We start from the raw sequence: 70,270 nt of genomic DNA, 5'->3' as shown, positions 1-70,270 counted from the left end.
AATGTCTGTGCCTCCGTGTGCTGGCTGAGCGCTAGATAAGAATTCCCCGAGAACAGGGACGGCCTTCTCTCTGCGGCTCTGCCCTCCCAGGTGGAGGCGCTCCGTTAATAACGGCTAAATAAACAAGGACCTAAACTCGTGCTGGGCACTGTGCTAAAGGCTTGACATGTGTTACCTCGTGAGGGAGGCGGTAATCGTCTACACCAACCATTAACCTCCTTTCTTCCATAGTTATAGAATCCTGGAGGAAAATACACCTGCTAAATCATTATCTACCTCCCTCTCTTGCAGTTAAAGGTCATCTGTGACTGATTCTGGCCAATGAAATGGAAACGAATTGTTCCATGGGAAAGCTGGAAAATCTATTCAACCGGGAAGAGCAACCTTCAGTCTCCCTCTGGCCCCCACCTTCCTTCCTGCTGCCAGCCTGGAATGCTGACATGATGGCTGGAACTTTTCAACCAACTTGGACCATGAGGTGACCCTGAGGATGAAAGCTACATACCAGGGTGCAAAGAAGAAAGAGGGGAGCCCGCACCAGCATGACACCGTGGAACTGCATTTCTGCCGCTGGGCTGCCTGGATCCAGACTTTTGTAAGCTACTGAGATTTTAGATTTCTCTATTCTATTGCCATTGAACTTAATCCAAAACATTATAAATTATGTCAATAATCCTGAAAGGTGGACAAGGAAGCTTCAGAACTGATTGTTGAATTCTCTGCTCCTCTGACATGGTGGCATTTGGGGGCCTACAGTGAAGTCAGGTTGAGTCTCCAGGAGCTGTGGAGCATCCTGAAGTGTCCCAGAGATGTGTTCCTCCCCCGAAGGCGGGAAATGATGGCTGACCATCAAGAATTGGGGTCTGCGAGTGATGTCCCGAAAACGTGTTCTTTGTGCCCTCTCTCTGCTTCCTGTGGTTAAACTAAAAGCAAAAGGATGCCTAGGCTTAACCCTGAAGTGGAAAAGAAAAGATATTTAAACACCCCCTTCAGCAGACCGCTTTCAGCTACAGAAGAATTAACCACCATTAATTATGGTGGCATAATTATACAGTGCGGAAAATATACCGTGTAGGTAAAGTGTGCAATGAAATAATTACCATTTTTCACGAGCTCTTATGGGATCACTCCAGGATAATGAGCAGGGTTAATAACGATGTCAAATTAATTCTCCCTCATCTCTATGACCATTGCCCAGAGGTTTGTCTTCCTGGACCTCGGCGTCCTCATCTGTAAGATGACGGGCTTGAGCCAGATGCTCCCAGGAGCCTTTGGATCTTGTGGATCTGGCAGCTGAAGCATGACCCTGGGAGAAGAAGGCCATCTCCTTTGGGACGTGAGATTTGACTTGGAAAACTGAGAAAGATTTTTACCACAATGTGAAAGTGGTTTTATCTCCTTCTCAGAGATGCCCAGCACTTTTTGCTTCCAATGTTCAAAATACGCTCCCTCCAGCAAAGGGATTCAGGTGGGCCATCCCAACCTTTCTAGATTATGGCACGTGAACCACATGGGAATAGACAGAAGAGGCTGCCAGTGGTTGGAGTTGACCAGCCGCCCCTCTCTGTGTGCCTGCTGTTCCCAGGGCCAAGGGGAACAACATATTGGCACCTCCGTAACCCACTCATGGCACGCTGAGAGGTGCCGAATTCAACGACCACAAAATCAAGAAATGTAAACATTTTTGCCTTATTTGTCTGGTTATCAGATTGACTTGCTTGTTTTGGTTTTTCCTAAAATGCAAGCACGGGGGCTGAGACCTGGTGACAGACTATCCACAGGCATCTCAGGGCAACTTCCCTGCAACCCTGGGCCTTGTGTCCACAGGCTCTGGCCCCTTTTCCCAGACCCTGGCCCCAGGCGGCCCCTTGGGTTGGCCAAAGCTGCCGAGCCATAGTGTGGACAGCAGGGCCTGCCCTTCATTCTGGGGGTCCTCGAACTCAAGGCCAAGTTTGTTCAACCTGATGGACAAGCCCCTGTCCTTCCTCTTGAGACCTGCAAAGGCTGGCCTAGGCTGGAGACTCAGGGAACAGCCTTGAAAGAGAGAAAACCTAGCTATCTTCTTTGGGCATTGAAAGGTGAACTTGATTTTGTTCTCACCAGAGGCCAGATGACCATCACCCCATTCCTGTACTTCATCACTCATGAGAGGGGTAAGAGACAGTGGCCGGGGCTGGGATTCTGGAGTCAGGGACCTTCCTTCTAACTCTCGTTCCCCCTTTTTCTTCGCTTTCCTAAGACTTGGTTTTCTCTGTGTGAAATGCAAATATTCTATCTACATTAACAAATATCTGGTAAAAACCTACTATGTGCCAGGTACTATGCTCGGGTCAAGGGAGATCATGATGAACAAAACTGCAAAGGATGTTGCCATGTGCTGCCTAGAACCCCCTTCAAGGAAGGACTTGCTGCCCCAGCTGCTGGGGATGCTGTGGGCGGGGGCCTCTAGCTGTCGGCACCTTCATGGGTCACATCAGCCCAGAGCCACCTGGTCCATGGTCCCATTTTCCCAGGGCGAACCCCATCTACAGACCCATCAAAACTCAAGTATGTAAAACCTGCCATCTCAACCCAACTCGGAGGTCCAATGAAGGGCCACTCCAGCTCTGAAGCTTCCCAAGGTTGGGTGGAATCACAGCTTGACTTCTCCCTCCACTCACACCTGCTTCTGGACACTCCTTTCTACAGGGGTAGGTCCCAAGGGCCCCCCTTCATAGACCTCCTGCCCGCCAAGCCCCATCTCAGAATCTGCTGCCTGGGGACCCCGACCCGCAACAACACAGTCCTCTGTCTCTCAGACAACCACCTCAGGGGGAAAATGATAAAGCAATGTTATGAGGACCATCGAGAAGAGCCACCGAGACGTGTATGTAAGTACTTTGGTCGCACAGATCTACTGCCAAAGCTTTGGGTTACTTTTATTTCTGGTGGTTCAAAGGGAGTCAATGCAACGTGAAAATGTCTCTCATTGCTTGCAAAGAAAACCTGCCGATTCCACCCTTCCCCAATCTTCAAAAGCCCATTTTTAGTAGCCTGCAAGGGGCAGCCCACCCAGACACAGGTGTGGCATTGCCCAGGTCCCCTCCAGGGACAGGAGCTGAGGGTACTTGGGGTACTTCAGGGAAATCTCTGGGCTCACATCTGCCAGGTGCCTACGGTTAGAGCCAAGCCAATTCCAGAGGCCAGAGAAAGGAGAGAGCGACCCTCAGCCCAGCTGACAGCCTCCCCAGTTCCCCAGTGCTGCAACCCACGCTGCAGAAGCAGAATCCTCGCCTCCAAACCACTAATGAACTCCTTCTAGCTCCAGGTTTAATTAGTTTTCATTGCAATATTAATGATCCTAACAAACCATTTCAACTTTCCTGTTGCACAGCTGGAATTCTTTTATTTGGCATTTGGTCCCTTTATAAGAATATCCCACACGCGTCCTCCTCCCCACCCACCCCACCGAGAGGGAATAAGATCACATTGTTACTTTGCTTATCACTTTGGCCAGCCCAGGGACAGTAGCTTTAATAATTTCGAAACTGGGAGCATTAAACACATCACAAACTGCCATACAAATAACATATAATATAACTCCAGGATTTTAATTACAGTGACTAATATATGTACCAATCCTAAAATCTCGATAGTACCATTAGGCCGCATGCACGGACATTACTGGGAGGTTTAAAATTTGCACAAGGTGTGTCATTAGTTGATCCAAGACCTTCCAGATCTAGGGTTCTCGCCTGGGACTCAAAATTCATTTGTCGGGCACTTTGCACTGCCTGGCCAGACGGAGCGCTATTTTCATTAGAGGCTATGAAAAATGATTAAACATTGCTACCTGTTTGGGTATGGTGGGTTGAGAGCAGCTTTGGTTGCATGGCAGACCAATTAGGCACTTGCTAGTGGATTCCACCAGATCTGTATTTTCTCTGCTTCTCCAATGGAAAAGGGAAGCAACAGAAAACTGTCATGCGATGAAACTGTATCGTGCCTGCTTCTGGAAAGTCTCCAGCCAAGCTTCAATGGAAAGTGATCTGGATTTATATGAGAATCTGCTGTATCTTAGGTACATTGTTCTTCCAGGCCGAGACTTGGATTTGAGTGGAACTGCTGGGTAACGACTGACAGACGCTGATTTAAATTCCCCAGTGGGCCTCTCCCAAGCTCAGAGTCCAAGGACAGGTGATGACCTCAAGCTCGGCACCGCCAGCATCAGCGGCCACCAGCCATGCCATTTGGGGCAGCAGTGCCGAGCTGGTGGTGAAGGGCCAAGCTCAGAGATACAGCCGATGTGACTGGGTCCGATGTGACAAGGGAGGCAAACGTGCCACACAGAGGGGGCAAGGAAAGGAGAGAGTCATGGAGGTTCACACTGGGGATGGAGAGCAAACCATCCCAGTGGGGAATGGAGTTTTCTAGTGGGGAAGGAGCTCTGCCCGTTCTTCCAGCACTTAGAAAGGGTCCACAGCTCGGGGAGCAGCCATAGTCAGGATCGCTGAACTGACCTCCTTAGGGAGAGGCCCCTCCTCCCACTACAAGGTAATCTAGGCAGGGCCACTGCTCTGACAATGGTCTCCAGACTAATGTCCTTGCCTCTGGCATGGTCTCTTCCCCCACAGCCCTGAACACACACACTTTAGTCAGAAGACTCTTCCTTCAACTTAGATTGGGCCATGTCCCTTTCCTGCTTGCAGCATCTTGAAAGTCATAGTGCCAAGTCAAGTTGCCCTGATGAAGGGGAGCCCGGGTTGAGAGGTCCTCATGAGACACGTCTATTTCACTGCCCAGGACTTCAGAAGGGCCCAGAGCTCCCAGGGCCCTGGCAAGATCTCAATAATCAGTCAGAAAATGCAAAAAGGTCAAGAGCTCCACACAAAACCACAACTATAAGATATTTATCAATTAACAAAGTGAAATGTATGAGACCTATATTTTTTAAAAACTCTTAAATATTAGTGAAGGAAATAAAAGACAACCTGAGAAATAAAGGCATATGCCTTGTTACTGGAGGGAAAGTCTCAATCTTTGTAACATATCAATTCTCTCCAAATTGAGTCGTACATTTACTTTGAGCCCAAGTAAAATCTCAGGAGGTTTTATTTTTGTGGGAATTGACAAATGATTCTAAATTTACATAGAAATGCAAAGACCTAGAGTAGTTGGTTAATCTTGGAAAAAAAAAAGCACAGAGTTTAAGGGCTTACACTATCAGATTTCAAGACTTACTATGAAGCTATAGTAATCAATGCTGTGTGGTTTGGTCATAACAATAAACAAGGGTACCTTAAACTTTTCAGAAAGGAGAAGTAAAATTGAGTCGCCGACAAAGGAAGGAAAACCATCCATGCTTTTGACCACACATCAGCCACACTGGGTGCTAAAAGATTATGAAGCAATGCCTTAAAAATCCTGATAGAAAAATTTATTTTCAACCTGAAATTCCTTACTCATACGAACAGTGAAATATGAGAGAAGAATAAAGACATTTTTTATGGATGCCACGATTTAGAAATTGTGCTTGCCTCACACTCTATTTTATGTGTTGCCTGAGAATGCACTCCAGCCAAACAAAGGAATCAAGCAATGTATCTCAGGCACCTGCTGGACAATAACAAAAGATCCCACATTTGCATCATTGGAGTCTCAGAAGAAGAAGAGAAAGAGTGTGGGGCTGAAAAGTTTTCAAAGAAATAGTGGCTGAAAACTTCCCAGACTTAGTGAAAAACATAAACTGACAGACTCAAAAACTGAGCAAATCCCAAATAGGACAAACCAAAAGAAATCCACACCAAGATACACTATAAGTAAATTTCAGAAAATTAAAAATAGAAAAACTGTAACAAAACCAGAGAGGAATGATGCTTTTATTATAGGGAAACACCAACTTGAATGACAGCAGAGTTCTCGTGTGAAAATATGGAGCCCAGGAGGAAGTGGCACAGCATTTTTCAGGTGCAGAAAGAAAAGGACTGTCAATCTCAAATCCTATATCCAATGAAACTATTCCACAGAAAAACTTATAGCACTAAAGGATTACATCGGAAAGGAGGAAAAGTCTCAAATCAACAATCTAAGTCTTACCTCAAGAAGCTAGAAAAAGAAAAACAAAATAAACCCAAAGCTAGTAGAAGGAAGGAAATGATAAAACCAAGAGCAGAGGGGCCAGCCCAGTGGTGTAGTGGTTAAGTTCACATGCTCCACTTCAGCAGCCCAGGGTTTATGGGTTTGGATCCTGGGTGCAGACCTACACACTGCTCATCAAGCCATGATGTGGCAGTGTCCCACATACAAGATAGAGGAAGACTGGCACAGGTGTTAGCTCAGTGACAATCTTCCTCACCAAAAAAAAAAAGAAAGAAAGAAACAAGAGCAGAAATCAATGAAACTGAAACAGGACAACAATAAAGAAAGTCAATGAAACCAAAAATCTACCTCTTAAAAAAATCAATAAAATTGGTAAGCCTCTGGTAGAGCAATAAAGATAAAAAGAGACAAGACACAAATCACCAACGCAGGAAGGAAACAGGAGATTCCACTACAGATTCTGCAGCCACTAAAAAGATAATAAGGGAAGGCTACGAACAACTTCACACTCACGAACTCAACAACTTGGAAGAAATGGACCAAGTTCTCAAAAAACACAACTATAGAAGTCAACCAAGATAAGATAGATTACCTGAATAGTCCTACAACCATTAAACAAGTCAAATTTGCAATTAAAAATTCAAAAAAAAAAATCTCCAGGCCCAATGGCTTCAGCAGAGAATTTTGCCAAATATTTAAAGAATTACTTCAATTTTATACAATCTTGGCAAAAAAGTAAAAGAGAGAACAATCCCCAACTTATTTTGTGAGACCAGTATTACCTTGATACCAAAACCGGCAAAGATATCACAAGAAAAGAGAACTACAGACCAATACTTTTCATGAACATAGAGGCAAAAACCCTCAATAAAGCATTAGCAAATCTATTTCAATAATGTATAAAAAGAATTACACCATGACCAAGAAGGATTTGTTCTAGGTATGCAAGGCTTATTCAACATTTAAAAGTCAGTCAATGTAATCCACCATATCAACAGGCTAAAGAAGAAAAATCATACGATCATATCAATTCACACAGGAAAAACATTTCTCAAATGCCAACACCCTTCTATCATGATGGTAGTATTAATAACAACAATGAAAAAAGCTCCCAATAAGTTAGGAATAGAGGGGAACCACCTCAACATGACAAAGAGCATTTACAAAAGTTCAACAGTTATTACCATACTTAATAGCAAAAGTTGAATATTTCCCTACCCCTAAGGCTCAGAAAAAGGCGAGGATATCTATTCTCAGCACTCCTCTTCAATAGTACCAGAAGTTCCAGCCATTGCAACAAGGCAAGAAAAAGAAACAAAAAGCATACAGACCGGAAACAAAGAAATAAAACTGTCCCCATTTGCAGACAATATGGTTACTTACACACAAGAAACTTCTAGAACTAATAAGTGAGTTTGGCAAGGCTGCCAAATATAAGACCAACACACAAAAATAAGTTGCATTTTTACATTCACAAATAAAGATTTTGAAACCAAAATTTAAAACACAACACCATTGACAATTGCTCCAAAGAAAATGAAACACTGGCTCTAGACTTGACGACGCATGCGTGGGACGTGTATGCCGAGGCGAGAAATCAAAGACCTACAGAAGGGAGGTATACCATGCTCATGGATCGGAGGACTCAACATATTGAAGATGTCAGTCCTTCCCAAGTTAATTTACAGGTTTAATGGAATGCCTATCAAAATTCCAGCAACGTTTTTTTGTAGACATAGACAAGGTTGTTCTAAAATTTATGTTGAAAGACACAAACCCCCAAATAAACAATAAAGAAAAACAACAATAAAATGAAAGCAATCACTCTACTTGATATGAAGGCTTACTGCAGAGCTACAGTAATGCAGTCAGAGTGGCATTTGTGGAGGAACAGACACATAAAACAGTGGAACAGAATGGACAACCCAGAAGTGGCCCCACACAGGTATACCTGTATTAACTTGCTCAGGCTGCCATTCAAGATGCCGTAGAGTGAGTGGCTTAAACAGCATAAATTTATCATCTCACAGTTCTGGAGGCTGGAAGTCTGAGAGAAAGGTGTCTCCAGGTTTGGTTTCCCCTGCGGCCTCTCTCCTTGGCTTGTAGATGGCTGCCCTCTCCCTCTGTTTTCACATGGTCTTCCCTTTGTATTTGTCTGTGTCCACATTTCCTCAGAATTCCTCGCCTTCCTCATCCAACGTCAGTTTCCAGCCCTTGGGATCAGGAGGGCTGTCCCTCCCACAGCCCTGACCTCGTGAGGGGTCCACTGACCCTGCAGTGACAGTGACCCTGGTAACTCAGAACAGTCAGGCCACTTCGCAGCCTCATCTATGAGGCCAGCTGGTCACCTCCCAGAAGGCACTCCTTCTTTCAAAGCCAGGTCCTTCGGCAAGATGAAAATTTCACCTGCTTTCTTAAGATCTCACTTCTTACCTGGGTCATGAGAGCCCCTGGATGCCAGATGCTGGGATCTGTCTGATACCAGCCCTTACCTGTCACCCACGTGCTGGCTCTGGCCTTGGACTGGCCCCTTGGAGGTGGTCTCTCACACTTCACTGTGTCTAAACTGGATGTCTCCAGTCGTTGACCTGGATTCTGGTCTCAGCCAGATCCGCCGTGGCTGGACCCAGTGCCTAGTGTCTCTCTCCTTGCCTGAACTGCTCCCTCCTTACTTCTTCACTTTGGCACCAATGGCATGTTCAGACTTACTTACTAAGAGGCACTGGGGGAGGTGGCCACCTTCTCTGGCTGTGGTAGCCAGTCAGCCCTTTTTAAATCCTTGTTGGGAATCTTGTCTTGGGTGGTCCCAGCAGAGGGCAAGTCAAAGGGTTGATGTGGGTAGTGTATTTGGGGAGGACCCTAGGGATGTGGCGTGTAGGACCACGGGGTAGGCAGATAAAATATGAGACACAATTCAAGGAAGCGTTACGGGTCTCCCGCTGCTGAGGACGACTGCTACTCCACCTGACTGGAACCTCCCTAAGAGCTTTTTGAAATGCCTTCAGAATCGTCCTCCTGGGGTGTGGGTGGGGAACAGCTCATCTCTTGGCTGTCCTCTTGCCATAGGTCAATGGCGACCCAGGTACACACACCCCTGTGCTTTGGGACCGCACCTGTGTGAGAGCTCAGTGGGCTCCCACAGCTGTCCCCACACGCCCTGGCCTCAGGAAGGGCCTGAGATAGGAAGTGAGAGGCAGTGGTGTGGGGTCCAGGAGGGGACGGGTCATCCCCCCTGGGGCTTGTTTGTCACAGGTCGAGGCAGCCACGGCTACAGTCAAAGGTGTGGACGGACAGATGGGCGTGGTGCTCAAAACGCGACCAACAGCACAGAAGCAGGGGGCGCCAGGCCATGAAAGGTATCAATGACCGAGACATAGTCCTTTTCCTTGAGCAGCGTGTGGCCCCTCCAGGAAGGAAGTTGCCACACGCAGTGTCCCTGGCTAGTGAGGCGCCCCTCCTCATCCTCTCATTGTGCCCACGCTCCCCTTATCAAACAGCATCGTGATTGCTCGACTTGTCCGATGTCCCCCAAGCTGTAAACTCCACAATGGAAAGAGCTCACACTTACACGGGCTCACACACACAACTGTCCTCGGCGCTCTGTGTGGACCATCTCTCGGCAACCCCAAGATGCAGAAACTCACAGCTAAAGCAAGCCAGGCCCAGAGAAGTGAAGTGATTTGTCCAAGGTCACACAGCAGTTCAATCCCAGACACTCTGGACCAGGACCCTCGGCATCTCGTAGGAGAGCAGGCTGGCAGTGCTGTGTTCACAGCAAAGTCCCAGAACCTAGCACAGCACTCAGTCGGTCAAGAGGCTCAGCACAGTGTGGGTATAGGAAATGCAAGGTGCCCACGGCAATGGGGACAATGGGCAGGGGAGCAGAGGGGACGGGAGAAGGGGAAGGGGAGATAGGGGACTAAAGAAGAGAGGAGGGGAGGGAGAAAAAAAGAGAAGAGAGAGGAGAGAGAAAAGAGGGATGGGAGAGAGAGAGGCGGTGGGGAGGAGACAGCCTCTCTGGGATGTGTGGTGTGAAAGAGGAGCAGTGACACCCGAGGCTGCCACGTGGGCAGGGCTGATTCTGAGGGACTCAGATCCAGCAGGGGTGAGAAATCATCAACACCCTTAGGCAGGGAACGTGACCAAACCAGAGCTGTGACCAGCATTGACCGCTGCGTGAAGGGGACCCAGAGCGGGAGCCTGAGGCAGAGAGCGATCAGGAAGCTGCTGCAGGGCCCCAGGGGAATGGAGACACGGCCCAAACCAGGAGACCCAAGGGAGAGGTCAAGACAGGACTTGGAGAGAGGGAGAAGGGAGGGAGAAGGGAGTAGACAGGTCAGGCTTCTGTGGATGGTGGAGCCCCCACCCTGAAATCGAAACAACCATTCAGTGAGCGCCTACTACGTGCCAGGCACTGGATGAGGCCCTCCGGTTAGAATCCGGCCTCGTGACTACAATGCCTCAAAGTGGGTTTGCCCCTCCCCATTATACTCAGGAGAAAACCATGGAGGCTCGAGATGTTCCCACAGGCAGCGTGAAGCGAGGGACGGACCCAGGGGGTCTGTGTGACTGCAGCACCCCGTCCTTTCCATGCACCGTGAAATTACACTCAGGTCATTTGCCTCAGCAAAGAGCGTGACACGGCGACAGCTGACCGGGCTTCGCGAGTTGGCCGTGGCCGAGGGCCAAGCTACAAATCACGTCACCGCGAAAGCCAAAATAACAAGCGTCTGTGTGGTCTGCTTGCTCCAGCTGTCTCCACGCCACCGGATCTATTGACGATGCCCTAAGCCAGCCGATCGTGGGGCGGCTGACCCACAAACTCGTCGCCACCCAGCCCGAGACGACACCCAGCCTGCTCCGGAGCCCTCGGCTTAGCCGGTGTTAGTCCCGAGCCGCCTTCGGAATCAGCAGGATTTAGGCGGCCCCGCAGGCCCCCCTGCGTGTTAGCATCGCTCTGTTGCTAACCCCTTTTCTCAGGCTTCCTCCTTTGCCCCACCTGTCAATGGCCATCTCTGTAAATTTCCTCTGCCACAAGCTGGGCCGAATGATACGTCCACGTTCTAGCCCCTGGAACCTGTGAATTGACCTTATTTAGACAAAAAGGTCTCAACAGATAGAATTAAGGACTTGGGATGAGCAGATCATCCTGGAGAATCCTGGGGGGCCCTAAATCCCATGACAAGTGTCCTTTTCTAAGAGAAAGGTGGAGGGACATTTGAGACAGACAGAGAGGAGGCAATGTGACCACAGAGGCAGAGATTGGAGTGACGTGTCCACAAGTCAGGGGACAGATCGGGACACTAGAAGCTGGAAGAGGCAGGAAGGATTCTCCCCCAGGGCCTTCAGAAGGAGAGGGCCCTGCCAACACCTTGAGTTCGGACGGGGAGAAGGGGAACTTCTGTCATTTTAAGCGGCCCAGCGTGCGTCCTCTGTCAGGGCGGCCGCAGAAAGTAGCACACAAGCCGACGTGAGTTTCTGACTGTCCGCAGCGAGCAGCAGTTTACAGGAGAACGTGTGACCTCATCGCTCAGGCCCACGCGTCCAGCGCTCCTGCTCTGCCCTTGGCTGGACAGGGCATCCCGAGGTTGCGTCTGCCTCTGGGGTGTGGGGCCAGAGCAGGATGAGAAATGGGCCTATTTATAAATGAACAGAGCCGGAGGGCGGGGGCAGGGTCCGCCGAGGGCTTGGCCAAGGTCGAGACAGGGGGCGTCTAGGAGAAGAGCGCTGTGCTCCACCAGGAAGAAGGGGCACCCAGGGCCTCTCTGAGCAGGGGGCCGTGGTGCAGGCCTGAACAGCCTAAGGCAGGAATGTCCAGCTGGCTTCCAAGTCATATCTGGTGTCTGGGGTGAAGGGCAGGCCCGGCTGGGTGGGAGTGGATTGTCTCCCACTGCCTGCTTGCCGCTCCCAGAGAGGGAGTGTGAGGGCCCAGGGCGGGCACCCCGCATCCTGTCTGTGGCCACTGTGCCCACCACGCTGCAGCCACCTCGAAGGGGACACTGTCATGGTGAGTGGGCCTCTGTGCTCCCCTGTGTTTCTCACTGTAAAGGCCACTCTCTGGGCAGGGCCACATTGGAGGGATGCACTGGGGGGGTGTCTCGGTCCCGGGCTGTCCCACGGACAGCAGGAAGCTGTGCAGCAGTGCCAGGGCTGTGGGTGGACAGAGACTCTGCTGATGAGTGGCTGAGCTGGACAGGGTCCACTCTCAGCCCATCTGATGCTGGACACAGCTGTCCACAGGAAGTCACAGCACACAGGCTGCCTTACCCAGCCCCTCCCACAGGCCTGCGTCTGGGTGCGCCCTGCTCTCCCGCACCAGGGGTGCTAGGAGCTAGCAGCAGGGTTTCCTCCCCTGCAGGGGAAGCCTCTGACCCACCTAGGAGGTCTACCTCATTCACATGTGTGACCACATCACGTCTCTGAGTCTTGTACTTGTTTTTTGGGTTTTTTTTTTTTTTTTTGCTTTTTGGTGAGGAAGATTGGCCCTTAGCTGACATCTGTTGCCAACCTTCCTCTTTTTTTTCTTCTCCCCAAAGCCCTAGCACATAGTTGCATATCCTAATTGTAAGTCTTTCTAGTTCTTCTATCTGGGACGCCACCACAGCATGGCTTGATGAGCGGTGTGTAGTTCCGGACCAAGGATCCAAACCAGCGACCCCTGGGCTGCCAAAGCAGAGCATGTGAACTTAACCACTCAGCCATGAAGCCAGCCCCCAGCCTTGTGCTTCTTTACACACATATCCCTGTAGGAGTAAATTTCTGACTGAGCAGCTGTAGCAGGAAGAAGAATGGGGGCACCCTTTCACCTGCTTGGGTTCAGAAGGCATGAATTTCAATAAGCCTCAATTCCCAGCTCCATCCCCTTCTTGCTGTGTGACCCTGGGTGTGTCACTCGACCTCTCTGAGCCTCATTTCCTCCTCTGTAAAATGGAAATAATAAGTCCCACTTCACCAAGCAGCTGAGGAGGTTAGATGGGACAGCAGGTGTGACGGAAGCACCAATCCCCATCCACAGAACCTGGGCTCCCTTTCCAGCTCTTCAGATACCTTCTTTTCTGTTGAAACTTATCCTCGAGAAAGTCTGCTGGAGCTGCTGGGGCCCAGTCCACCCCAGCTGTGTGCCCGGTGACATGGGACGCTCAGCGCAGCGCTGGGCACTCAGGGCTGGCCTCTGTCTTCTGGGGACGCTCATGGGGACACTCATGCAGCCACGTGGGACTTCCAGGGCCCTGTCACCTGCAGCCCACAGACGCCCCTCCACCCTCTCCTCCTGACTCTGGGCTCTGGCCCAGCTGGTCGTGGCCGGGGGGCCTGGACTCCAAGCCTGAAACCAGACCTGTGTCTTTCTCCCTCCCTCGTCAGGCCCTCTTTTCTGCAGAGGTCCGGCTGTGACCTTCTCAGGGTCAAGCTCACGTAGACGTAGACGCAAGATAGCATCTATCAGGCGTTGTCTGTGGGAGAGGACCCAGCATGTCCATGACGAACCACACTGCTTATGTGCCCTTGGACAAGTCGTTTTCCCCTTTCGGTTTCTTCATCTTTAACATGGGTGTAATTATCTCTAAGACTCAGAGTGACAGGGCATCGATCATTAATCCTCTGGCCGGGCCCCCGTCATATAGTAGGTGCTGGGTTAGCAGGAGGCCCCCTTCTGCACTTGCCCTGAGCCCCCACCTTGCGTGAGTTCAGGGATGTGGCTCAGGGTGGACCCAAGACCCAGGAGACCTGAGGAAGCTGATGTTCCCAGAAGGGAGAGGAGAGAGGGCAGCGAATACCGACACGGTCTCTCCAGGGCCTGAGGAGATGCCATCACTCCTCCGCCCAGGGAGCACCATCCCACCAAGGCAGAAGTGAACTCGATCCTCCTCCTGACCCCCCACCACACACACCGTCCCCACCATGTCCCTGACTCTCCGGAGCACCCAGGTGGGAGGTCAGCCAGTCATCTCCCACCCCGACGTCCACTTGACTGTCAGGACCTGCTCCTGGACCTCTGTCTGCCTCCCTCTAAGCCCCCCGCCTCCCGCCGCCGCTGCTTTGGGTCAGGCCCTCGGTGCACCTGCCAGGCTGTTTCACTGCCTCCTAGAGGTCCCCCCGGCTCCTGCCCCTCCCAGGCTACCATGGGGCGGGCACTCAGTCTCCTTGCCAGGCAGCCTGGAGAGTTTCTGCTGGCGACCTCATGGCAGGGCAGTTGTGCGTGTGTGGACACTGCCCTCAGCCTGCGGGGGGCACAGGGGGCTCCAAAAATGGGTACTTTTGGAGCCTGGATTTTTCTTACAACCTCGAGACTGGAGAAACAGACGCCATGTCCTCATGTTCAAGCACCCCAGAGAAGAGCTCCATCGCCCCCTTGGGTGCCCATTCCCAGCACCCACTCTCTCGAAGCCCCAGGAGCCGGCCCCTCACCCGCCCTGCACCAGCACTGAGCCGACAGCAGGCCCCCCGACACACACACACACTCATGTACATCTCCAGAGCAGGTCGAGAGGAAGGCGGAGGGACGGGCTGTGCCCCTAGGTGTCCAGCCCGATCTGCAAACCTCCACCTTCACGAACGGCTGGATGCGGGCTCCCCACGCACGTGTGGGTGTCCGTCAGCTTCATCTGCATCCGCTCTCCCAGGGGGGTCTTTGGAAATGCTCTTCCCAGGCCCTTCGCAGGCATGGCCCTGCCAGGCTGCCGGGCAGAGCAGAGGTGGGATGACAGCTTGCGGGAGGCCTGGCCTGACTGTGAGGGCGCGGCCGGGGCTGCAGTGAGCCAGGCAAGGTGCATACTGCATGCTGCAGCTAGCTTCTGGCCCAGAGACCCTGGCCCATCCTTCAGCCAGCCCCCAGGCCCTGGATGCTGAAGGAGCTTGTCAACCTGGGCTGGGAATATGCACCAGGTCACCCCTGAGGTCCACGGAGGCTCCAGAACCCCACCAGCCCCAGGGACTTGAGACAGGAAGAGAATGCACTTCTGGAGCACCCACTCTGAGCAGCCCTGATGCCCTCCAGCAGTTCCCATGGCGTCAGACTGGCAGCACCTGGGACCTTGCTGGAGGGGCACTTTCTCAGGCCCCTCCCCAGATCCGATTGAAAGAAGCCCCATCCCCACGACTCTGATGCTGCTTAGGGTTGAGAGCTTCCCCTGCACCACTCTTCTGTGTGCTGGGCCACCTTCTGTGGGCGCTAGGCCCCCGCAGGCCACCGCCGGGGAGCAGAAACCCAGGCAGCGAGCTCCTGGGATCCAGCCGTCTTCCTTGTGACCTACCCCATGTTACTGACCACAGCACAGGCCCCGTCAGGAAGGGTAGAGGCGGGATTCGAACCCAGAGCTGGTCACAGGCGTGGACAGCCATAAAGCAACGTGAGCTGGGAACGCCCTGGAGGATTACGAAGCTGGACCCTCAGGCCCACAGGAGAAAGGGGACGAGCCAGCTGGCCATGCCCTCTCAGAGGCGCCTCCCCTGATTCCACATCCATCCCCAGGGAACCCCACAAACTTTTCTCATGTATTAGTCAGGTTTGCAAAGCAGTGGAAGGGCAACGCCACTCAGGAAACTCTGGCCACGTGGGGAGGTCAAAGTGCCTGGGGAGGGAGCTATCGGGGGCGGTGCCCCATAGAGCTGAGCAAGAAGGCAGGGTGGACCTCTCACGGGTCTCCTTGGGACAGGAGAGAAGCCCACAAGTAGTGAGGACAAGGCTGGGGAACATGGTCTGGATCCAGGTGGTGCTGCCGATACCTGAGGCATCTGATGGGGTGGATGGTGGGTGGGGACAGCAGGAATCCCACCCGGGGGGTGGGGAGGGGCGAGGAAGGCTCATGCCAGCCATACTACGAGTGTTGGCTCCCATTAGAACTGATGCGAAAACCCAGGCACCCACAGGAGGGTGGGGAGACAGCAGCTGGGTGTCCAGGTGTCCAGGCAGGCCCCGCCCGGGGATGGGGACAGATCTGAGGCTGAGGTCTGCAGCGCCTGCCTTCAAGGGTGACCAGGCCTGGGAAGGACAGACAGGAGAGACCAAGTGTCAGGCGACGAGAGTTCATTAAAGCGAAAATTGTAAAAGATGACTCTCGTGTACATAAGAAGATGTTCCGACAAAATAAAGGGGCTTAGGCCAAAGGCCTGGGTTAGAATGCCAGCTCCACTACCCAAGGCCTTGTGACCCTACACAATGGGCTGGACTTCTTTAAGCCCTTTGGTTTCCTGGCTGCCGTGGGCTGAATGGTGGCCCCCAAGAAGATACGTTTCCATCCTCACCCCCAGAACTTGTAAATGGGACCTTATTTGGAGAGTGTCTGCAGACATAAGTAAGTCAAGGATCTAGAGATGAGGAGCTCCTCCTAATTATCCAGGTGGGCCCTAAATCTGCTGACAAAGTGTCCCTACAAGGGGCACTCCGAGGAGAAGGCCTGCAGAGAGGAGAAGGCCGTGAAGATGGAAGCAGAGAGTAGAGTGATCTGGCCACAACTCAAGAAACACCTAGAGCCCCCAGAAGCTGGAAAAGGCAAAGAGCTTCCCCCAGTAGAGCCTTTGAAGGCAGCTCGCCTCTGTCGACACCTTGAACTTGGACTTCTGGCCTCCAGAACGTGAGAGAAAAAACTTCTGTCAGTTTAAACCCCTTACTTAGAAGCAATTTGTTCCAGGAGCCACAGGAAACACGTTCAGTGGCCTATGAAACAGGTTAATAATATCTACCTTTGGCAGTTATAAGTTACAGAAGACTAAAAAAAGAAGCATTCATAAAAAGAATGTAAAGATTCAGCAAGATGGGATCAGGGTAGGTCCTGAGCATTTATCCAAAGGAATAGTATGCAGCCAGGAAAAGGAGTTTGTGGGCAATCATTAATGATGAGGGAGATGTTCACATTATAATATAGAGCCGGAAATCCGAGTACCAGAATATTAAATTGTAAATGTATATGAATCTCATTTTGTTTTTAAAAGTATGCAAAAAAAGGAAAGAATAACATTGACCATCTCCAGGCCATAAGATAATAGGTTCTCTATTTTCTTCTTTGTTATTTTCTGTATTTTCCAAATTCTTCTCAGTGAGTATTACTTTTATGATCAGGGAGTAAAAGAGCTGTTCTAAACATTTCTGCCTGCAAATGTCACATAATTGTGCAAGAGTCATTGGAGGCCCACTTTCTTTCCTCCTGTGATCTCATGAGATCCTGACAACAGCCCCACGAGGAACTCTGTTGTTATTCCTTTTTTTTTTTTTGAGGAAGATTGGCCCTGAGCTAACATCTGTGCCCATCTTCCTCCACTTTGTATGTGAGACGCCTGCCATAGCATGGCTTGATGAGTGGTGTGTCGGTCTGCGCCCGGGATCCGATCCGGCGAACAACAGTCTGCCCAAGGAGAGAGTCAACTTAACCACTAGGCCACCGGGCCGGCCCCAACTGCCGTTATTCCACTTTGTAGATGAGAAAACCAGGCTCCAAGAGGCGGTTGCCCCACCACACAGCCAGCCTGTGGCCAAGCCTGGGAGGAACGCACCTGCCTGCCTCCTGAACCTCTCTCTGAAGCCCCGCTCCCCCAACCCACAGAGACAGTCACCCACCGCTCCATCCTACCTCCCTTTCCTGACCACACCCAGGGCTTGGCTGTGTCCTTCAAGCCAGAATGGCGGATTACGACTTCAAGTGCCCTCCAGGCAGAGATAAATAACAGAGAGCGAGATCCTGGGTTTCCGGTTCCCAATTTTGAATGGAACAAAGGATAAATCATTTCTGCTAACTGTTTTTACCTGGCTGCAGGAAATGATGCATTGCCATCTTTTAAAAGAAAATTAAGCCTTTAATTCCATGGCACAAGTAATAAAATGGCACTTCAGCTCTCTGCCCTGAATATACGGCCCGTCGTGTCCTAATTTACTATATCGACACTGCCTGAAATGTTCTGAAGTTATTAATGTGGCAATATATTCAAGCACAAAACCCAGCCTTCAAACGTTGTTGAAACACTCAATTAACACAATGGATAGCTGCATGGGAGGCAAGGGGTGACGGCAAGAGGCAAGCCAGGGGAGCGGAGTGCACGGCCAGCCCTGCTGTGGGTGCTGCTGGCAGCCGGAGCCTCAGTTTCTTCCTCTGGAAGGCAGAGATGATGGCACCTAACTCATAGGCGCACGGTGCCCCATTCCACCCTGAGAAAACACCCTTTTGCTCCCTGACCTGGATCTCAGCATCACCACCATCTGATTCTCTGCCAAGAATGCCCCAGATGCCAGCCTCTTTATTCCCACTCTCACCGTCCCCAGGGGAGCCGTGGGTGCTTCCACACATGCACCAATGCTTAGCGTGTGTGGGCACACACACATGTGCGCAGTTCATCCTGAGGCTCTGAGCGGGCACGTCCCTCTGTACTTTGAAGAGCAGGCCTTTATGACCGGGTACCTGGCCCAATGATCCATGCAAAGACATTCTGGGGCGAAGCTTCAATGTAAGATAAAGGAGGGGGCCTGGGGGCTTGGAGGCCAGCGTTCATCACCTGGTGCCCCTCTCTCCTCTGCTGCCTGCATGTGACACTCACCAGTGTGGCAGTGTGTGACTGTGAGCTGACCCCGTCAGCGAGCCCTCCCTGCTGGGTAGCAAAGAAATCGGAGCAGCCTCTGCACCTGTGCATCTGGACGGGGCCACTTGAAGGAGAACCCTCCTGTTCTGCAGAAACTTCCAGACTCAAAGAGACTGCTGGGGTCTCCAGGGTCAGGGAATCCAGATCGTTTAGTGGGCCCTTCAGCAGGGGAGCCCCGACCCCTGGGAGGTCCCAGGCAGCCCTGCCACCCTGAGCCCTCTGCGGGGTAAGTCTCCTCTCCTGCTTAAGAGACAGGCAGTTGGAGTGGTACCTTTAGCTTTCAGCAAGCTCATAAAGGAATTGCAAACCCATATTGGAGCAGAGGGCACATGTCACACTCTCCACTGTGGACCTGATCCCTTAGCTCTGGGCACGAGCAAAGCTCCCTCTGAGCTGGGGGCCGGAGGAAAGGGCCACAGCCACTGCGGAGACTCGTCTTCTGGAGGAGCCAGGATCCCTGGGCAACTAGTTGAGTGACTTGAGCAAATTATTTAGATAATGATAGCTCCTCTCTTGAGGATTGCCGTGATTATTAAACTGCGTCGATCCGTGGCCATCACTCCGTCACACGGAAAGGGTCACTCTGTGTAGCAGTGGATACGAGCCTATTGCCTAGGGGCTTCTCCAAACTGAAGCAGACTGTACATGCACACGGTGAGCGAGTGTTGGACTCTAGGAGTCCTGCTGGGACCTCCTCTTCCTCGTCCCTCACATCCAAACCTTCAGAGCCAAATTCTACCCCAGACGACCTCCTCCCTCCCCTCCCTGAGCCCCTGGGCCACCATCCCTCTCACCAGGACCCCTACAATGTCCTTCTGACTGGCCACCTGCCTGTCTCGTCCTACAACATTCTGTTTCTCATTCAGCAGCGAGAGGTCTTTTTAAGATGTTCATCAGATCCTCCTGGCCCCCTGATTAAACCATCACTGGCTTCCTATAACACCAAATAAAATGCAAATCCTATTCCCCCAGCCTTCAAGGTTCCGCCAGGCCTGGCCCTGCCTACTCTCTGCTCTCACCTTGAACCCCCCGCCGCACGCCCCAAATGTAAGTTCCGTGAAAGCGGAGAGCCCCTCTGGCTCATTCACTGCTGTGACCCCACTGCCTGGCCTACGGTGGTTACAAAACAAATGCTTCTAGGACTAATGAAGAATTCAAATGGACGCAAACTAACTACCATCACACATCACTTAAAGTCAGGGACGCATCCTGAGAAATGCATCATTAGCTGTTTCGTCATGGTGTGAACATCACAGAGTGCACTTACACAAACCTAGATGGTACAGCCTGCTGCACACCTAGGCCATATGGTACTCATCTTATGGGACCGACATCATACATGCGACCGGTCTGTCACTGACCGAAAAGTCGTTATGAGGCACGTGACTGCGTACTCCATCACAGCACCAGACGAGGAAACAGACACCGTTAAAAAGAAATCACTTCAGCTAAGCTAATACCAGTCCTTCCTCCCAACCTGGCAGCCTGTGGGGCTCAGACGGATGAGAAAAGGGTTTGTGCACGCCCAGCCTGTCTCTCCAAGGGGCCAAGGTGGCCTTTCAGGGAGATGGCCCTAGAGGGACCACTGCATTCAGCTGTGCAGGCTGTGGGCAGCGCAGTCCAGGGGTGCCACTGATATAGGACGGGGCTCCTAGAGTTTCAGACAGGGTGGGGCAGCGGTCCTAGACACCCCAACCTCCCCATCAGGAGTGAGGCCCCTCCCTTAGCTCTGCCCAGACCCAGCTGTGCCCCTCTGCCCTCCAATTTCCTCCTTCAGAATTCTCAGACCAACAAACCAGAGAACAGTAGAAATGATCATCACTTGGGAAGGAGGGAGCATGGCGGGTCAGGCGAGGGCCATGGCGATTTCAGCACCATCAGGCACAGCTGTCTGTCCTGTATCTGCTGCTTACTGTCTGCCTGCCCCTGCGCTCACCATTTTTCTGAGCCTCCAGCTCCCAGCACATAGAGACACTCAGAACATGTTGGCTGGGCTGGACGGGACACTGCAGGGCAGGGCTGATGGAGAGATGGTAGATTCCATACACACCGGTTCCACCAGCGGTTGGAGCTCTGCTTAAGAGAGTCGTGGGCACATCCTTGCTTTCCTTTATCCGTCGTAACAGTGAGAGTGAAGTTACCATTACTCCTTCTTGCGCATGAGGCCACAGTGGCTCAAAGAGGTTCAGTGGCTGCTCAAGTTCCCTGCCTGCTAGTGGTGAGATGGTGACTTACCCCGGCCCTACGGATGGGCCCTACAGCTCCTGTGAGGCCACAATGTTCCCAAGACCATAAGGCATAGGCGTCAGAGACTTTGATCTTGAGGGGCGGCTTGCTCAGGTCTGCAGGGCCAGGCTCTCTCCAGCCCCTACTCCCCACCTGCCTCCCGCTCAGCTCTGTGGGGTCTGTTCCTGCGCCTAAAACCGGAGTAGAAAGGAGAGTGGTACTCCTGAAAACAGAATCCTTACCCCATATCTGAGCCTGACTGCCAAGTCGCAGCCTGACACGAAGTCCGAAGACCTGGGACAGCACTGCTGACAGCCCTGATGACAGCCCAGCTAGGGGAGCAGCTATATTTAGCCACATACTTGACCTGAGATGTTATCGGGAACAGAACCACAAGGTTGGGGACAGGGAGGCAGGTGGCAGAGGGAACCCCACCCCGTGCCAGCTGTGCAGCCTTGACGAACAGCTCGGGAAAGTATCCGCTTTCTGAACGCATCTTCCCAGGGTTAGGGGGCGTTTGTCATTTGCCAAGTGCCGTCAGCCTGGAGGTCGAGGCTGAAACCCATCAGTTCCATTTGCAGGAGGAGGAATTTCTGCACAAGGGAGTGAAGAAGCGTGTTGGCCCTGGGTCACAAGGCCAGGTTTCACTTCCACATCCCTGGGTGCTCACACAGGAGAAGGGAGTCTATGTGCCGTGCATGGGCACTGGGAAGCGGACCTGGGCTGCGTGGCAGGCAGATCCAAATCCCAGATAATGATGCTCCCCGCCTCGTGGAGATTTGAAGAGATCGAATGAAAGATAATGAGAAAAGTTCAAGGCACAATAAACTCTGTGCCTCTCTCTCTCCCCTTCCGTCCATCTGTCCCCATTCCTCAGATGAAGAACTGAGCACAGCACTCAGAGAAGGTGATCAGCCTAGGCTCTCAACCGGGTCTCAGCCATATTTGTGTTGCTGACACGTCAGTCTTTCCCATCTCTGTTTCTGACCTGTGTTAAATGGTGCAAGACAATCGAGGTTGGGGGGTGCTAACTTCCCAGAAGCGATCTTACCTCTGCTCTTGGAAGGGTCGCAAAATGGGCTGGAGATGCGGGCTGTCAGCAGCACCTCTGGAGGCTGCGGAAAACGCTCTTAGCACCTGATTAAAAAGATACCGTATTTTCCTGAGCACTTACCAGCTGGCATCTCATGATCTCATCCCAAAGACAGAAAGAAGAGTGATGGAAGGCTGATCTCCAGATGCTCAGCCGAAAACACGCTGAGTGGTCTGGCCGTGCCCCCATGTGCCGGGCACGCCTTGGGCAGAGGCAGCCAGAGCCGCTAGGCAGCAAGCAGGGTGCACTGGGGGGCGGGGGGTCAGCTGTGCCCTTTCCAGCCCTGACAGGGGCCCTGCATCGGACTGGCATCAGCCACCAGTGAGCTAACTGTGGGCTGTGACCTGGCTCCCCGGGGGATTTGGGAATGAAGCAAAAGGAAAAAGGAATTCAAAGCCTGACTTTGAGTTCCTCCTCCCAAAGGCTGTCATCCCTTTCTTTCCCAGAACAGCTATGCCTGGGGGCATTCTAGCCTCACTGTGTGTTAAAGGAACAGAGACTCAGGACACGACCCCCTTGCCCAAAAGCACACAGCCCAGCCAGGAGCTTTGCAGAGAAGGGATCAAACCCGGGGCTCTGCCCTAAATCACGCCCTGCATCACATATGCTGCCACTCATCAGCCATGCTGTGGAGGCATCCCACATACAAAATAGAGGAAGATTGGCACAGATGCTAGCTCAGGGCCAATGTTCCTTACCAAAAAAATAAAAAGAGAGAGAGAGAGAGAGAGAAGCTTGGACCTGCATTCACCAGGGCATGTTCCCTCTGTCCCACTGTTGATAACAGGAGGGGTGCCCCGCCCTGAGTGTGGCTGAAAAAGACTCCTGCTGCCTCTGCTGGTCCTGTACTTGCAGCACCCCACGCGGCATGCCACATCTGCTCTCGGTCCTAACCAAGGACATCTCCTACAGCTCCTGTAACAAGGAACCTTAAAAAGGAAGCACCCGCTGGAGCCAAAGATGTGGTTGAACAGGCGGGCTGACTCAGTGCTGGGGGCCGTGGGAAGCTATTTGGCAAGAGGTACTCAAACTGAGCTTAAGAACGCGCGTCTCTTCCATCCAGTAATCACACATCCGCAAATATATCTTAAGGCGCTAAGTCCGAATAAGAAAAAGTCTTACCTATAAACGTCTTCACTGTGGCGTTTTCTAAGGAGCCAAATACGTCAAACCCCACAATAGGGAATAGTAAGCCATTCAAAATAATGTTTCAGAAGAATTCATGATAACACGCAAATGCTTTTGTTAGAACGTTTAATGACAAAAGAAGGTTATGAAATTGTCTGAACAGTGTGATCACAACTATGTGAAAAAAAAAATGAGTGAATGAAAGAATGGCACACGGGACGTATGGGTGGAGGTTTTTGTAGTTTTTTTGGTTAATAGCCTTTATCTTTTAGAGCAGTTTTAGGTTCACAGCAAAACTGAGTAGAAGGTACAGAGACAGCCCATATGTCCCCCGCCCCACGCAAACATAGTCTGCCTCTTTTCAGCATCCCTGGGTGGGGTGCCTTTTTTTTCCTACCTTCTTTTTTTCCCCAAAACATTACCAAATTGTCTATAATGAGAAAAATACACTTTATTAAGGAGGGAGAGAGGATAACCCCTCATCACAAAGGGAGGACGCAGACAGGTTCTTGGCCCTTTCTCTTCCCCACACACCTTTTTATTTCACCAGCTGTTGGAATTCCTCACTGTTTTAAGTTTGTGATCTCATTTCCCTGGTCCACATACTTTCTCCCAGGGAATTAATGCTTTCTCCACCCCGCAACCCTCCCCAGAACACAAAATTCCAGCAGGCCACCAAGGGGAGCCTCTGAGCTTACCTTCCCACTCCCTGCACCTTAGGCAAGTTTTCCTTTTGATGCTGAGCCCGTCTCTCTCTCTCTCTCTCTCTCTCTCTCACACACACACACACACACACACACACACACACAGGCACACACAGGTGTACTTGGCCTCCATGGTTGGGGGCGCGGGGAACAACATGACCTGCAATGTCAGCCTCCCGCCAGCAGGGGGCAGAGTGCTGAGCCTGCGTGGGGTCCAGGCCCACGTGGGCATCTCAGGGTCCCCAGGACTCAGCACCAGGGGTGCACAGGCACATTTAATAAATAGTGGATGAGTTCGTGAGTCTATGCTTGGCACTCTTGGCGGCTTTAAATTGGAAAATGAGTTTTTCAGGGCTGTGCTGGTGGCGTTTACATGCATTACATCTCCCCACAGGAGGACGGGTCAATATCTACCCTCCTTCGGTCTCTGAGAGAGCACTCTAAGCGCCAGTTCCACCCAACTGTGCTGCTGGGGAAAGAGGCCAGGACCAGGGTTTGCCGTGCACACACCAATAACCCTGACCAGGTTCATGATGCTGGTCTATGACCCTGTTAAGGATCACTTGAATATCTGATAAACTCTCAATATGGAAGCACTCTCAAAATATGGGACATTTTAGGAGATACATTTTATTTTTGTTGTTGTACATAGAGTCGTCTACAAAGAATTCAGGGTAAGATCCTTAGAAAATTAGCTCCCAAAACAGAAATCAGCTTATCTTTTTGGCAAGATAGATAACATCTGACCCCCAAGCCTTTCTCTGCGCCACACACACACACACACACACACACAGCCACACACACACACACACACACATAGCCACACACACACACACACACACATAGCCACACACATACACACACACAGCCACACACACACACACACACACACGCACGCACACACAGCCACACACACACACACAGCCCCACACACACACACACACAGCCACACACACACACACACACGCACGCACACACACACACACACAGCCACACACACACACACACACAGCCACACACACACACACACACACGCACACACACAGCCACACACACACACACACAGCCACACACACACACGCACACACACACGCACACACAGCCACACACAGCCACACACACACACACACACACGCACACACAGTTCCCATCATCACCACCAGCCCGCAAATGACTCTATTGTAAATGCACCTGGAAAATTTCTAGGAACAGGACCCCCCAAAAGAACTGAAAAAGGAAAAGGTGAAACTTGGGTGTGAAGTAGGATGAAATGACACCGGGAAATGGAGGCTACGAGCTCTCCTTTGGGACTGAAAATAGATCAAAGACTGGGCTATTCTCGTCTTTCTGGGGAGGGAAGCATCGAAGGGTGACACAGCTGACTTTTTGCCCAGGGCACTTACTAAAGGCAAAGAGGACTCCTGGAGCTGCTCTCTTTGCCTTAACTGGTGGCCGCGACCAAAAGTGGCACAATCTACACAAGGAGGCCCCTTTCAAGAACCACCAAGGACACATTACTCTCTTAATCGGAGCTGTTTCTCATTGAGTGCCAACCTTGGATTAAGTATGGAACTAAGGACTGAATATACATGGTTTCACCAAATCTAGACAAAAACTGCCAAGTGGAGTATTTATTATGCCCACTTTATAGATAAGACCAGTGAGGCAGGGGGGCATCAGTAGCACACCCACACCCACATAGCTAGGAAGAGGCCGAGTTGGACCTCAAAGCTCTTTTCTCTTCTCTGACCGCCTCTCGATCCAGAAGGGTTGGGAGGGCTGTGGAGGGGCAGCCAATGTTCCTCAGAGGAGGTGCAAATGTGCCCTGAGTGACAGCTCTGCCTTGAGACGCTCTGGAGGTCTCGTCTCCCCTCTGGGTTGACCTGGCATTTCAACAGCAAACTCTTAAAATAGTGCCTGAAGGGTGTGGCCTGGGTCTGGAGGCTTGATCTTGCTCCAAATTAAAACTACGGTCAGTGGCAGTCCCGCCTTCTGGGTTAGAGTTCTCACTCGTGCCCTGGGTGGGGATGTCATATTCATGTCTGACTGGCCTGGTTGTGTAATCCTTGGTTTTAAAGAGTTCTTCCTCTTTAGTGTAATTTAAACCCTAGGCTGTAATTGGTGGGGCTTTTGTTTGGGGAAGAGGGTTGTATTTAGATGGGGGACCGTTTATGTGTTTATTGGTCAAATATATTCTAATTTATGTGAAAGGCGTAGCTGTAAGGCATATATTTCATTCCTTCCATTCTCAGCTCTTCTCACCCCTCACAGTCAAAGTAGAATCAAGCATAAGAACCTACTGAACGCCCACGGCTCCAGGCTCTGTCTTTACAGACCCCTGTGCTCTCTGGGGAAGGGGATCTTGGGGTTCCTGGATCTGTGTCTGGAACCCCGGGCTTGAGTTCCAGCTCTGCCCCGCTTTCACTGTCTGACTTTGGACAAGTCATCTGTCCCTCTGGCCTGGGTTTCCCATCTGTGAAACGTGGAGCTGAACCAGGTGATGTGTGAACGGCTTTGTTAAGACAAGAGTTTCCGGGAGAATCTCCTGAAGGGCTTGTAAAAACAGAGCCTTCTGAGCCCATCCCCTAGTCTCTGATTCAGTGGAGCTTGAGAACCTGCATTTCTAACAAGATCCAAGATGCTGATGCTGCTGGTCCAAGGACCGCACAGGGAATGTCTAGTTAAGAGTGAGTGGCATTCAGGGAGTGGTGTTACTGTGAGGCAGGGCAGGAGTCTACAGCCAAGGGAAGCTGCTCCCCTCACCACCATCCACACCCTTCAGGACACAGTTTCCCAACTTCAGATAAGTATCATCTGGGGTGCTTGTTTCAAAGCAAAACAAAACAGATTCTTTGGCCCCAGCCTAGACTTACCAAATCAGAAGTTCCAAGGGGGAGGGCTAGTAACCCGCGTCGGAGCCTCCAGGCCAGTCTTAGCATCAGAGATGGTTGGAAAACACTGCAGCTCCGCTGCTAGTTCCAGATGGCAAAAACTTTACGTGAAAGCAAATGGTCCATGTCCCCTCCAAGTGGGGACACGGATAATAAGGGTCAGCATCTTTTCTACAAGGAAGAGGTGTTCCCCAGCCTAGTACTGAATACCTCATAAGGCCTGGAAGCCAGATATCGGGGTTTCTGATGGCATCGGGGCAAGAGTCAAAGAAGACGTGAAGTGCACTTCAGCGTGGCCCTCGTCACCAGCACCAGGAGAAAGCTGCCAAAGCAAGGCGCTCATCCGCTTCACACAGGCAACCAGGTCCCAACTCTGGCCCCAGCACAACTTGCAGCAGGGGTTCCAGTCCGGCTGCCCATCAGATTTATGTGGCAGCTTTGTAACCCTCCCCTATGTATGACTGAGCATCGCCCTAGACCGATTAAACCAGAGATTCGTAAGGGCTGGGACGCAGCATAGCAGTGTCTAATGCTCCACAGGGACCATAGCATGCAGCTGGCCCTGAACTAAATGGAAGAGGTGGCACAGGTGGCACCCCTGTGCCTTGCACACCTTCCCAGGATCTCGCCCTTGGTCACCTGCATGCCCATCCAAAGACTTAGTTACAAACCACACGGCATGTCAACTCGTTTAAAATGGTACCTCACTAAGTCATGTTTGGATGCTTCTTTCAAAACTGACATTTTTGAAAAGATGCTCAACATAACTAATTATTAGGGAAAGGTACATCAAAACCACAATGAGAGAACACCTCACACCCATTCGGATGGCTACTACTGAAAAAAGAAAGAAAGAAGGGGCAGGCCCAGTGGCATAGCAGTTAAGTTCACATGCTCCACTTCGGCAGCGCGGGGTTCACCGGTTCGGATCCCAGGCACGGACCTACATACCACTTGGCAAGCCATGCTGTGGCAGGCGTCCCACATATAAAGTGGAGGAAAATGGGCACAGACGTTAGCTCAGGGCCAGTCTTCCTCAGCAAAAAGAGGGAGGATTGGCAGCAGAAGTTAGCTCAGGGCTAATCTTCCTCAAAAATAAAATAAAATTAAAATAATAAATAAATAAAAAGAAAGAAAAGAACAAGTGTCAGTGAGGATGTAGGGAAATTGGAACCCTTAAGCACTGTTGGTGGAAATGTAAAATGGTGCAGCCACTATGGAAAACAGTATGCAGACTCCTCAAAAAATTAAAAAGAGAACTACCATATGATCCAGCAATTCCATTTCTGGGTACATACCCAAAAGAATTGAAAGCAGGATCTTGAACAGATATATATACACCCATGTTCACAGCAGCATTATTCACAGCAGCCAAAATGTGGGAGTAACCCAAGCGTCCATCAAAGGAAGACTGGATGAACAAAATGTGGTACATACATACAATGGAATATTATTCAGCCTTAAAAAGGGAAAGAAATTCTGACACCTGCTTCAACCTGGATGAACCTTGAGGACATTGTGCTGAGTGAAATAAGCCAGTCACAAAAAGACAAATACGGTAGGATTCCACTCGTATGCGGCATCCAGCGTAGTCAAATTCTTAGAGACAGAAAGTAGAGTGGTGGTTGCCAGGGTCTAGGGGGAAGTGGAGGGGGAGTTGATGTTTAATAGGTACAGTTTCAATTTGGGAAGATGGAAAATTCTGGAGGTGGACAGCAGTGATGGTTGCCCAACCGCATGAACGTACTTAACACCACAGAATTGTACACTTCTAAGCGGTTAAGGTGGTAAATTTTATGTCATATCTATTTCACCACAATTTATAAAAGTCACAACGTTAAAAAAAAAAACCTAACATTTCGTGGAAATGATGAGGGTCTCCTCCATGATAAAGTGGATTTTTTTCTGAACCAAATGTAGGCGTCAGGGCTGGTGCTCAGGGAAGCGTGACGTGCACGTGTCAGTTTTCAAAACATCTCCTACCCAGCACAGGAGAGCCCAGGGGACATTCCGGTCTCTTCCCAAACACAGAAATAATCTGCTAGGGAAAAACTGTAAGTGAAGAAACCTGGTCGCAGAAATCCATGTATCGATGCCAGGTACACGTTTACGATTGTGTTTCATCCATTGACCCCTGTGAGCTGTTACTCATTTGTTTACTCTTTCACTGTACAAACAGGTGCCAGGCCCTGGGGCAAGGAGAAGCAGAGGGAGCCAGTGTCAGGGCCCGACCCTGCAAGCTCACCACCCAGCATGTCCTTCCAGGGAGAGGTGGCCCAGGGTGGGGGAAGAAGGAAGAAGACAGAAAGGGGGACCAGAGTGAGGAGAAGTCACAGAGCCTTCAAGCTGCTTCGGAAGAGTTGGAGAGGGGGCAGATGGAGCGAGCTCCGCGTGGGGCCTTGCATTGGGAACTGGTTTCTGGGAGGCCTGAGGCTGTGTATAGCTCCCCACCGCAGCTCCAGCCCCTGCCACAGTAGGGATGCAGCAAACGTTGGTTGGTGATATGTCAGAGCAGGGCGAATTTTGCAAGAAATACAGAAGAGCAACCAAAACCAGGCCCGGGGTTGAGTTTAAAAAGCAGAGTGAGCTGCCCAGGCCTCTTCCCCTCCCCAGGGGCTTGGCAGAGCCAGAGGAGGCCAGGGCCCTGCCCACTGCTGGGTTCTGGGAGGCCCCCACTGGAGCATTTTGGAGGGACAACCCTTCTGCACGCCCATCCCTTTTCTAAACCAGCGATGGATTATTTTCATTTCACTCAGATTGAACAGCGAGACTAAACTGGGTCCAATTTCTGATCAGCATCATTTCTCAGACTTGCTCAGGGAAGACAAAACCCATTAAACTCCCCCCTGCTCCCCGATGAGAGCCACTTGCTCCCCCATGGCCACAAGATGGGAACTCTAGAGGGTAAAGGCTCATTTTATGTGAATCAGTGACTGGCTTATTGGAGGTGCTTAATAAATATTCGATCATAACAATCTTAATTACTGGATTACATCATGTCTGTCTTAGGCTAGGATATAAATAAATAATGCCATAATAATAATGAGACTCTAACAGAGGGCTGCGCAGTGTGAGTTCCCAACACTATGCAGGCGGTTTTAATAAATTTGGGTGGATTTCATATTTCATGAAGACATATCTGCTCACAGCAGGTAAGTGTTTCTGAAGATAAGCCTTATTTAGTATTAAAGCTGGCGGAACACTTCCTGCCTTCCTGTTTCATGTCCTCTTTAAGGCTTAATTCAACGCAACGTGGCACCCGCTTCTCCAAGTGTTCAAGGGTGTCCGGCGGCGAGGAAGGGGGCAGGGCTGGTGTTCGGGGTCTGGCCCCCCAACCAGCTTTAGGGGAGTCATTGAGACAGGTTAGCTTTGTTGCAATCAGCTATCCCTCTCCAACACAGCCTAAGCCATGCCCTGCTTAGAGTGGGCTCGCAGACACCGAAGTCTTCGGTCCTGGCAGGTTATGTAAATGAAATGAGTGAAGTTAGCGGGTGGCCAGCAGGAGGGTGCATGCCCTGCTCGAAGGGGCAGCCCCACTCGGCCCCAGCTCCCGTGCCCCATGCAGGAACGCCACCCAGTGGTGCCCAACCTTTCATTAAAAAGAGTCAGAATGCCACTTCTCCACAAAAACCTCCTGATTTTTTAAACACTGCTAGTCAATCCAGATGATCAGAGAGCAAAAACCTCATGCAGACTTTGGGCCACATCTGATCAGGGGCTGCGCTGGCAAATTCAGCATCTGGAGCTGAGAGCCAGAAATATAACAAGCAAAGGTGTGTGCTGGTCCCTCCACACAGGCCAGGAAAGAGCAGGAAGAGCCCACGGCCTGGGACTTCTGCACTCAGGGTCTGGCACAGCTGTTATCTGCTGGACTCGCCATGTGACTTCCATAAGTCCCCATGATCCTGCTCCCTCTGCCGGAAACTGGAGGGCGACAGGCTGCTGAGCTTTCCTCAAAGGGCAGCACTGAGAACCAGTGCCCCACAAAGTGACGAGAAGCCCTCTGCAGGCCAGACGGCACCGTTCATGCCAACAAAGCAGTGACTAGTGGATGCCCAGGAAGTCGTGTGCGTGTGAAAACCTCACAGCTCCCTGAATTCTAGCCTCTGGAATCCTCTGGAAGCTTCTGGAAGCAGGGCCAGTCTTGGGGAGTTGGGATCTGGATGTCAGACAGCAAACCTGGAGGGGAGACGGTGACCTGCAAAGCCACTCATCTGAGAGTGTGCCGTCTGGCTCTGTCCCAACCTTGCAAGACGTCCCAGCCAGTCCCATTCCCACTGTGGGTATCTGTTTCCTGCTCTGCACTCTAAAACTGGACAGGAAGATGCGAATGAGCCTCTTTTGGTGAGCTGAGCTGTGGGAAGGGGGTCTTGACATCTCCCATTTCCCAACAGGAAGCCCAGAACTTCGATGGGATTAAAGTAACTCGAGTGGGGTGGCCCATCCGTGGTTATGAGCACCACCCGACTCCTGTCTGGGTCCCAAGGTGACCCTCTGTAGCAAAGACAATGCCTTTAAAGGGACCTTGGGACGTGCAAGCGTCCAAGAAGCAGCTTTTGGCCCGGACACGGCCACCACGTCACAGCCCTGGCCATTGGGGAGTGAGCTCCCCAGCCCTTGGGAGAAAGTAGACAGCTCCGGGCTTTCTAGAGAAGCTCGCCCTGCACTGGGGTATTTTTAGCCCCATCGCCCCATACATCCATTCCAGGGGTGTTAACATCACCGGTGAAATTAGCCACTCACCTCTGCCTGGCTCCGGCAGGGTGTGTGGGGTGGGGAACGGAAAGTAACTCACTTAAACTCTGGACTCAAGTTTCCCTGTGAGCTGGTCCAACACTAATCTCTCGTCAAAAGTAGGAACAGGTTTTCTTCACCTTGCTTGCAAATAGTCTTGATGCAAAATGCGTTCTCATTAAAAATAATCATAATAAAGAAATCAACACACATATATCCTGCTTACAAAACAATATCTGGGAGTTTTAGGTATTTTGCCTAAATTTTAGGTATTTGCTGCTGTATTATTTAAGACTTTTTTTACGTAACTACATTTTTACAGGTTTCTTTCTTTCCATAAATACCTGCCTTTTTATATTGATATATTAAGTCCGTTTTCACTTGGTGGCTTAACAATCTACCATAAATGCTTTCTTCTATTTTAATTTTTTAATTTTTAAGCATAGACTTAGTCTACCAAATTCTGAAATCGGACGCCTTTTTCTGATGTTTTGTGTACCTGCCAATATTTGTAGAGATGTTGGCCTCCTTGAAGCCGCTTTGTATCAAATAACCCTAAGTGAGGTTACCAGACAGACTGGAGTCTACGGGACGGGCCAGGCAGGCCCAGGTGCCACGGCCTCTGCCATGTGGCCTGAGGGACAGTCTCAGATCTCACCCTGGCTCCTGCAGAGACTGCCCAACCACCCATGTTCTCTGATTCCCTGTGTCTCTCTTCTTCCCTTAAGCTCCCACCGTCCCTTCAGCTGGCTCTGACCCTCTCTTTCTCTCCTCTTTGACCCAGAGAATTTGCTTTTTTTTTAATTACGGAACTTTTCAAATGCGTACAAAAGATCAGAAGATAGTATAGCAAACGCCCAACTTCCAAAATCTTGTTTCATGTGCTCAACCCTTTTCTGCCTCCCCTGCAGCACTTACAAGGCCCAGATTTCATCTCATGTCATCCATAAATATTAGTGTAGGTCTTACTAAACGACAAAACTTTTTTTTTTTTTAATTGATCACATGTCCCTTTATTCATCGATGCATACATGCAGGGAGAGGGGAGTTAGAAGGAGGAAATCAGGAGGCTTGAACTTCCTTGGAAGGGCTTGTGGTGTTTTCATTGTCTTAAGGAGAGTTGAGGGACCAGCTCCGTGGCCAAGTGGTTGAGTTCGCGCCCTCTGTTTCGGTGGCCTGGGGTTTGCCGGTTCAGATCCTGGGTGCAGACGTGGCACCACTCATTGGGCCAGGCTGGGGTGGTGTCCCATATAGCACAACCAGAAGGACCTGCACCTGGAGTGTACAGCTGTGTCCTGGGGAGCGCTTTGGGGAGAAGAAGAAGAAAAGAAAAAAAGGAAAAGGAAGATTGGCAACAGATGTTAGCTCAGGTACCAATCTTAAAAAAAAAAAAAAAAGATTAAAAAAAGAAAAATTTGGGAGCTGGAAATATTTGAGTGGTCAAAGTTATAAAGAGATGGCTGGGAAGGTGACTGAAAAATAGAAAGTAGAAAAAAATAAGCCAAATCTCCACTTACTGACAGTGACTAAACCTGAATGATACTGGAGAAAAAAAATAAAATCATAACAAAGAAGCAGGAAAAAGAAAAAAGATACTGCCCATACTGGTCTCTTAGATCTACCACATGGGCAGCCGCTAATCTGTTTTTTGGCGCTGTGGTATTTCCTGCTCCAGGAATGCATATAAATGGAATTATATAGTATGTTGTCTTTTGTGTCTTTTTTTCTTTCATTCAACACAATGTTGAAATGCATCCATGTTGTGTATATCTTGTGTTCCTTCCTTTTTATGGCTGAAAAGCATTCTCGTGTGTGGGAATCATTACAAATCATTCCACCATGTGACTTTTTGTGTCTGGGTCCTCTCACTGACAAGATCTTGGTGGCGATGAAGAGCAGAAGGAATTAGCACTGGTGCTCGTGGAAAGAACTTGGGATTCCAGAGTGGGAGAGAGGCAGTATATGTTAGGGTCTCGGCAGCAGCCGAAATGAACTATTTTGTGGCCAACAAAGTGGTCTGTGTCAGCATTAAAATTGGGGCACAGGCGGAGCTGGAAGGCAGGCACTGGATGCTCTGTATAAACCAGGGATGCGGGGAGGGCCCCGCGAGGGGATCTGGGAGGTGTATCCGCACCTGTCTTGGAAGAGCTGGCCTTGCCTCCTGCCTCAGCTAATTGCTGCTGTTGAGCCTCTTGTTGTTTTTGCTGAATAGGCTTGTATTTGGCTGTCTTGAGTTTTGCTCTGTGGTTCTTGAACCAAACCTTCAAGACTGTTGGATGTATCTCCATTTTTGAGGCCATTTCTCTCTGAAGGCTAGAGGTCGGGTATGGGTTCTCATTGAACAGGAGCCGCAAATCTGCCAGTTGTTTCTGAGTGAACATGGTTCTTTTCCTTTGTGGATACTTCTGGGGCTTTCCTTTAGGAAGATCCCCTGGGTCAGGCATCGTGTAACCTGGATGTGTTCCTATGCTCTGGTCCAGTGACAAGCCAAAACTTCTTTTTTTTAACATACTATTATCACACTTAAAACACCAGCAATGATTCCCAAATAGCATCAAATGCCAGGCAGCGTTCAAATTCCCCAACTTGTCTTATAAATGTTTGCTGTGGATGGTTGGTTGGAATCAGGATCCAAAGAGGGTCCATACATGGCATTCGATCGATGTGTTCTTTAGTGTCTTCTAATCCATAGGTCCCATCTGTCTTGCATTCGATGGCTTATTTGTTGAAGAAATTGGCCGCTTGTCCTGTAGAGTTTTCCACACCCCAGATTTTTCTAAGTGCTTCCTCATGGTGTCATTTAACAGTTTCCTCTGGGCCTCTTGTTCCTGTAAGCTGGCAGCAAAATCCAGGGTGAGAGGCTCGTTCTGATTTCGGTTTGATTTTTTGGCGAGAATACTTCACAGGCAATGTGTGTTTGCACAGGAGGCCTGTTGGCAATTGTCATCCTGATCCATTGTTTTGTCCGGGTTTTGAAAAATGATAATATTCTAGTTCCACCCTTCCTTCCTTGTTGGAGAACGTCCCCCTCATCTGTCATGTGGTTCCCTATACTGTTCAGTACATGAAAAGCAGGCCGGGGACTGGACCCTCACTCACTTTTCCGAAGAATGAAGCTGCTCCCTACACCCTCCCAGGCGACCATGGTGGGTAGCTGGAGTTTTTATTTCTTTCAGCATCATTAGGAATTCACGGGTTTAAATGTATGCAGTGTTTTACAAACCCTCAAGGTTTTCATTCTTACTGATGTAAACACTGCTCCATCTTTTGCTGGTGGGGACCTCCTCAAGTGGGTTCCTTAGTTCCTTTGACAGCAGCCCAAGAGGTTTTCTTTCTTTTGTTTTTTTTTTTGAGGAAGATTAGCCCTGAGCTAACTGCTGCCAATCCTCCTCCTTTTGCTGAGGAAGACTGGCCCTGAGCTAACATCCATGCCCATCCTCCTCCACTTTATACGTGGGACGCCTACCACAGCATGGCTTGCCAAGCAGTGCCTTGTCCGCACCCGGCATCCGAACCAGCAAACCCCAGGCCACGGAAGCGGAACGTGTGCACTTAACAGCTGTGCCACCAGGCCGGCCCCAAGCCCAGGAGGTTTTCTTAGCCTGCCTGCCTTTTGATGCGACAAGGGGTTCTAGACTCTTCTCACACATTTTCTGCTCCAGATGAGGGAATGTCTGTTCTTTTTAATGAGAAACCGTATTTAGGGACAAAAATCTAGGTATAAAGCAGATTCATGGCTACTGTGTTGGTCATTGTTTCTTGGCCTTTTCAGTTGGAAATGCTTTTCTTTTTTAAAAAGAAAGTATATCTTGATATGCTTTACATTCATTTTATGTTCGATTTTTTAGTATTTGATTTTACATAATCTCTTGAAGTTGATATTCGAATATACAAGTACTGGGTTTTACTTACCATTTTGATTTTATATTTGCATCTCTTTTCTCTAACACTAAAAAAAAAAAAACACTCGCTTTCCAACAACATTAACATACGAATTTGCTTTATCCGTCTGACTATCGACAGGGCAGGTGGAAGCCTACTTAGGGTGAGCGCCAGGATCCCTGAACGCAAGCCCCACACGCACCTTCTCCTAGTTCTGTGACCCTGGGCCATCTATTTAGCTCCTTATGCCTTAGCTCTCACCTGTAAATCCCCCTCAGAGATGCAGGGAGGACGGAGGGAGGCCAATGAGAAGGCACCTGGTGTTGCCTGAGACCTGATGAGCACTGCGTACCTGTCTGTCGAATCCAGTTGCGCGGCCACCGCTCTGGAAAGGCAGCATGCGCATAATAATCTGTAGCGACAGGCGAAGGGCAGAGCTGGCCCAGCTTGTCCCGTAGCATCTCTTTCTTCTCCAAGTGTGGCCCTTGGACCAGCAGTGTAAGGAGTGCCCAAGCACTCGTCAGAAGTGTGCACCCTGAGGGAGGGCCCGGGAATCTGTGTTTTCACCAGCCCTCCAGGTGATCCGAGAACCACTGCTCTGAGAAAAGCAGGGCAGTAAGGAGCTCCCTACCTCCAGAGCCCCCCATTCATTCCCCAGCACATGTTAGTGCAGGGCAGGATGAGGAAGACAGAGTAAACTCTTCCTGGAGCTCGCATTCTGGGACTGATATAGACAGACCCATGACCAAAGAAGTGATGGCTCTATGAGTGATCAGTGCCATGAGGGCTATAAACAAGGTGGCATGAAAGAGGCCCCCTAGGGCCAGGGGTGAGGCTCTTTAGCTGGATGGTCAGGAAAGGTCTTTCTGAGGAAGTGACACTTGAGCTGACATTTGAATGGGGAGAAAAAAGCAGCCATGGAAAGATCAGGGACAGAATGTCAGCAGGTGCAAAGGCCCTGAGGCAGGATAGAGCTGATACATGAAGAGGAGCAAGGAGGCCAGGGTGGCTGGAGCCAGTGCGAGAGTCATGATTCTTACCTTGGTCCATCTCTGAGGTCAAAACAATCCTGCTATCCCTATGTCAGAAGTGGGCTTGGGGCAGTTCAACAATGGCCTTCCTCTGTGGCAGCTGCTCTGGGGAAGAGAGCAGGCAATGCCTGGGCATGCAGAGCAGCAAAGAGGGACCCTGGGCTCTGCACTCCAGCCCTTCCTCGAGGTCCCCGTGATCCCACCACCGCCTCTTGCACGGTTCTTGCAGCAGTTCTTCCAGGAAGCCTCTGCTTCCTGGCATTTTAGTGATTATGTGCGCCAGGAACAAAAACGCAGCCTGGAGAGACAGGGAGCCCTGACTTTGAGAGCAGCTCTGCTGCCCATTACATAATTGTGGGCAAGGGAATTCACCTCTTTGACCTTGTTCTGCATCTGGAAATAGAGACAGGAACAGCTCCCTCCCAGGATGGTTGTGAGGATCAAAATACACACTGTCTGTAAGACAGCTAACCCGGTGCCCAGTAAGGTGCCTAGAAAAGGGGAACTCGCCCCATTTTTATTTCATTAGCACAAAGTTTAACTTCTTAAGGTCCAATATTTTACAGATAACTGCATAAGCCAATAGAAACAATACTAGTGACCTAGGAACAGAGTTCCTGCTTAACATCTGAACTCAGAGCAATTAATGATGGGGAAGTTGGATCTGAGACCAGGAGCAGAGCTGGCCCAGTGCCATTCAACAGAAACACAGCGTGCGCCACGTGGGTCATTTAAATTTTCCAGTAGCCACATTAAAAAAGTAAAAAGAAACATGTGCAAACAATCTCAATAACATATTTTATTAAAGCCAAAATATCCAATTATCACTTCAACACAGATTCGATACAATATTCAATACAGAACATTACTAAGGAGATATTTTATTTTATGGGGCTTTTTTTTGTTCACACTAAGTCTTTGAAATCCAGGGTGCACTTGACGCTCCCAGCACATCTCGACTCAGACTAGCCAGGTTTTGAGCGCTCATTAGCCACATTTGGTTGGTGGTGATGAAGTGGATAGAGCAACTCAGGGTCGGCACGGTGCGGCCCATGAGTCAGTCCATCCTGTCCCATTTTTGTACAGTCTCGTGAGCCAAGAATGGTTTTGACATATTTCAATAGTTAGGGGGAACATCAAAGCAAGAATATCTTGTGACACGTCAAAATTATATGAAACACAAACATGTGCCCATAAATCAAGCTCTATTGGAAGGCGGCCATGCCCGTTTGTCAACAGATCATCTCTGCCCGTTTTCCACGGGTGAGCGGAGCAGCTGTGACAAAGACCATCTGCCCTGCACAGCTGGAAACATTGACTCTCCAGCCTTTTACAGAAAAATTTGTCCACCCCTGCTCTAGAGAGTAGAACACCTTCCCCGGCTTCTCCTGACTCTGGATTTCCAGCTCTCTCTGCGTGGAGAAATGAGTTATGCAACTCCAGACACGCTGGGGGCCCACCTCCCAGCTGGTTGCCATGATTTTGTGGGCATTTAGTAGCATTTTAATAAACTGGATTTACTCCATTTCACAGCACAGGTACCATTTCTTTCATTTAAATCTTGCCTTCTAAAGGTCTAAGCCAAGAATCTTGAGGGAAAGGCCTTAAGGAGAGTCCCCAGGCCCAGGTGACCCTCAATTGACTGTGACATCCGCCATCTTGGCACCAGGCTGGTCAGACTGGGAGAGCAGCAGTGGAGGGAAGGGGCCTCAGTGACCTGGGTCGGGGGACTGTTTTCACACAGCCCCCCTCCCCCCCAAATCCAGTCCCCCTGAGCTAGGCCCAGGATGCGCATTATCACGCGACATGCCTTCACAAGGGCACCAACCCAGAGTTCCTGGTAAGGAATCCACCTGAAGGAGGGTCCGACTGCTCAGGCCCCTCCGCAGGGGCGTGGCCCAGTGGGGCCTGAGCTCCAGAAACGCCTGCTCCTGTGGCGCCCCATCCTCCATCAGCCCTGAGGACACACTTTCACTGTGCCAACACTGAGGTACAGAATCCCCTCGTTCTGATAACAAATGAGCAGCTAAGGAGGTGCCCAGGCCAGACTCTGCTCCCTCACCAGGGAGTTCATGTCCCCTGGACTTGGGCTGGGAGACTGGCTCACTGGCGGTGGGAGGCGGGGGAGGGGGTGGCGTGAAACAGAGATGTTTAAGCTGGACAGGCAGGTGGACAAACCCTCATTTGCATCCTCAGTGCCACCGTTAGCTGCGTGACATTGAGGGCCTCCACAAGCCTCAGTTTCCCCACCTGTAAAGAGAGGGCATGAAAAGCCATCACACAGGCATTCGGTGCGAGAAAGCACAGACAGTGTGCGGCATGTAATGGTGCTCAGGCAAATCGGGTCCCCTAGCTTATCTTTTCCCAGCTCCCTGACGGGGAGCGATTGGTGGGGATAGAACAAAATGGTGCAGGCATGAAGATAAAGAGTGTACAGCACATAGTTTAACTTATGGAAGGACTCAGAACCGTGCAGGGCACAGAGTAAGCGTTTTATATGCGTCAGCATTGTTATATTGTTATTATTACTATTAAGCCTGGGAAATGCACCAGCCTCCTGAAGAAGTTTCTGCAAGCAACTCCCTAAGAAGGCTGAGCCCTAGAGAAGAACATCTCTGTGGCCTCCTGCCCAGCAGTCTGACACAGCCGTGTCCCAGGGTAGAAGAGTGGGGGGAGTTGCCTTATGTTCTTTGCAAGGATGTGAGCTTTGAACACCCAGCACCAGAAAACGGCCTGAAGGAGCCATTCCACATTGCCCACATGACCAGCTCTTGGACGTTTCTAATTAATACAGATGCAGAACAGAGTAAATTTGCTGCAAAATTAAGCTACAAGAGCAAAGCCATTTTCCCCTCACAATTAGGCAAATGGGCAGCTCCCACAACATGCCAGGGGTTCCGCTGGGAGCTGGGGCTGGTGAAGTCACTGCAAGGATGGGACACCATTGCACGCCGGCTGAGGACAGCTTTATTTATGCTCCTGCAGAATGCACAAGCGGGCCTTGTTTTTCTGGACGACTAGGGAGCCGGCTCACATAGCGTTCGTGATTCTACATTTAGAATTGTGTCTTCATTCACATTCTTTCCACGCAGCTCACAGTTCCTGGACTGGGAGAGAGTGGTCACTCTGCCTGGGCCCGTCCTCCGGAGGGTTGCCAGCTCTGACTCATGCGAACCCTGAGCTCCTGCTCTGAGCTTGGGCTGAGATCTCTGGCAGTGCTCTGTGCTGGGGTGGTCCATGCCGATGCACCCAGCACGACTGAACCAGACGGGGGTCCCTGGCACAGGGCAGGTGGAGCCACATTCTGGGAGACATCAGATTCTGCAGCGGTCAGCTGTGCTCAGGCTAGCTGTATGGGGTTCCGGGCTCCCGCTCCCAGGACGGGCTGTGGCCGGGTCAACTGCGTTTTATTGTTCTCTCCTGACCCCTCCTGCTGACGTCATTGACAAAACTGCCAGCCGCTGCCCCGCCCCCTGAATGTTCCCTGGGTCGTCCTCGTGGGTTCCGTTTCTCAGTCAGCCACTTCAAGCAAACACCATCAGCTCCTGCCACCCAGCAAACCACACTGCTTCTAGGATCCTAAACCAGACATGAGGTCATGTTCTCCACCTGTGAAGAATTAAAAGTAAGCTGGGAAGACCCGGACTGAGGAGCGGGAGGAAAGAGAGTTAGGGAGACGGGGCCTGCTAAATCATTTCAGCTCAAGTTACTTGTGCCCCGGAGCAAACGCCTCCGTAAGATGAGATTTAGCGATGCCACCTTTCCTAAAACCGGGAACAAAATTATGGGGTCAAACACAGATAACATACGAACTGGCTATAAATTTGTTTCAAGGGGTAACAGGAAAAAAACTCTAACTAGAATATCAAATCCACGATTTCACAGGTATTGTTGTGGACCATAGAGCTCTGTTTCTGAAAAAAGAAAAAGTCAATTTAAATTCTCTTTACAGAAAAATGGTAAGTAAATGATGGTACTGAGGGTTGAAGATGTGGCAAAAATGATGGGAAAAAAATAACAAATGACTAACATTTGAGAAGCTCTGAAATATGCAATTATATCCGTGTACACGAACTCATTCGATCTTCAACCCACAGAGCAGAGGCAATCTGTCCATCTTAGAGATGAGTAAACTGAGGCAGAGAGAGGTTAAGTGATTTGGCTAGGGTCAAATGGCCAGGAAATGCAAGGGGCCAGGGCTCCAAATCCTGTTTTGTTTTGTTTTTTTTAATGCTGGCTTACATCTCAAGTCGATTCTTTTCCTCTGCCTGGTGGGCGAGTGCTGGTTTCGACAAGTAGAGGAGGCTGGAGGGTAAAATCAGGAGGTCCCTTTGGGCCTCCCTCCAACCATCTCTGAGTGCCCATCAGGGAGCAGGTGTCCCCACAGCCGGGTCTGAAGTTCTCAGGGCAAAAGGCAAGCATTGAGGCTCTGGGAGGAGGGGCCGGACACTCCTGCTGGTTGGGGTCTGACCCTCCCCTCTGTGGGGCAAAGAGAAGCCGTTCTTTCTGACTTGGTTCAGACTGAAGTGCATAGACCCAGGTCCCTGTGACCCTGGCCACCAGCGAGTTCCAGGCTGCAGGTGGTGCCAGGCCCCTGGGACAGAGGTTGCTGGCCCTGAGGAGCCCAAAGGGGTGAGGGGGACAGTTTGCAAATGGACACAGAGATACGGTGCAATGCACACGCCCAGAGACTTTGAGCCCCACACAGAGCGGGGCATGAGGTAGGGACCCGGCACCTCTGCTTTTCCCGGCCACGGGGCAGAGGAGTGTGAGAAAGGGCTCTTGGAAAGAAAGAAGAAAACTCTCTTTAAATCCTGGCAGTGAACGGACTCTCCCAGGGCCAACCTTGGAGGGTAAGAAGGGCGCTCAGGAGCTGGCACAGCGTGAGCAAAGGCATGAGGGTTGGAAGATGTCTGGGGGTCTGCAGGCAGTTTGGGCAAAAGGTGACGCCAGACCAAGACAGAAAGCGGCCATTCGGCCAGCCCCTCCAGAGAGGGAGAGGGGAGCTCTCGCCTGGCAGAACAAGACCTGTCGACTGGCCCTCGGACCTTGCAGAGAGCTGGGCCTGCCATGGCCAGCTCAGCAAGGAGCACTTACCTGGTCTCTTTCCTGACCATTCCATATCCTTCTGCAACTCTCACCCTGAAACCCCAGCCTGGCCTTCCCCCAGCCCGAAGCTGGGAGTGTTATTCTGCTCCAAAAGCACAGCGGAGTACGACTCCTTACTCGAGGAATGCAGGCTGCGGTCCTCCGAGCCGATGATGAAACGGGCTATTTCTGCCCCCCGGGGACAAGAGCAGGCCTCCGGGCGCCACTCCGGAGCACACACGCTGGTGTTTTTAAGATTTCCCTAAACAAGTGTTTTCCTTCGCACCTTGGGCTATTTTTATGTGAATCTAGGTGCTGGGCTGGCTTTAGAAATCGTTCTGGATGGAAGTTGGAATCATGGTTAGGGTCAGCTAAGCGGCAAGCAATTTCTCACTGCCCAAGTTATCTATTACCCGGGGCCGATCTGGATGTAAAAATAGCTGCTGAGGCTGTTTGTTTAATCTGACTGTTACTTGACACCACGCGGGTGTTGCAGCGGACTGTTTGCCTCTTCCCCACCAAGAACACCATTTGGTTTCCCCCGGCTGGGTCTCTATTTAGGTGCGTTTCACGGACTTCCAGTGTCTAGCCAGCTTCTGGTCGCTGCTTTTCCTCAGGTGGGCTGGTTTGTGACAAATAAGACGCCCGGGTCTTGAATCCATTTCCCTCTCATCTTTGGGCAGCCCAGCTAACGAGGGAAGACGTTTTGACTGCCAGGCAGAGTCGGAGCTCCCTCCCGTTCCTGGGGAGGCCCGGAGAGCAAGCAGCCGGAACACGGAGAGCGGGAGGTAGGGTGCAGATCCTTGTCTGGTGTCTCAGCATGGGCAGGGACGGTGGCTCCGGGCCACGCTGCTGGGGATGCAGTTGTGTGCCAGGGCACTGTGCAGGGTGGCGTCGGGGGCTGAGGTCCTCAGTGTGCTGGGTGTGCTGTGGGTGCTGGATTGCTGCATAGACCGTGGGGATCCGCCATACCGAGTATACAGTATAGACATGCGTGACTTTGTCCTTCCGTGCGTCTGTCAGGCGCTCTGCTCCCACATGGTGGAGCAGGCAGAAGCCTGTGGATGTGCCCAGGGCTCTGCATTGCCAAATGGGGACGACCCCACTATCACAGGTTCTGTGGCAGGAGACTGACTATCTCGTGTCCCCCAGTGCTGGGCCAGGTAGGATCCTACCAACTGTAACAAAGAGGACAATTGGTCATTTGGACATTCTGGCCCCTGGACTCTGAGAGCATGGGTGTCCTCCACATGGAGACTCCCACAGCCTGCACGTTTTCCCACCCCCTGGGGGTCTCCAACCAGACTCCGCAGAGGGGACTTGGTCAAATCTTAAAATCGTATCTTTTTTTCTCCTGGAGAAGAACTGATCATCAAGAAGAGCAATATGAATATGTGTGGAAAGCTAGATAGCCTTAAAAAATAATTATTTAGGACTTTAAAACACCCCCATGGATGTTGGTGATGGAGGACGCCATGCACATGGTAGGGCAGGGACTATCTGGGAAATCTCTGTACCTTCCACTGGATTGTTCAATTTTGCTGTGAATCTAAAACTGCTCTAGGAAATAAAGGCTATTTTTTAAAAAATTAAATTACGGACCCTTTCTGTCAACACATCTAACCCAATTATAAAACACTCTATTTGAAGTAATGTTTTTAAAAACCCATAACTATAGGGATCCTGGAGAGTAGATTAAACAAATATTTGTGCTAAATGAGGTCCGATTTTCCAGCACTTGACTTCCCTTTACTAACAGTGGTTAGTAAGCTACGGCCGTGGGCTGGGCGCCTGGTTTTGTAAATAAAGTTTTATTGGCACACCGCCACGCTCATTCATTTACATATTGTCTAGGGCTAGGATGCCTAAGGCCATGTGGCTGGCAAAAACAAAAACATTTACTGTATGACCTTTGCAGAAAAACTTTGCCAACCTCTGCCACACGAGAACATTCCTTGAGATGGCTCAATTTGATACACACACACAAAAAAAAGTAGTGGAAGTTCTAGCTGTGAAAACAGGCTGTGAGTGGGACCCTTCAGGACCAGGGGCTGGCTCTGGAGCCCCCAGTGCCTCCCCCAGGCCGGTTTTTCCAGTCTGGCTGGTCCAGGAAATGTTCAGTTTGCCACTGGGAGGTTAGCTTTGCTGTGGAGTGTGGCCTGGGCTGAGTGGGGCCGATTGTGCTTATCAGGATGGTTTATAAATAGACATCTCCGGGTGACCAAGTCCAGCGTGCGTCTGCCCCTGGGTCTTTGGAAGGAGAACAATTGCGCCTGCTCTCTGGTGTCCAGAGGCTCGCTGGGATGGGAGCAACTGTGCCTGCCGGGAAGAAGGGGGGCTGGCGGCCTGCTGGGTCCTGGAAACAGAGCGGCTTGGATCCCCTAGAAACCCGGGAGACAGAGGTGGGCACAGGAGACGGGGACTGGCGGAGAGGGCCATGAGTCCTCAAACGAAGCATGCACTCTGATGTTTCTCACCAGGATGCGGGGAAGTGTCTGAACTTTTCTGATTTGCTCCCGACCCTACGGACGCCCTAGAGGCCCTTACAGAAAAGGGGAAGCCCCAGGTCCGGAACTAGCCCCACCCCTGGAAATAGCCCCACCCCTCCAGGCCACGCCAGAAATCTCAGGAACTGAAACCTGCCGGCCGCAGAGCCAGGGCTGGGCTGTCTTCCTCACTGGGTCTCAGGATTTCGCTCCATCGGCCCAGGGTCACTGGAGAGATGCAAAGAGCTCTAAGAGAAGGTGGTCCTCATGAAGATACTCAGTGCTGACACTTCCCAACAGGCTGCGGGGGGTCTTGGTTTTACTTTCATTTGAGGGTTTAAACTACATTTCACCAAATCCGGCCGATCCGTAGCCCTATAACTCAATCTTAGGTTTCATTTTGTTAGTTGGGAAAACCCAAAACGCCTCTCAGTTTCTGCTCCAACCCAGGAGTTGCAGGACACGAGCTGGCGGGGGCGGACAGACGTGGGAGGACAAAGGATAGGTCGAGGCACATGGATCAAGACCCAAAAATGAGCATATGGTGCACTGCTGAGATGATAAGTCATCATTCTGGAACATTTCCTGGAGGGGGCTGTGTGCGTGAGTAATACAGGGCCTCCTATGTCAGGATGGAGGCAGGGCAGGTACTCGGCTGAGCTCGGTTCTCAGGTGGACGACAGAAGACGGCTTGGTGCAAAGTGCATTTCCTTTGGGCGAGCTGGAGAGCAGCAGAGTCCAGGTATCTGGGAATCTGACAGCTGCAGGGGCCGAAGAGTCAACCAACCACAAACAGCTTCCTCCCCGGACCTGACAGACCCCCTTTCCTTAGTAGAAAGAGGAAAGGGACCCTTCTGGACCACACGTGACAGTGGGGAAGGGGCCTCCTCACGGCCTCCTTTCTCTGCTTGGCCCACCCTCAAGGCTCCAGCCCAGAGGGGACACGAGCACAGCGCAGGTGGCCGGGCACCATGGAAGGGCTTCTGAAACCCATGGAGATGCCCTCATGTGGCTTCAGCAGGACCCAGGGGCTCCTAGGTGCCTCTGCATGCTGGACGCTGTTCCCTGGCTTCTGTTGGTCCTTTCTGTCCCTGAGGGACCCCTTCCAGGGTGGACTTGAGCTACTAGGGGGCTGCAAGGCTGGACTAAGGGAGGGACTTGGTCTCAGCCACCTCCCTTCTTAAGGCCTTCCCCTGAAGCTTAAGGAGGGCCTGGGGGAGAGAACACTCTGAGATTCACCCGCGTGACCCAGGGCTTCCCCACTCCCTGCCGAGTCTGGAGGCTGTTTTCTGGCCTTGCGCCTCTCAACCTCGCCTGCGATGGAGCCACCCCCGGCTGTCCTTGCCATGGGGCAGCCTGGCCATATGCAGCACCACCAGCTCATCCCCTCCCCTGGCCCTGGCTCTCCCTCTCTGAGGCAGGTCAGGCCCAAAGGCCGCAGAGGTGAAGGGGTCGGAACTCAGACCCACCGGGCCAACCCCACCAGCTCAGAGCTATTTCTCGCCCACAGTTCACCCACCATTTTCATCACCGCAGTCACCAGCGGTGTCGTTCCCATGTGCAAAGCACTTACGTAGGTGGTCTGGTTTATTCTCCCAGTCATCCAGCACGGTAGGTCTTATGATTCCCTTCCTAGAGGCAGGCGCTATGGCTCAGAGAGGTTAAGTAACTGGTCCCAGCGTGCACAACCAATGAGGGGCTGAAATGTAAACGTAGGCCTGCATCCAAAGCCCGCATCTTTTCTTCACTCCCCCCATACCCAGAGCTCACGTCAGCATCCAAAAGAGTGTCCACCCAGGAGGTCGGTCCACTCACCAAAGAGTTGAAATGTTCCTTAGAAAAGCTGTGCGTGCCTAGGCAGGCCGGTCCAGAGTTTCAGGGTCTGGGCACTGCTCAGGCCTGCTGGAGGCGCTCGGCAGGGGAGGGGTCTGGATTCAAGGTCAGCTCTGCCCTTCTCGCCGGCCCCCGGCCTCAGTTGGTTGATGGAACCCGGCCTGGGTTGATGGGAACACCAGCGGATCCCCTCTCAGAGGGCCCTACAAGCAAGCACTAAGTGAGCAACAGGTGAAAGGCACTGGGCATGTGACGGAAACACGAGAATGGCTTCCTCCCCTCCACGCTCTCCTTTGTCGTTTGTTCTCTCCTGCTCAAACTCCGGCTTGAGTCTTGACTTCCAGAGGTTGTTAGAGAGAAATGCCAGGGCTTCACGGTTCAGCCGATCCGTGCTCTTTGCTCGCTGGAGAGAAGCTGGCGCCACGGAGGACCGACCCCATCCTCACAGTGACCGCTGGGCGCTCACACATCGTTACTACCGCCCCTCTTGCACCAAGGAGGGTCATGGATCTGTGCACCTTTAGCACTTGGGGTGGAGGACCCAGCCCGCGAGGGGAAGTGATGTCCCCACTACGGCCACCTGGGCAGCATCTGGGCGCCACAGAGCACCCGAGCACATCAGCCAGGACGCCCGCTCTGCCCCGCCAGCCCCTCCCTAGGAAGAGAGGGAGGCTAAAACTGAGGGGACACACTTACCTAACTTTAATCTTAGATCTCCAGGGCAAGGGCAGGAGGCTAAATTGTGACTGAGCGTGCGAGGCTCCCCCAGATTAGTTCGGTGACTGCCCAGGAGATGCAGGCACGTTGTCTGGGGGGAGCGCTGTACAAGCACGGATGCTGCAAGAGGACAGCCACTCTGTTCTACCAGCAAGGGAGCTGAGTGGTGGGCAAAGCAGAGAAACCAGACAGAGGGTAAAGGGGACAAGGGAGCACTCTGGGCAGTGGACCCCTCGCTTCTCTCTCCCTCCCATCTTCAGGAAAGGCAGAGTCATCCTAGATACCCTCAAGCCCCCAGGCCCTGGATTAAGCAGGTTGCATGGTGGGGATGATAGTGTCATTTATTGACAGCTACAAGGTGTCAGCCCCCTCACAGACACAAATTCATCAGGTCCTCACAACGACCCCATGAGGCAGGTCCTACTATTAGTCTCGCCTTACAGATGAGGAAAGCGAGGCACAAAGAGGTGTCGTAATTTGCCGAGGGCCACTCATGGCTAGCACAGCTGGGACTCATGCCCACAGGGGCCTGGCTTCAGGCCATGCACTTCCCGCCATGTTACGGTGGCACCGTCTGGGGACTAGAAATCATGCGATCCAGCATTTACCGAGCACCTACTGTGTGCTTGACGTACGTGAGTTCATTGAACACACCACAGTCCTGGCGGGTGTTATTACTGCAGTGGTGGATTGGTGGCCCTTCCCTGCATGGTCTGCTTCAAATACCCAAGGTCTCTAGCCGTGGAAGCTTCCATTTATCAAGTCCTTGCTCTGTGCAAGTCTCTTCTGGGCTTCTGACACTTTCTGCCTCTGCCCTTCCCAGCCACCCAGCGAGGTGGGTATTGCTGCTGATGAATGGATGGAGGCTCGGAAGGCGAGGTAACCTGTTGAGGTGGCACAGCGCGAGGAAACGGGAGCACTGATCCGACTAAACCTTGCGCTCTTCGCACCTCCCTCTGCTCTGTGCCCGGGCTGGACCCGGCCAGGCGCTGGTGTACAGACCAGCAGCCAGAGCGCATTGGCAGCTGCCTTCGAGAAAGCTCTGCCTGGGGAGCCCTCTCTGCTTCCACCGCCTGGACCCTGCAGCCGGCACTGTCCCCGCCATGTCCTCCCCTCATAGGTGACTGTCCCTTGGAGAGGGGGCATTTCTGATTCATCTCTGTGCCCCACCCAGGCATAGCCTGCCCTGCAGCAGGCCCAGAGCAAGGCAGACATGGCCCAAACCACAGTCGTTGACAACCAGGAGACCCAAATGGCCCAAGAACCTATGACTTGTCAATACAACCTTCTGGAAAGGGGTACAGCCTCCAATCGCTCAAGGCCCAGGGCAGAGGCGCTCTGTGTGTGGCCCCAGGCCGGGCAGCACCAGCATCCCCCGTGCTCTGCCCCACCCCACCTCCCGGGTGAGCATCTCTGGGGGGCCGGCACTCTGTCTAACAAGCCCTCCAGGGCCTTCTGAGAAGTGAGGACCACGCCCTGTGGAAGGAATGGGGGCAAGCTTCCCTGGTGTTCTCAAACAGGAGGAGATGCTCCAACGAGCTGATCTTTTCACATCGACTGAAGCCATAGTTTCAATAGCCCTGCCTGTTGCAGGAGCATCTTCCATTTCAAACTTTGAAAGGTAACCTGGGGGCCACGTCTGAATCCTTCTTCTTACCTCTGTAAGTGTCCTCTGAGGAAGTCCATGACCAAGGCGGGATGCTGTCAGCACCGTGATGGTGTCCCCCGCGCCGGGAAAGCTTCTCCCACTTTCTTCCCTGGCAGAGCCCGGCTCACCGCCACCATGCTGGTTGGACAAAGGACAGTTGTCATCTACCATCCAGCCATCTGCCATCTACTTCCCAGCCTCCAGAAGGACGGCCGGGGACAGCCAGGCTCCAACATGTGGGAGGTTTAGGAATTCCCAGTGGCTCCCTCACACCCCAGATACAAAGGCTTCCTGGCCATCCAGGGACAGGGATGATTGGCACCCTCTGGGATGCCCCTCCTAGGCAGCATGTCCAAGGGGCTCCTCCAGCTTGACTAAAGCAAATGCTCCCTGGTGGGAAGAGAAAGACCATGAGAGACAGAAGAGAAGGTGCTGAGAGAGGCTGCCACTCCTCCTTACCCAGCAGGGACACATGGCAGACAGAGACCCACACACCCACGCCCCACCTCCCCTCGTCCCATGCGATGCCTCTCTTTGCCTTGGCTGCCCAGGGAGGGCAGAGCCATGTAAAGCAGAGACCCATGCCTGAATCCTGGGTCATCTGCTCCCGGGCTGTGTGACCTTGAGTGAGTTCCTTAACCTCTCTGATCCTTAATTTCTCCACCTCAGATTCCTTTGGCATCAGCTTTACCTAACTTGCCCAGTGGCTATGACCACTGAGTGAGATCATGGATATAAAGCACATGGCAGGTAGGAGGAGCTGGATAAATAGGATGGCCACCTGGAACCTCCCAGCAGGGCGCCACGCTCAGTGTGGGCTCTCCCGCTTCTCTGCTCTTGCCACCCAGGCCTGCAGCACTGGTGTACAGGTGGGGAAATTGGGTCCACAGATGGTGAGGTGAACTCTGCAGCACCCCTGCCTCCCATGGTTCTGGGAGCCCTGCCTAGAACCTCCTCTCTCTGCCAAGCCTGGGACACCCCAAGGCTGCTTCCAAGGGGTGCCCCTCCCCATGTTGCCCTGCTCCCCGCCCAGGAGCTGGAGAGAGGATGGTTGCACAGGGACTCAAGGACCAGGCTGCCAGGTTTGCCTTCTCGTCAGCCCCAGGTTACAACAACAAGCCTGAGGCTCAGAGAAATTGAGTGACTTGTCCAAAGTCTGTCTGAGTCCTCGGTTCTTGCCTGGAGAGCCATGTGCCTGTCAGGAAGGGGCAGGGCAGGCGTTCGAGGCCTTTTTGCCCCTGATGCAGACCCCTGGGTGGGATGGGGTGCAGAGAGTAGAAGGACGTCCTGTGGCTGCGGGTCTTACGATGAGCTCCAAGGAGACCTGAGGGTGAGAACCAGGAGTGTGGCAGCTGGGGGCAGCCAGGGGAGGGGCCTCCGAGCAGAGGGTCCCGGCCTGAGGGACATATATATATGTCTCTGAGCATGTTCTGCACCACGATGTAAAGGCATTTCTTTTTTTTTTTTTTTTTTTTTTTAAGATTTTATTTTTTCCTTTTTCTCCCCAAAGCCCCCCGGTACATAGTTGTGTATTCTTCGTTGTGGGTTCTTCTAGTTGTGGCATGTGGGACGCTGCCTCAGCGTGGTCTGATGAGCAGTGCCATGTCCGCGCCCAGGATTCGAACTAACGAAACACTGGGCCGCCTGCAGCGGAGCGCGCGAACTTAACCACTCGGCCACGGGGCCAGCCCCAAGGCATTTCTTACTGTGTGTTGAGGGGAGAACAAACAAGTGTGGCACCTCTCCTGGGAGACGTGCAGAGAGAGGGTGTGCATGTAATTCCTGTGCTGCCCAGCAGCCTGCAGGGAAAGCATGGGGCTGCGGTGGCCAGGGCTCACTGGGCCTCGTCCTGTGGAGGTGTCCCCCTGGCTGGGGCGGCCCCAGGACCTGGTGAGTGAACATCTGGAGACCTGAGGACCGATTTCATGACAATGCCTCTCCTCGGCCCTCTCCAGCGCGGGGAGCAGCCCCAGGGGAGGGGGAGGGGTGCAGAGCCAGGTTGAGTCTCATTGTCCCAGTTTTGCAGACGTAGGTAGAGGTCAAGTGACTTGACCAGGATGACCCTGCTGGGAACCAGGACTCCGCCCGGGTCTCCAGCTCTTCCCACTGCCCAGAGCTGCCTGTTTAACTCCTGTCTCACGTCAGCTCCTGCAGAATCCAGAACCCAGGGCGAGAGGTTCCTGGGAAATGTGGAATGAAGGAATGAAGGAATGAATGAATGAATGAATGGACAAACAACGTTCCAGAGTCTGGGCTATGCTCTTTCCTCGATTCTATAACAGCATCCTCAACCAGGGGCGATTCTGCCCCCAGGGCCTTTGGCGAAGTCCACAGGGTCAAGGGTGAGAGATGCTGTCATTGATACACAGGTGTGTGTCATTAGCTCCATTATACAGATGCGAAGCCTGAGGCTCAGAGATGCTGTAACTCAGCCAGGGGTGTGCCTAGCGAATACAGAGTATCAATGGGGCAAGGCCCAGGTCCCAGTGGGACCCACCGTTTTGGTGGCCCCGTGTTTCTGAAAGAGCTGCATGTCCCCCTTCCGGTGGCTACCGGCCCTGGCCTGGCCTGGTAGTGGGTATGGCCCCGGGAGTTTGGGTTGGGACTATCAGGGAGGTCAAAGGCTCAAAGGGCTGAGCAGTGGAACCATTTCTGCCAGTCTGTCCCCCGCTGGTTTCCAGCATCTCGCCTCTCAGGCAGTTCCCCTGCGACCCTTCCTGGGCGGCACGAGGGAGGCCAGGGCGGGGTTGTTTGGGCTCAGCTCTTTTCTCTCCTACTTTCACCTTTGATGCCAGCGTCATTGCTCCTATGAAGGTAATCGGGGCCCCTCTGAGCCCACAAGGAGGACTGAGGGCCCCCACCTGGCCACTGAGTCTGAGACCCTCACATCTGCACAGAGGTCCCAGTGGAGCAGCATTGAGAAGCTGGGCATCGCCAGGCCAGGGTTCCTCCTGGTCGGGGGGAGCGTCCAGGGACAGCCCTGGCCCAGTCCAGCCCATCTGGCCACGAGGAGCTCCACAGAGTGATTCCAGCCACCAGAAATGGCGAGAAACAGTGCTGCTGATGGCCTTTGTGGAGTGAGACCCCTGCCCAGGTCTCCTGATGGAAGCAGCTGCGAGGGCGGTGGGAGCCTGCGGGATTCAGAGGCCCCGCACCGCATGAGGGCCCACCCCGTGCACCTCGTCCCAGCTCTGCCATGATGCCAGGTCAGCAGTGGGAATTCCATCATGGAAATCGGCCGGCGCTGCAAAGCAGGAATTCTGCCCCAGAGAGCCCTCTGTTCACCACGGCTCAGCCCCCCTGGCCACACAACCAAGGAACAGGGGCCAGGAAGGCCAGGTTGCCGGGAGACTCCTGGAGCCCAGCCCGTCTCTCTGTCTCTCTCCTCCCTCTCCGTGCCTTCCTGCCTTGCTTCTCCTCTTTTCCCCTGCGACTGGGTCCCCCCAGATGTATGATGCCAGGTGCCCGCACCCTCTCGTCCTGGGGAGCTCTGGATGGACCTGGCCTGGCCTTCCTCGTGCCAGGCTCCCTGGCCTCCACCTGCAGACACGGCCCCAGGTCTGGGCACTGCTCAGTGGCTCCTGAGGAAACGTCCCGTCCAGACACAGCAGATCGGCTACCCAGGCCGGAAGTGGGAGTCAGGCTGGGTCGAGCGCTGGGGAAAAAGCTTCTCCCCGCCCAGGCTCTCTCCTGAGGACAGCAGAACACCCACAGCAGCTGTGACCACCCACTCACAGCCGCTCCGCCAGCCCAGCAAGCCCGGGCAAGCTGGTTTCTGCAGCCACATTCCCTGAGATGTCCTGGGCTTTGAGGCCCCCGACACATGACCTGATTCAAGGAGGATTCAGACCCGTGCCAGGCCAGCGCTGCCATTGGGGCCCCCAGTACCAGCCACACGGTGTTCCCAAGGCTGAGTGGAGCCACCCTCGTCCTCTCCCAGGAGCCTCAGGGTCAGTCTGAGCGCCCTCAGCTTTCCCAGTCTGGCTCCTCAGTTGGGACCATTCAAGCCAGACCAGGCCAGGATGCAGACTGACCCCCCGTCCTGCCCTAGGGTGCCGAGTACCAGACCAGCGGAGCCAAAATGGCCAAAGCCGATGTGTGACGACCTGTGTGCAAAGCAAAGCTGCGTTTTACATGCATAAGAGGCACTGCCCAATGGGAGCCAATCATCCAAAGCCATCGAGGGAAACATGGCCCAGCATCCTCCCACAGTTCATCCCCGTTCCACAAGGCAAGGGCCCGGGTCAGCCCCGATCGGCTGTACCTCCAGCACTGCAACAGGGGTGGCGCACGGTCACGCCCAAGGAACAGCTGTTGGGTGAATGAATGCGTGAAAGAGCTTCAAGTGGGGCTGGGAGTGCCCATGTTTTCTTCCAGGAAAATATAAACAAACTTGAAATTTCTGATTTCCAAAAGGCAAAACGGGCTACAAAGGGCAGAGCCATCGCCACACTGGGAACAGCTGAGGGGAATCTTCATGGGGACAGAAAGCAGGGCCCCGGGGCCAAAGGCAGGTGTGATCCCAGCTCCAGCACTCTGCAAGGGACAAGCAGGTAACCCAGGTGGCCTCAGTTTCCTCATCTGCAAGGTGGGCAGAGGGGCCCACCCTGTGGAGTTTCAGCGCAGAACAAGTGAGCGCAGGCTCATGTGGCAGCAGGCCTGAGGCCGGCCACTCCGTGGACACTCGACACGCGTCTGCTCCCTTCTCCCGAAGGACCCCAACCGAGGAAGTCGATTTTGCCATTTCATTCTTCACCTTGTAAAATACAGGACACAGACAAGGACATTCTCTCTGAAACAGCCAAGCAGGAGGGTTATTGGCAATTGCACAGAGAGGTCAAGAGCTTGGCCCAAGACTAACCAGCAAGGTCCAGAGCAAGGCACTGGTCAGCTGCAAGGCGGCATGGTGGAGGCTGTGTGTGCAACGTCTGTGCGTTCACAGGCTGGAACGAGCCATCAGCGCACAGACAGGGGGCTGTCCTGGTTCACTGCACCAGACTCCTCCTCAAGGCATGCCAGCATCAACGTCTCAAAAACCACCCTGAAAGAGGAGCGAGAGGAATCAATTCCAATCTGTTAGGGCCTTCTGGGTGTGATAAACCCAACCCTGTCATCTCCTCCAGCGTCCTGCTTCCCCAGAACTGAGAAGTGAAAACCCCATTCAATTAAGGTAATTAAATAGACCCAGAGAGCCGGGGCTCCAAACCACACTACAGGCAAGTGGTCAAGCCAGCAGCAGAGCAAACCCCAACGGCTTCCTGTGCAAAGACGGCCGGAACAAGAGGAGAATGAAACGGCGGCCTCTGCAGCTCGGGAGGGTGCCCTGGGCCTGCAGAGCGTCCCTCCCAGCTGTGCAAGGACCAGCCACCTGAACCCCATGCCCCGTAGTCCACCTCCCCAAATAGGAGGGACCCTGTACTCACGGCTGAACCATCAGTTCCACTCTGCAGTTGTCTCAAAAAACTAAGCCAAGAAGATTCTTGAGACGTGAACAGAAATGAAAACCCTTCTTTTCTCCACCTGTCTTCCATTCTCCCTTGAACTCCAGGCCACAAGCCCAGGACACACCCATTTGCCCCTGAGTCCACAGAGCAGAGGGTCAGGGTTCCATCCCAGAGAAAGCACAGCGTGGTCAAGTGGTGAACTCAAGCTGAATCCCAGCCCCCATTCTCTTCTTTACATGCTGTGTTATACTGAGCAATATTCTGCACCTCTCTGTGCCTTTATTTCTCCACCTGGAAAATGGTAATAATAAGGCCCGTTCACCCCACCTCACTGGGATCATGAGAATCAAACAAGATAATGGGTGCCAAAATGCGTCTTGAATGGCAGGGCGACAGGCAGACATGAGTCATCCCAGGATTGACTCACTGGATTGGCTTCCTCTCCTTGTGATCCACTTTGGATCCTAAAAGTTGGTGAGGACCTCAGGTTGTCAGAAAAAATACAGGAAGCCCAGTGAAATCCAAATTTCAGATAAATAGTGAATACCTATTTTTAGTATAAGTACGTGATGATTAATTTTATAGAGAATTCTGACTAGTACAAAGTATATCCCAAATATTTCTGGGGACATACCTATACTAAAAATGTGTTAGGGCCCGCCCTGGCTGCCTAGTGGTTAAGTTCAGTGAACTCTGCTTCAGCATCCCAGGTTCAGTTTCCGGGCTCAGACCTACACTGCTCTACTGGTGGCCATGCTGTGCTGGCAGCCACATACTAAAAAATAGAGAAAGACTGGCATGGATGTTAGCTCAGAGCAAATCTTCCTCAGCAAAAAAAAAAAAAAGTGTTCACTGTTATTTGAAATCCAAATTTCACTGCGTCCTCTATTTTTACTTTGCTCAATCTGGCAACCCAGCCATGCCAGACGACCCACTGCTCCTTCCCTTGCTATATCCTAACCCCAGGACCACACAGGCCTGAGTCCCAAGCCCATGATTGTGCACAGTCACATGGACGATTCGGTGCAGGAGCTGGGGATCCCCCGGGGTCCCCAGTCAAGGCTCTGGGTCTGTGAGCCCGTCACACTTCCTCAGCTTTGGGGCCCAGATGAGTGGCTGTGTGTGGAGATCTGGAGCGGGCCTGTAGAGGGTGACACGGACCCGGCCACTTCCCGTCCTCAGAGCCTGGGGCAGGCCAGCAGAGGCTGAGCTGTGTGGCCTCTCAGGCCTGGACTGGCCGGCAGCCAGGAGGCCCTGGGAGACAAGGAGAACGTGGGGAGACAGGGCTTTCAGCTCTCCATTTGCACGCTGCGCACGCAGCCCACCTCTGTCATCACCTCCTTGTGGCCCAAGACGTGCACTCAGCAACAGCAGCTGAAGACATCGACGAGCGACCACCAGGCACCAGGCATCCTGTCAGTCAAAGACGAAGCAGGCCAGGGACCTGGCTCCCAGGAGTTTGCTGGAAACACAGATTCACAGCAGATAAAGTGGAATAAAGCAGTGCAAGTGATCTTTTAAAACTTCTACAAGGAATAGGAGAACAGGAGGAAGTGGTCAGCAGTTGGTGGCCAGGGGACAGAGAGAGACATTCCAAACAGAGGAGCCACCACTCCAAGGAGCCAAGCGGGGACACCGCTGGGCCTGCAGCTCCTTCACCTCGTGCACCACAAGCCTGGAGGGATGGGGGAGCTGGGGAGAGCTCCAGCTTTCCCACCAAGAGCACCTTGAGGGTCCCACCGAGGCATCTGTAAGGGACCAGGAGAGAGAGAGAACTGTATCTGCACAAAGCAGCATATTCCATTCCACGATGGTTCGACAGCATGGCGCAGCGCAACATGGGAAAAAGCCTCACGTGAGAAAACATTGTGGAGCTGGGGTTTGGTGATGACTGGGCAAAGGATGTTTCACTGTTCGTTGTGAGAAAAAGTTGATTCATGGATGCACGCTTAGATTTGGTGTGTTTGATACACTCTGATTCAAAAAGATGACCCCGGCAATAAGGCATCCTTCAGGGTAATTCTCCCAGCATCCAGCCCACAGCCAGACCCTTCACGCCCTCCCCAATGGCTGAACTGGGAAGTTCAGTCCAGTAATTCAAGCCCAGGGACCCTGCTCGCCCTCGTACAGTCTGGGGCTTTGCAGAAGCTGCTTGACCTGATACAAGCTTGACCAGCACCCAGCGCCTGGTGATGGAGTGTGGGAAGACCAGATAACGGGGTGCTGTCGAGTTCTCAAGCGTTGCCCGTGCAACACAGGGAGAGGCCAACATTTCATCTCTGACACCCAGAACTTAGATAACGTATCAGTTAATGACCATTGGAAACGCGGCTGTGAACAACACTCCGGTTAACGTACTCAAGAAATATCTGCTGGACACTGGCCCTCCAGAGGGATTCAAAGCCATCTCCCAACTTGGAGCTCTGAGTGCAATTAGAGAGACAAACGGTGAAATGGCAAAGTCACGAAGGCACTTCTCATGTCTCCCTGATGAAAACGTGAGCCGATATCCACCTAAAAAATCAAGCCTGACGTGACCAGTAGATGCCGAAGTGCAGACAAACGCCTCCACTGCACCAGCCTGTTAGCCGTCCCTAACGATAATCTCCTCCACCTGCTTCCACCTCTTACCACACGCAGATCTCATATATTTTCGGGCTTGGAATCAAAAAGTAAATTAAATCCACTTAGATGCAAATTCACTCATTGAAATTTGTGATAATTCTGGAATTATTGGATTATAATTGACTTTCAATAAAATAAGTCCTGCCAGGCCGGTCAATAGTGTGAATAATACCACGACAGAGGTGGAGGAATTCACTCATCTGTTTAACAGATATTTCTGGAGCTGTGCTCTATACTCCATGAGGAGGACAGCCTGGAGAGCCAGGCAGACACGGCCCCGACAGCAAAGCACCCAGGCTAGAGGAGAGACAAACATTAAATAAAACCACCCCATTAAATACTTAATTACAATTATGGTAAGCGCTGCAGAGGAGATGTGCATGGCAGGCTATGGAAGCATGTAACGGAGAACTTAAAACAGCCCTGAGAATGGGCTGGCCTGGTGGCGCAGTGGTTAAGTTCGTGTGCTCTGCTTCAACAGCCCAGGGTTCATGGGTTCAGATCTCTCGGTTATATGGTGGCGGCTGCGTGTTGCTATGATGCTGAAAGCTATGTCACCGGTATTTCAAATACAGCAGTGTCACCCATGGTGTATTTCAGCGGAGCTCCCAGACTAGGACAGACTAGGAAGAAGGACCTGGCCACCCACCTCCTCACAAAGTGGCCATGGACACTCTCTGAAGAGCAGCAGGGCACTGTCTGATACGGCACCAGAAGGGGAGAGGATGGCGCAGAAAGACGGGGCAGGGTTCCGCTCTGCGGGACACGGAGCTGCTGGGAGTTGCGATCGACAGGACAGCACTAACAACTAATTCATTCGAGCAGATGCCAAGACCTTATTTACAACATGGCTCAGCAAAATGCAGTCTCTCCTCACTCACGCCACCTGAGGATAAATCACGCCCTTTTACCTGAGACGTGCTCTGTGAGCCAGACTGCTCACCGATGCAGGCTGCCTCCTTCAACGGGTCCAAAGCAGCGAGCAAGCCAGTGTTGGGCTGGCCTCGGAACAGTGCAATTCACCGCCCGTGCCACTGAGCCATGCACCCAAGCATGGAGGGAGAGGTCCCCTAAATGTTCCCAAATCAAGGCCGCCATGTGCTTCTGCACCTGTGGCTCTTCCACGTGCCACACGGGTTGATTTCATCCTCATCCCTAAGATGAACATCAGTGGAGCTGCAGGCACAAATGGTCCATGTGAATTTTTCAGATGGCCTCAAGACCCAGGGCAGGGGTCCTCCTCAATAGCATTTCTCCTTCTTTCTTACTCCTTCTTTTCTGTGCCTTGGTTTGCCCTCCAGAAAAATTCGGGATAAAGATACCCAATTCAGAGCATTGCCACAAACGTTCATTCGGCTTCTATGTCGGTGTGCACAGTACACAAAAGCAAATAAGGCTGCCTTCCTGGATTCAACGCATTTTCTTTCTAGTTGAGGAGAGAAAGAAGCAATCAGCAGCGCCTAAAACATATGATATATAATTATGATATATAATCTAAGGAAAAGGGAAACCCAGCGTGCCGTGGGGACTCGAAGGAGAGCCTGGGAGTCAGGGACAGGACGGGGCCAACCATATGGCAGTAGACACAAAACAACTCCACGCGTCTCCAAAGAAATGTGCTCCACAAATCTGAGTTATTAGGATTATTAATATTATTAATAAACTACCATGAACTAAATTAATCCAGGAGCTGTGAGATGAGGAAGGTCTCGTGGAAGCCCCAAGGGTCTGCATTTAAAATTTGCAGAGTGGATTTATTTTAATTAGTTTACACTTCATTCTGAAGCACTCTTAAAATTCTCCTGGGCAGCTTTTTTGCTCTTTTAGCTGTCAAAATACATACTCCAGCCTCCTGCCAACAATAAATCGAACGGTGAGCTACTGCTTGCTGAGGAGATTCAAGTTCGGCCACTCCTGTTCTCTTTGCAGTTCTCTTTACTGCAAAGCCCGAGATATTAATTCACACGGGAAAAGGACCTATGGTCAGATTTAATAGCAAGAAATAATTCGCAACTGGGCCAATCCTATTCGAAACCCCAAAGGCTTAAAACAGGTTCCTAAGGATTTCTTGGACCAGAGACAAATTAACGAATGTTGGGAGGGATAAAAATTGACTCTATATTGGTTTTCACCAAAAAGGCCTATGTTTGGAATTTTGTTAAGTGTGGACTAAAAACAATTTGAAAGCCAGTTGTTTCACTGACGTTTCAAGACATCTTTTGCACTGAACACATGCTTGGCCTTTTGGGTTCCACTGAAATTATTTTTCTTCTTCTTTCTAGATGGGTAGTGATGACCACAAACATAAGCATGAGAAGAAGTTTTAAAACTACAGATTCTAAAGCCCAGCAAGACAGGCACCCGCAGCCCCCACTGCTGTAACAGGTATGGAACCAGCTCAAGAGCTGGCGTCTGGAAACACCTCAGGCTGTCAGCTACGATGCTGAGGGTTCCACTGGGCAGGGCAGGACCAGGGATAGGAGTGGGAAGATGAGGCCAGATTTATGACAGTCCCCTCTGAACCGAGGAAAATCAAAGCAGAGCTGAAGAAGTTACCTGAACGAAGCTAGCAAAAGGGAAGTCTCTCTTTTTCCTGAGGGAGAAGGAATGTGGTTATTTTCTGAATACTCTAAATATCAGTAAATATCATCACTGTTGGGAATTAGGACAGACACCCAAGATCACTTAGGGTTCTGTGGCCACACATGACGGAAACAGAAATTGGACAAACGAAGCAGAAATGGATAAGTATTAACAAGAAATTGGAGCCCTGTAGACTCAAGATGAGGCTGAAGTTCTAGGCTGGGAAAGGACGAACAGAGAGCTCCGCCTCTGCAAAGATGTCTGAACACATTTCCATCCTTGCGTCGCTCCAGGAGAAATGGTCCAGCGGGGCTGGCCTGGGTCTCATGTCTGCGCCCGGGGAGGTCTCGGCAGGCACCTTGACTTACAGCCTCGCCAAGACTGAACACCATGGGAGAGGAAATTCCCCAAAAGTCTCAAGTGTTTTTACTTAGAGGGGGATGCCACCCTCAGCAAATTGGCCTTTAGTCATCATTGCCTGTCCCTCAGGGTTGCAAGGTGAACGCCTCCGTGTCACGAGTTGCATTGTATGCCCCCAAAATTCACATGCTGAAGTCCTAACCCCCCAGGACCTCAGATCTTATCTGGAAATAGGGTCCTTGTAGGTGTAATTACTTAATATGAGGTCCTTAGGGTGGGCTCTAATCTGATAGGGCTGGTGTCCTTCTCAGAAGGGGAAATCTGGACACAGAGACACACGCAGAAGCAAAAGGCACAGAGAGAAGACAGCCATCGACAAGCCAAGGAGAGAGGCCTGGAGCAGATGCCGCCCTCACAGCCCTCCTGCTGACACCTCGATTTGGGACTTCCAGCCTCCAGAACTGCGAGATAGTAAATTTCTCTGACTGAAGCCATCAGTTTGTGGTCACTTTGTCACGGAAGCCCCAGAAAACAAATACACTCCATTTCAGGCATTGCGTCTGCATTCAAAACAGGAAGAAAGGGAACCAACGGAGTGGAGACAGCAGAAAGGGGAGAACTTTTCCCAGACATCCGAATGCTTCTATCTGTGTGACCAGAACCGTGTCGCATGGCCCCGCGAGTTGCATGGGAGTCCGAGAACGTGAGCATTTTGCTTCCACAGCCTGTAGAGAGGAAGTGGGTGAAGGAGCGAGGCTGGCCAGCCAGCAGGGTCTGAGGCTGCCGCTCCCCTTTCCCGCGGCCATCTAAAAGGCATGTTCTGTGCTTTCTGGGGAGCAAGCAGCCTGCTTTTCAAGGCAGGGCTGAAGACACGGAAACCGAGGATGTAAACCTCAGAGCGAGTCTGTCAGTCATTTGCTGCAACTCAGGGTCCTTTCCCGCCTCCAGCAGACCCAGCTCAGGTCTTTCATTCATAAAAGCAAGTCAGACTGCCAATGAATCAGCACTGGAAATTCACCGGAGTGCTGTGGTCAAGAGACGGGAAACAAAAACCTCAAGGAGTCTGGCCTCCAGGACAGAAAGACAAACACCACCACCGCTAGCGCGGCACCATCGAGCCTGCGTGGGAGGCCTCGCGCATGCGCCGGCCGGCACGGGATGCCCAGGTAGGACCGGGAACTCCTGCCGCGCGGCCCTACCTCCCTGACAGGAGCACCTCCATCTTCCATCCCCTAAAAGTCCTGACAGTGTTCTTCCTGTGGCCAGCCAGGCAGGAAGGGAAGATTGCAGCCTCGCCAGCTCCTGCTGCTGATGTGAACGGGGCCAGGTTTCATCTGTCAGCTGAGGACTCCCAGCGTCCTCCTGGAGTCCCGCCTCTTGGGCCCAGTTTAGGGTCTATACTTGCTATTTTATCTAACTCTTCACATACTTATTTACTTACCCCCTGCTCCAGGCCAGGCTTGTTCTAGACATTGGACGTGTGTATCCCAGTGGTGGTGGTCAGGGTCCCAGCAGGAAGCAGCATCCTCAGATGGGATCCAGAAAGGAATGTGATGTATGACCTCATACCCATTAGGATGGCTCCCATCAAAAACAAACCAACCAACAAAAACCAGGAAATCACAAGTGCTGGCAAGGATGTGGAGAAAGTGGAACACTTGTGCACGGTTGATGGGAGTGTAAAATGGTGCAGCCGCGGTGGAAAACAGGATGGTAGTTCCTCAAAAACTTAAAAATACAACTGCTGTATGATCCAGCAATTCCACCTCTGGGTGTGTGCCCAAAAGAATTGAACGCAGGATCTTGAACAGATATTTGTACACCCATGTTCGTAGCAGCATTATGCACAGTAGCCAAGCCGTGGAAGCAAGCCAAGTGTCTATCAACAGATGAAAGAATAAATAAAATGGTGTACATACATACAATGGAATATTATTCAGCCTTAAAAAAGGAGGAAATTGTGACACATGTTACAAAATGGATGACCCTTGAGGACATCATGCTAAGCGAATAAGCCAGTCATAAAAAGACAAATACTGTATGATTCCACTCATATGCAGTACCTAAAGTAGGCAAATTCATAGGGACAGAAAGTAGAATGGTGGTTGCCAAGGGCTGGTGGGAGGGGAGGAAATGGAGAGTTAGTAGAGTTAGTGTTTAATGGGTACAGAGATTCAGTTTGGGATGACGAAAAAGTTCTGGAGATGGATGGTGTTGATGGTTGCACCACAATATGAATGTACTTAACACTGCTGGACTGCACATTTAAATGGTTAAGTTGGTTAATTTTATGTCATGTATATTTCATCACGATTTTCAAAAAAAAAGAAGAAGAAGAGAATATAATGAAGGGGCTATAAGAGAGGTGTAGGCAGAATCAGGGAGACCCCAGGAAGTGGAGTTAATCAGGAAGCGTGTGAGGCATCCTCCCCACAGCCCCAGGCCCAGGGGAGCAGTGTTGCTGGGCTCAGTGAGTCAGGGCCCAGGGGAGGAGCCGTACTTCAGGAGGACTGCAGCATTGCCAGATCCGGATCCACCACCAGGAGCAGGGATGCGGGAGGAAGGCCAGGGATGCTGGCGGCCCCTCCCTCCAGGCTCCTACCAGCACCTCCCATTGGCCACACCCACGGACGAGTCAGAGAGTGAAGGACTGCAGGCCATGCAGGGTCTTGGGGACTGTGCCCTCTTGGGGTGGCTCTAGGACAAGGACAACCAGCAAACAGACAGCCTAGTGTCTCCTGAGCTCCTGGCCCTTACAGTCTAATGAGGGGATAGGCAACAAAGAAGTAAATTTCATTTAAATGGTGCTCAGTACCACAAAGAAAATAAACCGGGCCCTGTGAGAGAGAGAGAGGAGGGGACACCCCATGGAAGGTCAGGGCAGGTCTCTGCAAAAATGACACAGCTGAACTTTCTCTGCGGGGCAGGCTGGAGGACCGGGGAAGAGTGGATGTTGCAGCTCCAGTCCAAAGACCGGAGGCAATTCCCCTCTTCCCCTGGGGATCTGTCTTTTGGATTCGGCCCACCCACACTATGGAGGGTAATCTGCTTTCCTCAAAGTTTATTAATTTAAACGTCAATTACATCCAAAAAAATACCTTCATAGCAACATCTAGACCAGCATTTAACCAAAAACTGGGCACCAGGGCCCAGCCAAGCTGACATATAAAAGTAACCATCCCGGGCTCCATTACCCATCTGGACGAGCACGTAGTTCTTGTATGGAGACGCTAGGCTGGATGTCCCGTTCACACTCTGCACTTCTTTCTTTTGCAGAGAAAAAAAAAATCCTACTTTGCAGTTGCACCTGATCAACGGGAAGCTCTCATTTTGTGGGAAGAGCGCAGCACCTAACCCTTTGAGAATCATCACCCAGAGGCGCCCACTGGTTCACTGGAGACAGTCTTCCTAGCCCAGAGACGATGCAGGGGAATAAGAAGTGCACGGACGGGTTCAGCGACTCCTCGAGCATCGGCAGTGTGCTGGACGATGCAGACAGGGAGGTGAGCAGCCTCACAGACCGGGCGTTCCGGAGCCTCTGCATCTCAGAGGACACCTCCTTCAACGACGCCGACCTGGGCCTGTCCCCGGATACCACCCGGCAGGTGTTTGGGAATTTTCACCACACGCACAGGAAGAGCGGCCTCTGGAGCCAGTTACCGTCACAAGGCACCGAGCACACAGGCTGGGCGGCCACGTTCCACCAGCAGCCCAAGTATGTCCAAGGGGAGGAAAGGTACCCCAAAGGCAGCCCCCCACTGACGCCAGCCCAGAGGAGACTGGAGGTGCCGGTGTCGGGCCTGAGGAGCAGCAACAAGCCTATTTCTAAAGTGTCATCGCTAATTAAATCCTTCGACAGGACCGAGAGCCAGCGCTGTGACAGCAGGCCACCTCCAGCTCTCAAAAATGCCCCCAAGTTTGCCCCTCTTCCGGAAAGTGGTGTCAACTTCTGCTTCGATTCTGCCTTTCTGACCGTCAGAAGGGTGCCGGCCGAGGTCTCCAGCAGCCATCAGGGGAGCCACCAGCCCGGCAGGAAGCCCGGAGAGCAGGAGACCCCGGAGAATCCCGAGATGGCTTGTCATGGCTCCAGCGGCTTCCTCCCCATGCCCGAAAATGCAGCCAGCTCCTTCGAGTCGAAGTTCCCCTCTGTGCCCCACAAGTCAGCCAAGGGTGAGCCTGGAATAGGCAAGGAGTGGCCTCGCAAGGGGACCTTTCTGCACAGTGAAAACAGTGCTTTTGAGTCGTGGAATGCCCACCAACCGAGGCTGCCCGAGAGAAAGGATGCCACCGACGCCGTCCCGGAAAGCAAAGCTCCCCAGCGTTACGAGGACACGCCCTTGGTAAGAGAGCCCCAGGCCCCTGAGCGCAAAGTCTCTCCCTGCCCGGTCCGGGCCAGCTGTGGTCAGGAAGAGAACAGGCTGGGAGCAGGGGCCGTCTCCACATCTGCATCCTGGGGATCTAGGGATCCAGGAGCCCAGGTATTCGCTGTAGAGGGAAAAGCTCCCAGCTCCCAGCCTGACCCTCAGCTGAAGCCAACACAGCCCCCCTGGAGGAAACCAAAGACTGGCAGAGGAGGGAAAGAAAGTCTGCAGGATGCTTCAGAAGAGAAGAAGCAGGCCAGCCGACGAGGCCCAGCCTTGTATACGAAGCACAATCCCCAGGGGCAATTTCCAGAAAACGATGCTCTTGACATGCCCGTGGACCCCAATGAGCATTACAGTCCTCCTTTTAACATCAGTAAGCTTCTGACCCCCGTCATCCCCACCAAGAATGTCCTGGATTCATCTGACGGCCAGCTGGGGGAGACAACCTCCTCACCCCCAGGCCAGCTAAATGGCTACCAGGAGAAGGAGCCCAGCGACAGTCAGTCTCGGGACAGCTACAAGTCCAGAGCCCCCAGCCTGCTGTTCAACCTCAAAGATGTGCGGAGGCGCGTTAAGAGCACCTACAGTCCCTCTCCTCTCTTGAAAGGCATGGATGAGAAGACCAGAGGCAAGCAAGAAGCCGTGAGCAATGGTGTCATCCTTCCCAATGGGCTTGAGGACAGTCCTCCAAATGAGCTTTCCAGGGAGAGACCAATCGATGCCCCTTCTGGATCGCACAGTGGTACCCAGAAGGACCCTACAGCTGACCCCAGCACAGCCGCTGCAGACAGCTATCTGACTCCTAGTTCACCTCCAGCTACCGCCAATGCCCCCTTCTGTGTCAATGGGGAGGCTGCCGACAGGAACAGCTATGAGAAGGATGACACCGACGGGGAATTGGAGGCGGGTGCGGCCAGGTCCAGCTGGTGTCCAGACTCCAGGGAAGTGGTGTCCAGGTGCCCCAGGAAGCACCTGTCACTGAAGCTTTGCAGCAGAGAGCCTGAGGTGGGGAGGGCAGAAGAGAAACCGAGGACCCCCAGCCTGGAGAATGGGTTCTTGAGATCCATCTCCCAAGAGACAGAACATGAGAGAGAGGCAGGACTTCTGAACCCAAGCTTCAACCCGAAATTCTCCCCGGGGCCCCTCTCTCCTGAGGAGGAAGATGTGTTTTACAGTGACAGCCAGTCGGATTTCATGCCAGCCCTCAAAAGCAAGGCCAAAGTCAGCACCAGCTCTTCAGATCAGTCCTTTGCCTCATTTGAGGATCCGCAGAAGACGTGGTTCACCGAGGGCCAGTGGGAAGACAGGAGGAATGAGGCGAGTGCAGGTGCCGGTCAGAAGGACGAGAAGGAGAAAGTGATGGGGAAAGATGAGCTACAGTACTGCGCCTTAAGCAATGGGCCTGCGTGCGCAGAGGAGCACGGGAGGGGGGAATCGTTGCAAGGAGAAGGGGAACGTTTGTCTGGAGGTAGACCCCGGAAGGCGTCGAGAGAGGGAGCAAATTTCAGAGGCACTCGGATAGGAGGAAGTAGGGACACAGCCTTTTCACAAGCCAAAGACCTTACCCCCTCACCATCTTCCACTTCAAACAAGCACATACTGTTTGCAATTAAGGACAACACCCTCAGGGCCACCCCCGTGATAAAACCCATCATGCTGCCTCTCCTGAGGGCCCTGTCCTCAGAGGACCCGCTGGGCAGTGGCCACAGAGGGGAGGAATTGCCAAGGCCAGGCTGGGGCGAGGATGCTGGTGCGTGTGCCTCTGAGAGCCAGGACACACCCAGCACCCCGACACCCGCTAGCACGCGGGGCACATACTTGAAGTGCATGGCCCACGAGGGCATGGAGGACCACGTGTGGGCGCCCAGCACAGCCAGGATGGAGACCTCCCAGCCACCCCCAAAGGAACATGTCTCATCTTCTCCACTCATGGGAGAGAGTGAAGGGCTGAAGCCACCCGCAGATGCCGCATGGAAGGTCATGGCGAGTGATGGCAAGAGCAGTTCCCCAGAGCAGAGGAAGCTGGATGCTCCAAGGTGTATCCCCACAATTGCTTTGCCTGAAGGCGACTTAGAAGACCAGCCACCTCCTCAGCAGCTCGAGACCTGTTGGGAAGAGCAGGCGCAAGATTTCAAAAGTCACTTTTTGTCTACACCCAGAGCAGGGCCCCTGGGGAGAAGAATGGTCCCCGGCGAGATGGCTACTTCCCCCAATACCAGTTCCCTGGAGGAGAGCAGTGTGTGCTCCCCTGCCAACAACAGCATTTGGGACGATGCTCCCCACGCCCCCAGCGACCTAGGCCTGCTGCCAGGGGACCCTCCCCGAGACAGCCCCTGGGCCAGCCCCGGCCATGCCAGGGTCACCCGGAGGGAGGACCTGACACATGCCCTCACGTGGGAGGCCGGCTCCGACCCACAACTTGAGCCGTCCGCCGAAGACCTCAGGACACTGTCTCCACGAGGCTCGCTGCTGGACGTGGCCCCCGGCTCGGCGGGCCTTCCAGAGAAACCGGAGCCTCCTGCTCAGCTGGAGAGGGCGGCCGGCAAGCCACCTGCCGTCCCGCCCAAAACAGAGAAGGCCCTGCGGCGGGCAAAGAAGCTGGCAAGCAAGAGGAGAAAGACCGACCAGCTTCAGGAAAAACATGGTGAAGCCCGGGAGGAGAAGCCCTTCCCAGAGGATGCGGAGCACAGGCCGCCGTCACCCGGAGAGAGGCCCCGAGCCAGGTTCCCAGCGGTCCGAGCCCTGCCACCCCCCATGCACCGCCACTCAGTGTCTGCCTTCTCAGAACCAGTCAGGAGGCGGCCAGGGGGGCCCCAGTCCCTCACGCCCCTGCCCCCTTACCCTGCCACCCAGAAGGTTCTCCAAGACCCCCAATCTGGAGAGTATTTTGTCTTCGATCTGCCGCTCCAGGTGAAAATCAAGACCTTCTATGACCCAGAGACAGGCAAATATGTCAAGGTCTCCATCCCAACCTCAGAGAGGGGTTCCCCTGAGCAGCCCCTGCCGGACATGCCTGCTGCTCCCTACGTGCTCTACCCCGGCTTCCAGCCCCTGCCCGTGACAGCCTTGATGCCACTGCGCTGCTCCTCCCAGCTCTCCACCCCCACCTTCCTCAGGCAGGGCCCTCGCGCCACGGAGCCAGCCAGTGCCAGGCCCCAGAGCGCCCGCGAGGCTGGCCTGCAGCAGACCCCTGGGCCTCCAGGCGACCCCACCCAGCACTCTGCAGGCCAGCGCCCCAGCGGGCCTCCCCAGAGCCCAGGGGAGGAGGGAGGAAATGCTCCAAGCCTGGGCATCATCTCCACCAACGACCTAGAGGACTTTGCCACAGAAGGCATTTCCTGAGAACTACAGCTCACTCACCCCCGCCCCCAAGAAACCCAGAAGAGCTTCCCTCCCCCTCCCCAAGAACATCAATCACTTACACACACACACTCGTGCCCCACACACACACATACACACGCCCCAACACATACTTAGCCATTTGAGATCCCTAAAGTCTCAAAGGAAGTGGGGATCCTGAGCAACCCCCCCGAAGGGTTCCCCAGAGCTCCCACTTCAGGAAGGCGCTGCTTGCATGACCCGGTCCCTTCTAAGCCCATCCCAGATGTCAGATCTGCTCCACTTCTTTTCTCCTCCCCACCCTGCCTCCCTGTCCTCCTTTGGCCCTGCCGCTGGGGTGCATCCACCCTGTTCCTAAGGGCTGTTCTGCTCCAGCACCCCCACCCACCCCTTCTCAAGGGCAGGACCGGGCAGTGAGCAGACCCTGAGCCCCCAGAAACGCTGCACCTGCTGAGGCCTGCCCCGCAAGCGGCTGCCCAGCGCAGCCCCTCGAGGTCGGGCCTGGCACAGAGGGTGGCGACTCCACCCTCACCCTCACTCAGACACAGCTGCCTTCCAGCTCACCTCGGGCGGAGAGGGCTGAGGACCGACTCGAGGCAATCTCGCAGAAATGTTTATTTGAATAGAATGGGTTCTCTTCACTGAGGAAATTTTCCTCCGAAGGCTATTTTCTGATAAAGAGAAGGCTACCTTGGAAAAAGTGAAACAAGTTTGCAGATGTGGTTCTGTCACTGGACTCCTGTCTTTCTTCTGTGGGCAGTGGCGGGTGTCAGCTGGATAGAGAAGGACCGCGAGCCCCCAGGCCGTCCATCACTGGCAGCCACGCGGGGTCTGCACATCCCAACAGGACAGCCTTGGCAGGGAAAGATAAAGAGGACCCAAGCCCACCCTCAAGGATGGCCCAGGACCAGAATCAGACCCCAACTGTCCCAATTTAGTGACCGGTACCTGTGCCCTGTGCTCAAAAGGAGACTGTATTTTCCCCAAGTCCCTTTGGGGAGTTGGAGGGCAGTATCTGAACGCACTCAGGGGATCGGAGTGCAGTAGCCACCTCTGCACCTCTGAAAGCACTGAGGGTCTGTGAGCAGATGCCCGCTGAGGGCAACCGTGCCGGGCCGGTCCTCAGGGGCTGCCACCCGGGGCTTCCGCTAAGCCTCTTAATTCCTGTGCTGTGGGAAAGACAGGGGCAACCAGCACCTCCCTCCTTGTTTAGAAAGGGCAGCTGTCCAGGCAGCTGTCGGGTCTGGGCGGCCCACGCCCCAGGGGACCACACAAAATGCATCGTCCCTGTTCTTTTGGCAAAGATGCCGTTTCTAGGCTGGGAGGATGGGGCGGTGCCTGCTCACCAAGTCCCAGACACGCATAAATGCAGGATTTGGGATTTTACACCTATTTGCTTTCCCAACCTTAATTTCATTGTGAAAATACTACTCAAATCTCCCAGCCCAGTGCCATTAAATTTGTCTACACGGAGTGAGTCAACCAGATGAGGGGCCAGGAATGCAGGCAGGCCATGGGTGGAGAAATTCGGTTCCCACAAGTCACTCAGTGGGGTGCAAGCGAAGAGGACAAAGTTGGGATCCTGGCTCCGCCACCAAATGGCCAAGTGTCCTCTCACCTTGCTGTTGTCCTACTCAAATAGGAAAAGTGATGTCTCTTCTTAAAATCCTCGGGGCCCAGGCAAAGAATGGCTAACAAAGTCCCTCAGTTAGAAAATAACTAGTTGTAATAACCACGTCCCCACAAGGAAAAATACCCTTTACATAAGGGGAGCTTCTGTTTGGGGCAGCAGTCGCCTTCCATCTTAGAACCAGTGTGAGCAGAGCTACTGATGGAGCTAAAAGAGGAAGGAAGGTAGCTGGAGAGCAAGGTCAAGGCCCCCGGCCTCTTTGCCCCATGGATGCAAACGAGGAAGCGGCATCTGGCAGAAGGCAGCAGCCACTCCCGTCAGAGAGCAGGCATTCCTCAGGCACCGGGCTCCCCAGCAAGTCAGCTGCAGGGAAGGCCTCGCCACTTACAGCCAAGTGCCCAAGTCCCTAAGAAGCCAACCACGCCTCCAGGGACGAAAGTCAGCGAGGACCAACTCATTTGCAAATGATGCTCTCCTCTCTCTGTTTGTCCCTGGGCAGGGAGGGGGGGTCATTGTCCCCTCCTTCCTTCTTCCCTCCCTCTTTTCCTCTCTCTCTCCCTCCCTTCCTTCCTTCTTTCCCCCCCTTTTTCCCCCTCCTTCCTTCTTGCCTTCCTTCTCTTCCTTGTTTTCTTCCTCCTGCCCTGTCTCCCTTTTACAAACATTTTCAGGGTTCCTGCTCTGTGCCAGGCACTTCTCTGCACACTAAAGATACCATGATCATAGGACCTGCACCTAAGGAATTAAAATCTAACAGAGAAGGAAAACGATTACAGCCCCATGGGGAGGGAAAAGGGGCTTCTGAAGGAGATGGCACCTGAGCTGAGTCAAGAAACACAGAGTGGTGCATCAGCTTATGAAGAAACAGTTTCCTCAGCTTTCATCCCTCTATAAACAAAAGTGACAGTCATTAAACACTAATAGATTTGTCCTGCCATATCAAAGTGTAATGAGTTAGCTAATTATCGTTAGCATTTCTAATCAGTAGAAGAGTGGAACCCGGGTAGCCTCATAGGATAGACCTTTGTTGATATGTCCTTTGGCTTCTGAATTGATATTTAACTCATCTGAGTTGCCCAGAGAAACAGTTATTTCTGCATTGTGTTTGATAGGATAGTAGTGAGAATTGTGAAAGCATCGTTTGTGGAAATTGTAGGTAAAGGCCACGCCTGCACCTTCTGTTTAGCGCACTGGCTCTTTACTACAAGTTATGGCCCCTCTGAGTGTCTCCTGGGGAGGGGACATAAATCTAGAGCACCTGCAGGGGATGATCAAAGGCCCTGGGGCTGTTCAGCTGAAAATGACCAAGAGCTCACGTTGTCGATCGCATGCCCCGTGCCAGCCCCTGAGCGGGGAGCTTTCAGCCTGGCCTCTGTCCTCATAATGAACCTATGAGAGCTTCCCTGGTTAGCCTCGTGTTACTGTGAAGGAAGCAAAGGCACTGAGACATGCAGCAACTTCCCACGGTCACACAGCCACTAAGTGAGCCAGGAAGTCGGGCCTCTCTCACTTGTAGGTGGACATGCTTCAACCCCCCACCCAAGCTTCGGCTTCTGCAAGTGTGGTCCCTGGGCCAGCAGCCTCCGCATCACCAGGGAGCTCGCTAGAAATCCAGACCTCGGTCTGCATTTTCACAAGATTCCCCAGGGACTCGTTTGCACATTAAACTTTGACAAGTGCTCCTGGCCTCTGTTTGGCCTGGAAAAGAGAAGATGTAGGGGAGATGCGTGGATGTCTCCATGTCCCCACAGCATCTCCACGGTGAGGGAAGAGTGAATAACACGCCTGGGTGGGAGGGCAGCTGGGAGGCTGATTCACACTCGCT

At 52.4% G+C, this 70,270-nt stretch overlaps 3 protein-coding genes and 1 long non-coding RNA gene across 14 annotated transcripts in view; 1 reads left to right on the top strand and 3 right to left on the bottom strand.

The window, feature by feature from the left end:
* TMEM273 (transmembrane protein 273) overlaps nucleotides 1-22,446 on the bottom strand; it is a 112,668-nt gene extending 90,222 nt beyond the window's left edge. For 2 of the 7 annotated variants that reach the window (XR_011496524.1, XM_070493192.1), the window contains exon 1: nucleotides 20,878-21,098. The gene's annotated coding sequence lies outside the window, so the exon portion shown is untranslated. The other 5 variants (XM_070493167.1, XM_070493169.1, XM_070493179.1 and 2 more) reach the window with 4 other exon arrangements.
* Nucleotides 22,447-32,418: 9,972 nt separating this feature from the next.
* LOC106831395 (uncharacterized) lies at nucleotides 32,419-41,566 on the bottom strand. The gene is made up of 3 exons (XR_001398168.3): nucleotides 41,429-41,566; nucleotides 36,341-39,940; nucleotides 32,419-32,723 (listed from the first exon to the last, which is right to left on the bottom strand). It is a non-coding gene; the product is annotated as an uncharacterized lncRNA (long non-coding RNA).
* On the bottom strand, nucleotides 33,135-35,231 carry LOC106831401 (divergent paired-related homeobox-like). The gene has a single exon (XM_070517887.1). The coding sequence runs from the start codon at nucleotides 33,971-33,973 to the stop codon at nucleotides 33,284-33,286; it is 690 nt and encodes a 229-aa protein (XP_070373988.1). The 5' UTR covers nucleotides 33,974-35,231; the 3' UTR covers nucleotides 33,135-33,283.
* Nucleotides 39,818-67,549, top strand: C2H10orf71 (chromosome 2 C10orf71 homolog). Of its 5 annotated transcripts, XM_070493144.1 has the most exons (4): nucleotides 39,835-39,956; nucleotides 40,217-40,290; nucleotides 58,455-58,557; nucleotides 62,392-67,549. In XM_070493144.1, exon 4 carries the CDS (start codon nucleotides 62,538-62,540, stop codon nucleotides 66,819-66,821), a length of 4,284 nt encoding a protein of 1,427 aa, XP_070349245.1. In that variant the 5' UTR covers nucleotides 39,835-39,956; nucleotides 40,217-40,290; nucleotides 58,455-58,557; nucleotides 62,392-62,537; the 3' UTR covers nucleotides 66,822-67,549. The 5 variants fall into 5 exon arrangements, with proteins under 5 accessions (XP_070349241.1, XP_070349254.1, XP_070349245.1 ...); XM_070493140.1 differs by lacking the exon at nucleotides 40,217-40,290 and having other exon boundaries at nucleotides 39,818-39,956; XM_070493135.1 differs by lacking the exons at nucleotides 39,835-39,956; nucleotides 40,217-40,290 and adding an exon at nucleotides 42,068-42,207.
* The last annotated feature ends 2,721 nt before the right edge of the window (nucleotides 67,550-70,270 follow it).

This window comes from Equus asinus, chromosome 2 (genome assembly GCF_041296235.1).
Source record: "Equus asinus isolate D_3611 breed Donkey chromosome 2, EquAss-T2T_v2, whole genome shotgun sequence".
In the NCBI taxonomy this organism is placed as follows: Eukaryota; Metazoa; Chordata; class Mammalia; order Perissodactyla; family Equidae; genus Equus; species Equus asinus.
This window is presented reverse-complemented; position numbering and strand designations above follow the sequence as displayed.

Bases quoted from the DNA above. Each gene is read 5' to 3' on its own strand.
- LOC106831401 (XM_070517887.1), bottom strand. From the start codon at position 33,973: ATGCTATTTGGGAATCATTGCTGGTGTTTTAAGTGTGATAATAGTATG.
- C2H10orf71 (XM_070493140.1), top strand. From the start codon at position 62,538: ATGCAGGGGAATAAGAAGTGCACGGACGGGTTCAGCGACTCCTCGAGC.